At 36.2% G+C, this 72,089-nt stretch overlaps 3 protein-coding genes, 2 non-coding genes and 2 pseudogenes across 5 annotated transcripts; 2 read left to right on the top strand and 5 right to left on the bottom strand.

Moving 5' to 3' along the window:
- Window positions 1–20,122: 20,122 nt before the first annotated feature.
- LOC113290578 (EID1-like F-box protein 3) lies at window positions 20,123–20,991 on the bottom strand. Its single transcript, XM_026540167.1, has one exon. It carries the CDS (start codon window positions 20,989–20,991, stop codon window positions 20,140–20,142), a length of 852 nt encoding a protein of 283 aa, XP_026395952.1. The 3' UTR covers window positions 20,123–20,139.
- Window positions 20,992–43,079: 22,088 nt separating this feature from the next.
- LOC113290577 lies at window positions 43,080–43,550 on the top strand. Its single transcript, XM_026540166.1, has one exon. The coding sequence runs from the start codon at window positions 43,080–43,082 to the stop codon at window positions 43,548–43,550; it is 471 nt and encodes a 156-aa protein (XP_026395951.1).
- Window positions 43,551–44,018: 468 nt separating this feature from the next.
- Window positions 44,019–45,192, top strand: LOC113287085 (probable calcium-binding protein CML36). The gene has a single exon (XM_026535749.1). It carries the CDS (start codon window positions 44,196–44,198, stop codon window positions 44,874–44,876), a length of 681 nt encoding a protein of 226 aa, XP_026391534.1. The 5' UTR covers window positions 44,019–44,195; the 3' UTR covers window positions 44,877–45,192.
- A 1,441-nt stretch (window positions 45,193–46,633) lies between these two features.
- LOC113292264 lies at window positions 46,634–46,758 on the bottom strand. The gene has a single exon (XR_003331750.1). It is a non-coding gene; the product is annotated as a U6atac minor spliceosomal RNA (small nuclear RNA).
- Window positions 46,759–53,768: 7,010 nt separating this feature from the next.
- On the bottom strand, window positions 53,769–53,915 carry LOC113292265 (annotated as a pseudogene).
- Window positions 53,916–61,325: 7,410 nt separating this feature from the next.
- On the bottom strand, window positions 61,326–62,207 carry LOC113290576 (annotated as a pseudogene).
- Window positions 62,208–71,770: 9,563 nt separating this feature from the next.
- Window positions 71,771–71,844, bottom strand: TRNAT-AGU. Its single transcript has one exon. It is a non-coding gene; the product is annotated as a tRNA-Thr (tRNA).
- Window positions 71,845–72,089: the final 245 nt, after the last annotated feature.

Genomic DNA, 72,089 nt, shown 5'->3' with positions numbered 1-72,089 from the left:
TTTTGTGCGTGATTTGGAGGAGTTTGAGGTCGACTAAACCTGTGATTTTCATAGGATAGACTCCTTATGGGTCTAGGAATCTAATATGGGTGTCGGAAACGATTAACTTGGGCTCAATCGACGGGTTTTGACCTCACCAGCAAAATATGGAGAGTCACGTGTGTGACTTGTTTTAGGAAATTCTAGAGAGACTAAAGAGCTATAAACCTTCCCAAAGATTCATATATATCTAAGGAAGAGTTTAGAATCAAAAGGAAAGCTCAGAAACGCGTAGAAACTCTAAAACACGAAATTGCCGCAACTTTACCGTGAAGAGAAAGGAAGAGATTTTGTAAGATTCTGGAGAGATTTAATCGGTCTTTTTGATATAAATATATTGGTTGGGTCATATAGAGGAGGTGCCGAAAGTTTGGGAACCTTAGGAGATCCACAGAAGAAGAAATCATAGTTTGATCAAAACATTTTTCTGCTGCTGCTGCTGCTGAAGAACACGAAGAACAGACCTCCACTGACAGTTTTTCTTCAACAATGACAACGACCAGCGGCTGACGGTCTTAAAAAAACAGCGTAGCAGCCCTTTAATTTATTGTTCTTCTGTGGCACTTTTAATTTGAATAACATGAATGGAATTTGGTGGAATCCTGAGTCTCAGTCTCTCTCGACATTGTGACAAACCTTTTGTATATATATTTTCTATTTTTATTTTAAGTCTAGAACCCAATCTTATCAAGTCCGAGTTGAACGAACTTTACTACCACTTTCAAAACTACATCAATTTTTGGCGCCGCCGACGCGGACTTGTATTTAGATTTGTTTTAGGTTTCTTTTTATTTTTATTATTTTTTGTTCTTTTTTACGCGTTTTGGTATTTTTCGATTCTTTTCAGATTTGTAGTGAAGATACAAGGGAAGAAAAAGTGTTATAAAAGGAAAGCATCGCCAAAGAAGGAAAGAAAAGAGGAATCTGAAAGGAGTGAAGAAGAAGATTTTGTATATAGTTATTTTGTTGTATTTTTAGAAACTGTAAATAGGGTGTTATTTTTGTAATTTTTCTTTTCCTTTTTGGACATTTTTATTTTTGGACTTTTTGGACATTCTTGGACATTATTTTTAAACCCTAAGGAAGGGTCAAAATTAATTATCAACTGTTTGCAGGGAAGGACGACAGTTACGATACTGTCTCGGCCCCTTGGGTTCGTACACTGACATCGGAGTTGGTGTCCTGAGTCGACTTCAACGGTTCATCGCCCGTATGGTACGGGAGGTAAGACTCTATCCACCCACGAATCCCCTGTCAGTGAGTTTTATTTTGTATGACAACTCACACCCCTGCAATAGCATGTCGAACTGGTATTACAATAGCCAATACAACGAATATCAGACTGAGTTTCAAAATGGACGTTACTACTTTGACCATAGTGTGAATAATGGTTGGGAACATCATCCTTTTGAAGTTTATGGTCCATACGAGCAAAATTCCTCTCTACTAGAGTCAACACGTAAGTTAGCTGAGTCGACACGTAAGTTAGCAGAAATGAATAACTTAGTTATGGACGAAAGCAATGCAACGAGTGAAATTTCTTTCCTAGATTCAATCAGGAAGTCATGTGAGTCGACTCAAAATATTTTGTTAGAGGCCCAGAACATAACTGCTCTTAATTTCCAATATAGTGTTTCCAATAGTACCTTTGAAAATGAAGATAGTTATTCACATAATCAAGATGACGAGGATAAAATTGGTAACACTACTTGTTTAGATGAGGTTCAACCATTTTCATTTTATTATAATGATGATTATGATGAGGATAGTGTCGATGAAGAATTTGAAATAAGTAGGCATAATGATCAGGAATTTGTTACTCCAATTGAGCTTAATAATAATAATGTTTATAGTTCAAATCCAAATAATTTTAATAATTATTCACCTATTCAAAAGGACGAGGATTTGACTAGAAATACCATTGTTTTAGACGATGAAGTATTCCCCTATGATTACGAAGCTAATGATAGTTTTGAGGAACGAGTTTATTTTGAGAATATTGTTTTAGAGTCTAGCGATTTAGAAACATTAGTCTTAGACAAAGAAGATGAACTCGCAAAGCTTTCAAATATGATGAGTGAGGATGCACCCTCCGATAACAACTTAGAAGAATCAATTGCCCATTTTCAGCAATCTGATGACCTAGAAATTAGGGAAGTTGTGACTAGTATTTCTAGAGACACTGAAAACTCTAAGTTTGGGGGTGATTATCATTCTCCATGTGATTTAACTCTTAGAAAGGTCCCTCACTTAGGACTTAACTTATGTGCCTCAACCATTTTACAAGATTACCTTCATACTCGTTTTCCCGAACCTAATGATGTCCATAAGGAAGTTCAGTTGTTAGAAACCCACTCTCTGGTTGATGTGGTTTTCCCAGGCAATAATACCAAGATTGAATTTGTTTTCCCACCAAACAGTTTTATCCCAAATATGGGAACTTATAGATTTCAAATGTGTCAATTATTAAGTTCTGAGACTAAACCTAATTACTTTATGATATTAGAATAGACACATTTTCTTAAGAATGACCACTACTCTCACTTTGGTCAATTATGTAAGTCAAACCTGATTGACTTAGAGGATCCTCAATTATTTAGGTTATTATTAAGTGCTTTTAAGTTCTTATTTGAGTATTTACAGACTCTAGGACCTAATAATTCGGATCTCAATTTTGAGGAGTTGCAGCCTAAAGAAATATATTTAGAACCTTTTATAGAACCTGAACCTAAACCACAATTAGATATAGATATCTTAATCAGGAAACTAGGTAAGGGGTTGCTAGTCTTGTTCATTTTCTTGGTTTATTGTAGTTTCCTTTGGTCATCTCTATTTGATTTTGAAGACCCACATTTATTTCGACTGTTACTATATGATTCGAGGTGAATAATCTTTCCTAAGTCTGGATGAAGACATTAAACTTAGCACTTCTTGGGAGGTAACCCAATCTCATGCGACACGGTAATATCTTTCCTTATCTCTTTTGCTTCAAATGGTAACAGTTTCTCCTTGTTCATGCTTTTAATTTCATCTTTAGAACATTGAGGATAATGTTAGATTTAAGTTTGGGGGTATGGGAGAAACTTTTTAGTTGCAGTATGAATAAATAAACTCCAGAGCTTAGAAATTTATGCCTATTGAGGATTGCACTAACTAATCTAAGTGGATGGAAGCATTTTGATCGTAGGAGTTGAGGAACCAATCTGATTAGATGGCAACATCTAGAAGAGTCTATTCATAAAAGCACAGAGCTCAGGTGTTAGAAATAACATGGTAGTTTCGCCATATCTCGTTGGGTCCTTTTCACTTCTGTTTTTATTTTTATTTTTAAATATGTTTCTAAGTGATTTGGTGGGGCTCACGATTCAAGATGTTACCAATGCTAGGGTGAATTAGAGTGATTGAGATACCATGAAAAAAATTTGTGACCAGACCATTTGACCAAAAGGAATAAATTCAATAAAGTCGACCACTGGTACCCTTGTATATGCCAGTTGTGTTGACCTAGAGTTAGGTTATCGACCACTGGTACCCTTGTATATGCCAGTGTGTTGATATTAGTCAGACTAGTATCTCAGTCCATTAGGATAGGTTCATTTTGGCGGAGGCCTTCAGACAGATATGGGAAACGCCGTTCACTTAGTAAACATCAAAACCATCTATGTTTTTCTCTATATCCATCTTCTTAATCTTTCCATGTGATTAGTTTGACTCTGAATATGATGTCCATAGTGCAACTATCTGAGTAGAGCTCTGTCACTTATGTATGAATTTTGGTATGCTTGAGTGCAAACTCGTGTACATCAATTGGAATTTCGCATCAGGGTACTTCCTCTTGTATTCAATAAGTATGCCAACCAAGGAGATTCTTTAGTTCCTTCCAAGGTTCGTTGTAGATAGCTAGGGTCTGGAGTACAGGTTTTGTGGGTATATCTCTGGTAAGCACTCCCGAGACTATAACTCGGCCACTAGGGACACCTAGGGGTTTAAAGGCTTATTGCATACCCTAAATGCAATCGACGATGCCTGCGACAGTGAGTTAGGATTTTATTTTGTAGTTTTGATTTGCTCGGGACTAGCAAATAATAAGTTTGGGGGTATTTGATAGACGCATTTATGTGTCTAATTTTTCCCAATTGTATATATTGTTAGTGCTCGATTTTGTACTTATTTGGTTATTTTATGTCTTTGTAGGTGTTTTTGGAGAAATAAGCTTTTGCGGCGAAATTGGCTCAAAATGTGGCATTTGAACCTCTGTAGATAACGTACCAGAAGCACCCCAGAAGTATGTCAGAGACACCCCAGAAATACCCCGGAGGAACCCCGAAAAAGTGTTGAAAACATACCAGAAAAATTACTAAAGGAAACCAAGGGACAAGTGTTATGCAGACCCTGGCACCTTGGATAAGGGGTAACCTAATTACTAGGGGGAGGACACCTTCACCTTTTGAATTTTGAAATTGGCGGGAAAAGAGAAACATCTCTGGCAGATTTGTTGTGCGTGATTTGGAGGAGTTTGAGGTCGACTAAACCTCTGATTTTCATAGGATAGACTCCTTATGGGTCTAGGAATCTAATATGGGTGTCGGAAACGATTAACTTGGGCTCAATCGACGGGTTTTTACCTCAACAACAAAATATGGAAAATCACGTGTGACTTTTTTTTAGGAAATTCTAGAGAGACTAAAGAGCTATAAACCTTCCCAAAGATTCATATACATCTAAGGAAGAGTTTAGAATCAAAAGGAAAGCTCAGAAACGCGTAGAAACTCTAAAACACGAAATTGCCGCAACTTTGCCGTGAAGAGAAAGGAAGAGATTTTGGAAGATTCTGGAGAGATTTAATCGGTCTTTTTGATATAAATATATTGGTTGGGTCATATATAGGAGGTGTCGAAAGTTTGGGAACCTTAGGAGAGCCATAGAAGAAGAAATCAGAGTTTGATCAAAACATTTTTCTGCTGCTGCTGCTGCTGCTGAAGAACACGAAGAACAGACCCCCACTGACAGTCGTTCTTCAACAGTGACAACGACCAGCAGCCGACGGTCTTAAAAAAACAGCGTAGCAGCACTTTTAATTTATCGTTCTTCTGTGACCCTTTCTGGCAGTCTTAAACTCACTGCTTTAGCACTATTTCATCTTTTAATCAACTTTTGGGCTATAAACATGTATTTTGACCAATTGATTAATATGAGGAGCTAAACCCAAATACTGGGATGACGGAGGAAGCCTTATTTCACGCATGTGGTAATTCTAATAATTCTTTTATGACTATTTGCATTGATTTTTAATCGATTTATGATTTTTATTGAATGGGTGTGATTTCGTTTGATGGTGTATGCTTGGTCTATGTATTTTTGATACATCATGCTTTTGATTTACAATCATTGCTTTTCAAAAATCTACTTTTTGGCAAAAAATAAGAGTCCATATTTTTAATATTTGATCTATAATTGATTGGAATTATTATTTGAATCACATGAATGGAATTTGGTGGAATCCTGAGTCTCAGTCTCTATCGACATTGTGACAAACCTTTTGTATATATATTTTCTATTTTTATTTTAAGTCTAGAACCCAATCTTATCAAGTCCGAGTTGAACGAACTTTACTACCACTTTTAAAACTACATCACTAACTCCAATATATTTCCAAGAGAATCAACTAGACAGTCAGACTCAATCAAAGAAAATACTACCAAGAGTTGTATCTCAATTTCTCAAATCAATCAGCAATCGAATATATAGAAATATGTGAGCCGGATTTGTATGAGAAATAACTTGGATGGTGTTGATACATGAAAATAATTATCCTTAGAAAAGGAATCCCCTTAACCTATTAAAGATTCCTTTTAGGATAGAGAGACCTGGGGACTAGACTTAACCCACAAGGTTGGGATAGCTATAGCCCATAAGAGAGCATGTTGGTTTAGTTGGGCCTTAATCCAAGGAACAAGGAAAGCCTCTTAGGGTTTACTAATAACTTGAAAGAAAGGAAATGGTAGTTTTGTAACATATTGATCTTATGAGTGCTTCTTCATAAGAGGATGAGGAGAGATTATTATAAAAGGAAAGAAAGGATATTTAGAAATACATTCTTGGTTGATCTATTCTCTCTCTTTACCTCCAAGGAAATGGGCTTGCTGTGTCTTGGACTTGCTTCTCTTTCCCACTTTTACCCTATCAACAGATGGTACCAAAGACCAATATCCAAGTGTCAATCAATTTATATCAACAACCAATGGTTTTATTGAACTACGCACAACCTGTGATATTTCAGTTATATAAAAATATAATGCGGAAAAGAAATAACAAAGACACCAGAAATTTTGTTAACGAGGAAACCGCAAATGCAGAAAAACCCCGGGACCTAGTCCAAATTTTAACAACACACTGTATTAAGCTTCTACAGACACTAGCCTACTCCAAGTTAACTTCAGGTTGAAATGTAGTTGAGCCCTAACCAATCTCACATTGATCAAGGTACAATCGCGTTCCTTACTCCTCTAGAACCACACCAGATTCTGGGTACTTGATTCCCTTAGATGATCTCACCCACAACTAAGAAATGTTACGACCCAAAGTCCAAGATTTGATAAACAAATTTGTCTCACACATAAAAGTCTATTGAATAGAAAAATCTGTCTCCCACAAATATACTTATGAGTTTTGCTCCGTCGTTGAAAAAATCAAGGTGAACAGGAACCAATTGATACACCAGACTTATATTCCGAAGAACAACCTATTAATATCAATCACCTCATAATAATCTTAATCGTATGGTAGCGAAACAAGATATTGTGGAATCACAAACGATGAGAAGAAGATGTTTGTGACTATTTTTTTTATCTTACCTATCGAAGATTAAATCTCGATCAAATCTTAGAGAAGATAGTACTCAATACGATAGAAAACAACAAGATCAGAACACGCAACTACAGAGAAAATAGTTGGGTCTGGCTTCACAATCCCAATAAAGTCTTCAAGTCGTTAACCTACACGGTTTTGGAAAAACCTAAGGTTAAAGGAGAATCGACTCTAGTCGCAACTAGTATCACACAAGAGGTGTATGGATTAAGTTTCCCAGTTGCTAGAGTTCTCCCTTATATAGTCCTCAAATCAGGGTTTGCAATCATGCTACCTTGGTAACAAAGTATTCAATGTTCACCGTTAGATGAAAACCTGATTAGATTCAAGCTAATATCTTTCAATCGTTAGATCGAACTTAGATTGTTATGCACAACTGAAAAGTGACTTCATCTTAACCATAACTAGTTCAAATGACTCAAATGAAACTAGTTCTAGATTTTTTGAATTGTTTATATTCTCATAGAAGTATGCCAGACACAATTGAAGCAAAATGGATTTTGATTCACTCGAATAAATTCATGAACATTATAGCCACGGTTTGCAAAAGATCACATTTCTTAATATATAAATGTATTAGTTCATGAAAAAAGCGATTTTAGAACATAACCTACTCAAGTATGAAAACAGGTACGCATACCTAAGTGGCCGGACTAAGCTTGGGTTCGCCAATATGCGACCGGGTACGCATACTGATAAGCACGTAAGTGCGACACATTTTCACCCATAAATACATTAGCTGGGACTCATTTTATCACTAATAAACTTGTTTCTAGGTATTTTTGAGGAATAAACATTTCTTAAAGAATCAGCTCAAAAAGTTGTTATTTGCACCCGGAGAACACATGTTATTCGGACTCTCGATATTGGTTAAGGGGTACCTCAATTACTAAGGGGCACCTCAGTTTCTATTTACACCCCATGGGCGCCAACTGCTATTCGCACTCCAGTTCAGGATAGGCCGCGACCTTCTTTTTCACGGTTTGAGTGGATTTTGGCGGGAAAGTGTTGTTTGAAATTCCAGTAACATGCAGACTTTTCAGGGCGGATTTTGGACGTGATTTTATGCAATCTTTTCGTGGATTTGGTTTGGTTTTGGACTGTTTGGTTGAAACAGGAAAGGAAGCTGACTTGGTTTCGCGTAAAAAGGGATTTAGTGTCCGATTTGGATAAGTCAGGGAAGATATTAACTGCAAGATTTTTGGTTGAGATTTTGGAAGATATTTTATGAGATTTCTTCACGAGATTTGATTAAGATTGAACTGTTTCCACTAAACAGGGTGGTAATTGTGTTGAATAAAAAAAGGAAGGATATTTATCGTTTGGAAGAAAACAGGGCAAGTGTTTGTCTACGTGAAGATAACTCGAGATTTGGTCGAGACTGAGTATGCAAAGTGAGTGTTTCACGAGTTTGCTGGAGTTTAACAGAAGGTGACAGCGTATAGAATATAAATAAGGAGATTTTTACAGCTGAAGACACGAGAAATATTCGCGATTTAATATTTGGAATTATGAAAATATTTGAGCATTGAATCGAGAGATACTTGCCTGCGTTGTATAAATAGAGTTGTTTGGATGCTAGAAAGGGACATGGAGAGTTAAAGGACGGAATAGGGCGAGAAATTTGAGTTGCAGAGATGAACCAATTCTGCTGGTGAAGAATAACATGAAGAACATTAGACTATAGAAGACAGTCGTATTGCTACAGTGCCCGCGACGCTTCCAATTTATCGTTCTCTGTAACAGTTTGGTTTGTAACAAATATAATTGTTACAAACCCGGTTTTAATTGTTTTTCTCCCATTTCATTGTTCTAAACACCTTTTGAGCAATAAAAATGAATTTTGTGTGCGTTTCCAACCTAATGAGCTAAACCCCAACACTGGGACGACGGAGGAAGACGAATTTCATACATGGGTGAATTTATTTTATTCTCTATTTGACTTTTGCACTAATTAAAATAGAATTATGATTTTGATTAATTAGTTATCATTTTATGCTTGCCTGGATGTTTGATGTCCCGTGCTTACGATTTATAACTAATATTTTGAGAATCTACCTTGGCAAAAATAAGAGTCCATGTTGTTTTATTTATTGAGCGATAATTATTGAGAATGAATAATTGAGCCTTATGTTATGAATTCGGTGAACTCCTAGTCCCAGTAACTCTCGCTTTCATTAAACCTTTAAATTTAATCTTCAAAAGTCTTAGAGTCCGAATCCTTATTTACTATAACGACAATCAAAAACATCATCACGTACCTCCAAACTCAGTTGAATTTCCCGGAACTGAACATACGCCAGTACGCATACGGGTATGCATACTAAGTTCTCGGACTTTCATTAACAAACCAATACGCATACAAGTATGCATACTATGGTTCCCGGACTTGGAATATCATGCAACAGTTTATCATACAAGTACGCATATTGTGCTATATCCAATCATGGTTAATTGTTCTAAACTCCTATATCAATCATTGAAACATTCTCGGAAGACGGGAATAGCTTTCTCACACAAACTATTAGCTTCAGAGCAATTTTCAAGTGATCGAATGATCAATACGAAACATTCCGGGTCTACATCAAATGACTGTCTCACACAAATCATGTAAGATGTTACCAGGGGATTTTCACATGATCATCTTTTGACTTTTGTCAATAATATAAGATGAACTTGGTTAAAGCGAAAGCTTACCAACACATATTTCGAGAAATATGTAAGCGAGTTAAAATCAGATCGAAATATCAAATGTGTATAATCGAAGTACATATAGCTAGATATACGACTTTTGTCTCAAATAGGAGATAGAGTAGATAGACTTTTGAGTGATAGATGAGTTCAAGTCTTCACATACCTTTTGTTGATGAAGTTCCACGAGCTCCCCTTAGTAGTTCTTCGTCTTCAATCGATGAACGCCGTGAAGTCTAATGCTAAAGTACACTTACTATCCTAATCTGAAACTTAGTTATAAGTAGACTAGAAATTAGGACTTATAGTTCTGGAAACCAAACTTGACAAACAAGCTTGAGATAGTAACGCTTGCGAGTTCGACCGAGCAGTGCTCTAACAGGTTTCAAACCAGAAGAGAATTCTTGGATTGCATGCCTTCAAAAAGGAATTTAGATGAAAAATATATTGTCTAGAGGGTCCCAAGCCCTCACAATTCCATGATTAGAATAACCGCACCCATAATTTCATGAGATTCCACAAATAATTTATCTTTAGAGTTTGAGTTTACATGATTTATCTCAATTTGAGATATTGTAGGTTCTCTCCCAATTTTAATTTCCTCCTCCACCGCGTTTTTCTAAAACGAAACTTCCTTCCTCTTTTTAGCATATCTTTTCCACCGTCCTTGTTTCTTCTTCGTCGGCTTTCTGATTTCCTCTGAATTGAGAGTAATTTGACTATCATCACACTCAAAATCAATTTGACACAATTTAGGGGATTTTGAAACTGAGACACCAATTTTGGGTTTTCCACTGGCAGAGATGATAAAGTTGGATTTGGGAAACTTTCTCGATTCACAACTACTTATCCTCTGAGTTTTGGGTTGGAATAAATTTACCTGGATTTTCCTTTCCTTGGGCCTGAGAACTAACATGGGTTATGTTGTTGTGCGGCATTACCTCCTTTAATGATTTATTTCGTGGGTTAACAAAAGAACCATGTTTTAGGGCATACAAAATGATTACCCTAACTAGGGTGTGGTGATAAGGGGTATTCAATGATAGGTAAATTACTTAGTTATCCTCAATGAATTTATTAATTTACTTATTTATTTATTATTTTGTCATTTGGTTTTTTATGAAAAAAATTATGTAATCTTTTTAATTCTTTTTTAGTTTTCTTTTTTTCCTGTTTTTTTTTTTTAAATTTAATTTTTTTTCTTAAAAGTACAAAAAAAATATTTTAAAAATTAAATTTATTTTATTACTTTTTTCAAAAATATTTTAATTTAAAAAAGAAAATAGAAAAAAAAACTTAAAAAGAAAAAAATATTAAAAAAATTAAATAATTTTTTAAATATTTGATTTTTTTAAAATATTTAATTTTTAAAATTAAAAAAAATAAAAAAAAATTGAAAACAAAAAGTATAATTAAGGGTAGTTTTGGCATTAAGCAAATATATGGATAAGGGGTTTTTAAAATTACTATCTAGTAATCCGTTTTTGTCTTTATATGGTATGCCCTAAAACATAGTTCTAACAAAAATCTCCACTCTTTCGCTTCCATGATCTGGTGACTGACAAGAGGTTCACGTGTTCACTGCCCATTCGATGTTACCTTGCCACTCGATAACTCGATAATCAATCTCCACCCTCAGGTCAAAACCACTACTTGTACTCATGCGGTGCGGATACGATGTGGCCCCTCTTTAAATGATGACACGTCTGATAAAGTAGGAAAAAAATTGAAAAAATGTTTTATTACCTAACTGTTTATCCTTTTCTTTTTACAACTTCCTACTTTTTCTCAAAAAATGGAGCAGTTACAGAGATTTAGAGGGGACAGATTTTTTAATTAAATAGGTGTCAGAAAATAAAGAGGGGCCACATAAATGTATGTGACCCGACAACATCTTAGCCCGGACGGTACTCATGATGTCAGATTTAGGAGGAGGTTTTTGAGAAACAAACCTGACCATCTGAGCCCCTGCAAGTTGTCAAATTAATGCATCATTGTCTTCCTTGTCTTTATTGTTGCCAGAAGGTCTGTTAACAGTGATTGTTTGAGGATTCTGAGCCACCGCGCAGACTGCACATATTTGCCGAAAATATTATCGGAGATATTACAACTTTATCTCTACTTTTGAAATCAATCCTGATTTCTTGGGTATAGTTAGCTAGATCGGTATCTTCCATTTTTGCACTAAACTCTTCCGGAGATATCTTCAAGGTTTCTTGTTTTTCTAAAGCACATGCCATTGATTCATAGCATGGCCAGATTAACCACAAACATAGCATAATCTGGGCAGTTTCTCATATCTAAATTGAGTCATGCAAACTTTCTTTGATGCAAATTTGACTTTCATCTCCTTTGGAAGTGGTTTGGTTATATCCATTTTAACTCTAACTCTGGTAAACTTCCCCCGTTTAGTTGCATCTTCATTTGAAATAACTTGAGATGTTTCAAATCTCTTAGCCATGCCATAATTTTTTTTGGTATTTAACATACTAATCAGTAATCCATGGATTTGAATCCATAACTGAACATATTTAAATTTTGGGCTTTTTGATAAAGTACCTCTACTTTTAACTTTACACTAAAAAAATGCCCCTTTTTTTTAAACTTTCTAAAATACCCTTAGTTTGACCGTTTTATACAACAAACGGTAAAAAACGGTAAACGGCAGTTAACAGCCGTTATTGCTTAGGTGGCAGCGCAATAAAAGTCTAAAAAGCCCTTTGAAATAAATAGAGTTGAATCTACTTGAATCGCCGAGTTGAAACGCCGACTCAACTCGAGTCAATAAGAAACACGTGGCATCCATCTAACCATCCATGTAAAAGAAAAATCAACGGCCCACAATAAGATCTAATCTCCCAACGGTCTTATTCTCAATTCCATCTTCTTCAACCTATATATATACAGATGATCTTCCATATGTTTCTGCAACTCAAAAAAAGTCACTATAAGCTAAGAAAACTCAGAAACAATGAATGGTGGAGGTGCAAAAGACTCTCCAGGTAGTAGTAGTAGCAGCAACAACAACAACCATAAGGTGAGAATGAAAAAATCATCACTCATTGTGCTATGTGTGAACAAGGTAATCATGACACAAAAGTGTGTCATTGGCTATATTCTATGTGCAAGCATGTTTCCTGTAATGGTGTAAGAGCATTGCTTCAATCTACAACAAATAAAAACTATGGGAAAATGTTCTTAAAGTGCACAATACCTACCTGCAATTATTTTGAATGGTTTGAAGATGCTTCTAACCATTGTAAATCCAAGTTGGTGTTGTTACCTTCAGATAAAAGCTGCCAAGCTTGTGGAGTAGATGATCACTGCTTTGAAATTTGTCCACTGCACTATCAACTTTGCTTCTCTTCAGCCTGCAATTCCAGAATGTACCTGAAGATATGCAACAATCAACACAACAAGGGAATAGCTTACCTTACCTGCCAAAAATGTGATGCATTTAGATGGGCTACAGATGCTATATTCGTTGCTGCAAAGGAGAGAGTTAGAGATTCAACACAACAAATGATTGATTTAGTTACAAAATTAGGAAAAGGTCTTAACATGTAAACCTGCTTCATTTCATATGTAATACATGATTTAAAAAGTACTATTTCATACATAAAGTTGTTCCAAAATAATATTGTTGTCCAAAATAAAGATGGTCCAAAATAACATTGCTCTAAAAAGTCATAACCCTAACTACTGCAAGCCACATACTGCCATTCACTTCTTTGTATGACTCATGTTCTTCTTCTTTGAAGTTGTAGAAGATTTAGCAGGAGCTTTCTTAGCTTTAGAAGAAGATGCAGCTGCTGTTTTTCTAATCCCAGATGGTTGAGATGATTGCTTCTTCTGAGGAGCAGGTCTGTCAAAAGATGTGAAGGTAGCACCATCTACTTGGGTTCTCTGCCTCTTAGCTTTTGAATTCTTTCCAACATCACCACCTTGACATGTAGTTTTGTTATGACCAGTTGATTTACATCTTGTATATGAATATACCTTTGTAGGTACTTTTGGCTCATCCCATGCTCTCCTCCTCTTAACTCTAGGCCTTCCTGATTTCCTTATCTTGATAGCAGCTTCCAATCCAACCTTTTCATGTTCTTCCAACTACAAAAATAACAATGAGTTACAAAATGGAATTACATTTAAGAAAGTCTAAGGGAGCCCAAGGTCTAAATAACATGCATTTGAGATACAAAATGGAGCTACAAAATGACTGAAAGTACCTCAGGCCAATCTTCTTGAGGAGGAAATGGAAAGACAACTTGAGCATATGTGGCTCTGTATGCAGCAACTGAGTAATAATGAGAGCAATACCTGCAAAAAAAAAAACAAGGCAGTTATAGTTGACAGCATACAAACTTAGTAAAGCTGAGATGCAAAAAACAAATTCTGATAAAGTATATACTTACTTTGTCCAATCAGGTCTGAATGGCTTCAAACAACAAACATCATGTTGACAAACAAACCCTCTGAGTTGCCATAGTAGACAACTGCACTGCTTTTCTTCCAAGTTCACAATAAAAACTCCCTTGCTACCCTCATTTGTGACTTCATATAATTTACCACTCACACATGGGTCTACTTTAAAAGCACCAACCAAATTACACAATTTACCAATCAGTTTCATAGCAGTAGGAACCAATCCATTTGGATTCCATTTTGCACTTTCTTTTCTTCTTTTGTGAAACAAACTCATAACCAACTGATTATAAAGAATTCCTAGTCTACATATTGGTTTGTCCCTAAGGTTTTTTGTCATGGAATTAAATGACTCACTAAAGTTGTTATTTAGGTTTTCACACTTACTAGTTTCATCAAAAAAGACCCTAGCCATGACTCAAAACTATCCTTTTCAAGGTACACCACAGCAGCAGGATTCTCCTTCTTCATATCTTCCATATGTTTCTGCATACAACAAACAGAAACCATAAACAAATTAGCAGGTTATAACACATATACAAACCATAAGCATATCAACAGTAAGAAACATTTCTGAGATATTACATAGAAATGTTTCTTCTTGTAGCATTTGGCTGCATTCCACAGTAAGCTATACAACTTTTGTTCTTAAAGTGTTGCTTGAAATTGTTATACAAGTGCCTGAAACAACAAAAACTTATAGTTAAATAGCACACTTTAAGTAACACAACAAACACTTAATGATCAAAGAAAATAAAGTTAAGAGAAGCTCACCTCCAACAATATCTGTGATATGAGTCTGGGAACACAGCAGGAACAGCTTCAAGAAGCCCTTTTTGCCTATCTGAAATGAATGTCAATGGCTTTTCATGGCTTAAGAGTAATGGCTTCAAGTCAGTGAGGAACATAGTCCAATTCTCAATTGTTTCAGCAGGAAAAACACCAATTCCTAATGTGACTAAACCATTTTGACTATCTAACCCAGTTGCCGCCATCAACACACCACCACACTTACCATTTAGATGACAAGCATCTAACCCAACAGCTGATCTACACCATTCCTTCCATACTTTGATAGCTCCATCAAAGCTTATTGTCATTGACTCAAAAGCCATGTCAGTATTATAATATGAAAAAGTTCCAACTGAATCCTTGTTGGAGTCACACACCATCTTACAAAACTGAGGAACTAGTTTGTAACTCTCTTCATAACTCCCATACTTAGCTTCCATCACTAAGTTCCTAGCCTTCCATGTTGTATGATAAGTAATATCAATGAGATGAAAAGCCTTGAAATCCTCTTGAAAGTATGGGTTAAGTTCACAGACCTAACCTTAAATATAGACTTCTTTGGTAGTATTGAAGCAAACACAAACCACTCACACTCAACATTTCCTCTATGGTCAAACCTATTTTCACACCAAACCCTAAGTCTTTTCTTGTCACTCTTTCGAGCCTTAAATTCACATTCATTTTTAACACAAAATAACTTAAGATGTCTTTTGAATGCATCTTTATCAGGAAAGGTAGTACCTACTATCATTTGTGAAGGATCTAGTGGTTTAACAAAATTTGACTCATCAAAAAGCTCACCAGGTTCATCCTCAAACTCAGGGTTATCATCTTAGAAATCCTTGTAATATTGTGGGTCTTCTTCACCCTCTTTACCTAAACAAGTACAAAACAAAAAGCTCTAGTTAGTTTTACACCTTCATCACTCATATAAACATAAAAGCAAGAACATTAAACTGCCATGTCAGTCTTCAACCTTGGTCATTTACTTCTGCACCATCATCACTTGCATCATCATTATCTGCATAAGAATAACTAATGCATCAGTAAATATTAAATGCACAAAAGTACAAAACAGTGACTGAAGTGTTTAGGTTATAAGCACCTTCAACTGCATTTTCACTTTCATCATCACTTGAATCTTCATTGTCTTCATCACTATTATAAGCAGCTGCAGCTTCAGGATCTTCTACAGGATGGCACTCATCCAGTTCTTTGTTCTCAAGTTGAATTAAAGCCTCATCTAGTTGTTTTTCTTTCATTTTATTTAACCAATATTCATCATCAAAAAAGTAATCATCAACTAAAAGTGGTTCCTCATCTACTTGAATTGGTGTACTATTTGATCCTTCTCTCAAATATCACCAACAACACTTGCTTGAGTAGGTTGTGAACTGCCCTGCCAAAACAACTTCCTAACACTGCCACCACCATCACTTTTGTTCTTATCACCTCCAAGTCTTGGGCTTCTTCACACTCGAGGTGACTTTGATACTGATTTCTTAGGTGTGACATCCCATTCTGGATTTTTAATCTTGACTACCAACTGAATGAAACCATTGCCATTTACCACAGCATTGTCCCAAAACCAAAAAAAACACTGATCATTCTTTAGAGTCCATGGATGTCCATTGTCTGATATCCACATTAAAATAACTTCATCTATTTCTTCCAAACACAACTTCATGTGAACCATTTGCTAAAACATCCTCAGATTCATCTTATCTCTTTGTAACTTTTTGAAAGCAAACTGAATCTTACTGTCAATACAATAACAACTTATGTCTCTAAATTTTCTTTTTCCCTTATCAATGTTGCCACTTAAATATACAGAAATACAAAACAACATTATAAGGCATTCATACAAAATACAAACCAAATACATACTCAATACACATACAAATACAAACCCAATACACATACAAATACAGACAAAAATTCTAACAAAATTAAACAATTAAAAATAAATAAATAAAAGACTTTCATCAGATTCAACTGCAGATTCTTCACATCATCATTTGTTTTCAATTTTAAGTAACAGACAAAAACAAAAGGAAGATTCCCTTTGTTTTTCACAGACAAAACAAAAGAAACAGATAAAAAATAACGAAAAAGTAAGGGTTTCAAAAAAAAAAGTTATGGGTTTCACTTTATATTGATCGAAAAGGCTTCCAAATCATTTGGTTTAATCATGCAAGTACAGATCTAACAAAATCAAAACTTAGGGTTTCAAAATATCTTACCTGGACATCACCTTTTCCTTTCCAGTCATCGCCATCGATGAAACCATTCAATTTAATCTTCAATAGACTGATGAATCAAACCAAAAACATCTATCGATTTAACTAATCGATTCAATTGAATCGCCAAACTTTTTTTTCTTCTCTGAGACGAAGAAAGAGAGACAGAAGAGAGGATGAAAGAGAGGGTCGGGTGAAGATATTTCTCACCCTTTTAGATAAGTGATGGGTTTTTAGTAATTTGACCCAGTTTTTGACTAGGTAAACGCACATTGACTCCATTATGCGGGCTCAAGTGGTAAAATTAAACGGTGAGGGTATTTTAGAAAGTTTGAGAAAAACAGGGGCATTAATTTTATGGGTTTAAAAAACGGGGATACTTTATCAAAATTCCCTTAAATTTTTAATCTTCTAAAAGGAAATCTTCATCACATCTTTCTAACACTATTAATTCATTATTTAGAGCCCAAGAAGAAGATTTCAATACCATTTACGTGTTACATAAATTTTCGAATTTGGCTTTATAGATGTTGTTTCCTTGATCTGAGATGGAAAACTCTTTAGTTGTTTTCCAAACTTTTGTTAGCATCTTTATCAGTACGAAGAAAGCATAGCTCTCCCTGTTAACCAGTTTGAAAATTAAGCATATCTTTTCAATTCTGGTAAATGTTCCTTCTGAGTATCTTCGTCTTCATATTTTAAGTCATGATTGCTCTCGAGTAGATTTGACATTCCATTGATTATATCTTCAAACTCGTGCATAATTGATGATGATAACGCCATAAGAAGTTTAAGATAGTACTATGAAAAGGAATAACTGCTGAAGCAGAAAGAGAGAAAAATGACAAGACAGAGACAACACTGAACAAGAAATACACTAGTACCGAGATTTGGAATCAAGATATAAGAAAATATTCATCACAAAGGATGAGATTGAGAGTTAACAAAAAGAGATAATCAACAAACAATTGAGAAGAAGAATCACCAAAATGGTGAGATCAAGATGTTTTACCACTGGTTAAAATATCACAATTTTTTTACCATTGAAAAGCATTTTAAGACATCACGTATAAACATGGCTATCGGATTATCCATATTTCTTATATTAACAATAATCAATTAAAAGGATAAATTTAAAAATATCCCCTTATTTAATAAAAATCAATATATAAGACAAAATTTAAAAATCAATATATCATCTATTTACGGAGCACTCGTCTGCCTGAAACGTGAGACCTCTGTTTCTATAGGGAATCTGGGGAGATTGTAGGTATACCACGGGACATATCCAATGAGATAATGAGTATTACTTATACTCTGGTCCTGGTGGATTGATGGCAAAGGAGTCCTAGTCCTATTAGCAAATTGAGGATATGTCCCAAAATCGACTATCATCTTGGGGATATGTTCCAGAATTCCAGTTTTCGGGAATATGTCCCAGCCATTCAAATTCTCATCCAAAATCGTTAAGTAGTCAACATTTGCATATACTTGGGACTATATATGCACACACTTGGGATTAAATATGCGAATTAAAACATATATACTGTATACAAACACCTTTACAGGGTTCAGGAACATATTCATACAGAAAAACCTCAAATAAATTAGATAAAAAGTTCACACATTTACGATAAATTGATTATTTAACGGTTCCTTGATAGAAACCGATATTTTGAGGCATATTCTCGAAAATTGGAATCCTGGGTATATTCCCAAGATGTCAGTCAATTTTGGGGCATATCCCCAAGTTCCTTTACATATATTCACTGACAATCAGTGTTTTGAATGCTACATGTCATTTTACTACTCGGTAGAATAGTCTGACACGATATCCAACGCACCAAGATTTTTAACCTGGTAATGAAACAGTTGGATACTTGAGATATGTTGACATTGTCTGGTGCTCTGGTTTGTTTGTATATTGACAGAATTTAATTTAGTATTTTCAATTTGGACCTGGGGAAGTGATGACATACATCGAGCTTTTCTTTTGCGAAATTTGGATTACATGTTCAATAGTTCCATTGATCAATGGTTTTTGTTTTTAAGATGAGATACCTATAACAGATTGATATGAAAAGACTTCAGAGAATTCGACTCTAGAAAACAAAACTTGGTTTATAGATAAACTTATTTTAAGTGGCAACAACTAGGATCATTTTATTCATTCTCAATTTGGAAACAAAAACCTGGACTGCATTAATCCGACGGAGCTGGGGCGGCTGCGAAATGAACACATCTGTTCCAAACAATAGGGCCTCTCTGTAATATGCCTGGTGGAAATATGCGAGGTATTAATCCATCGAAAGTTTCTACCAGCATATCATAACACTTCCTTCCAATCTTATTGATGAGTTCTTGGCAACAATCATAAGTTATACTCTTGGTGTTCATAGCCAACTCTGATAAAACATACAGAGAACATTTTTCTGAGAAGTTGCTTGTGCAAGAATCTAAATATTTATAGTATCCTGGATAAGGTTCTGGTGGTGCAATGTCTCTTAAAATGTACCAGAAAGGACCGCTGTATTGTGATGGTGCAGGCGCCGGTGCAACACTAAATCCAATACTAGGAGTCAACAATGCTGCAAAGGAAGCTAGTAACAGTACTGCCGTCATCGTCACTTGTGTAGCAGTGTTAGGCATATTGATTTACTTGAATTTGACTGCTGCTACTCTCTGGTATATTTTTTGCTGAGGCATGTTTATATACTGGTGAAATTGACGACAACAGATACGAAACCCTTGAAACTTTGAATTAATTTGATCGGTTATTTTCCTTTATCTCATTGTAGTTACTTACGCGGTAACCTTTCAATTCCTTACATTTACTTCTTGAACTGAAATACTATTAGGAAACCAAAATTTCATTAACAACTAAAACTTACAAATGAAAACAACGTAACTTACATGGAATACTATCAGGAACCCAAAATTTGAGACTAAAGAGTGCAGCATCTGGAATGCCACATCAACCTTAAAAACTTCAAAAAACAACAAATCCTATCACTACTAGCCACATACATTTTTAAAAACAAAAACAAAAAAATTAAAAAAATAAATAAAGGAGAAAACTGTTGGTTCATAAATAAATCACCGTTTCACAAATTTCCTCACCACTTGAGCTCGTTTTTCCAGTACTACTCGATCCCACCAGTCCGTCGTCCTCATCATCAGACGATAATCTAGTTAACCAACATGTACCATGTAAATGACCATGCACACAAACGAAATACTCCAACCTACTACCATCAACAGACCCAAGTTTTCTCAAAGCACTCTTCGTTGGTACAAGCTTAGCCAATGTCATACTCCAAACACGAGACTTACAATAAGGACATCGAATATGATCTTCAAACTGTATTTGTCGTTTGATTAAACACTCTCTAGTTTTTGATTTCACAAATCCTTTAAATACCCCTCTGAATACACCCAAATCATCGTCATTACCAGCACCACCATCAACACCACCACTACCACCAGCAGCACTAATATTACCAGTACTATGTTCACAAGGATCGCAAATGTACAATACATCAGTTTGACATTTTTTGATCAAGAAACTCTGACCAGAAGTCTTTGAAAACCGAGAAGCAATGGCGAAATGACCTTTCAGGACTTGTTCCGCTTGGAAGTTTGGACTCGGTTTCCCGCCACAACAGTAGAATAAAATCTTAGCAAGTGAGTCCCAACCACCATTCGCCGGCGCCATTCCTTCGACCATACGAGGTGCTCGTGATATGCATAATTCCTTCCATAGTACTCTTTTCGCGACGGCACTTACTTTCCGACATACACATGACATCAAACATAGTATGTGTGGATCCCAATTGATTGATTGAGAGACTAAATAGAGAACTTTTTCATCAAGAATTCCTGATGAAGTATCACCTGATGTTGTTGATAAATCGATTGATTTCAATCTCTGGTTCATCGCTTTCTCTTTTATGAGCTGAAATGAAGAACACAAATTTTTTCGCGATTTGAGAATTTGTTAACCTGTGACAGTGGTTGGACGTTTATATACTCCCTAGTCTTGAAACAGGTCCACACGCGTTTGCTGAACAGTGGTTGGGTAAGTAATTTCTTCTGCAATGAGACACGTGTTTAGATCTCAAATAAAAAAGAATCTTTGCTGAGAGCAGAATATTATTGATCGATCTCGGACCGTTTGATTTAGCTTTTTACCAATCAACTCAACACGTGTCTTAAATACACCTGAACATAAAGATATTTCCCGAGGAACAAAATATATCTGGTTGCTACGTGTCGATTTTTAAAAGCAAAATGTAGGTGTTAGAAATTTTAGCTGATTTTAGATAACGAGAATCTTACATTTGGGGGGCTACCAAGCTTACACGTATAAAACAGATTATCTCGTAGTATGATCCCACTTTAACAACCTCTTTTTTAACTGAAAAGTACAGAAGACTTGCCCCCCGATCGAGAACAGCAAGCAATATCTAGAGTCAGTAAGCCTAGTCATCGACCTTTTTGCAATTCGACGACCATTAACGGTCTTTTTTTCCCTTTCTTTCCGACAGGTACATTAACCTTCGACACCAGATTACTGCAAATCCTTTTCCAGTCTGAAGTCTAGCTAAAAACAACCGGGATTATATATATTTAAAGTATAAGTAACTCATGCCCTCGACTCCTCAAACTTCCAAAGGGGAGGCAGGTTTTGAAGAATGGGTCTGCGAGCTACCAATGGGTGCAAAATAAGCTATAATAGTCAAAAACTAGCTTGAATAGTTAAAAGTGGGGTTCCGATCCAATTGCGCTTGGTGTGCAGCTCCAAGATGGCTCGGTGCCTGTCAACTTCTCCTTTTAAACCCTGCTGTATTAATAAACTATACGTATTGATACAAAAATCCTAACTTAAAAGGTCGTACATTTTATCAATAGACTTTGCAATGAGTTTGGGCTTTTTTTTAATCAAATGTGGTGATATAGGACATGTAGATTTCTTCTTAGGTGTGGCAAACATCTCTGGATCAAGTCTGACCGGTGAATTAGCATATTTTAAATTAATGCATGTTATTGAGCTACTTCTAACCTTGGTAGGTGTTGAGTCTCTCTTATCTGTTATCCCAGAACTTGAAGCATATCCATCGTATCACCAAGAGGCGCAATTCGTTCACCGACATTGCACCATAAATTCACATACCCATTATCAATAACTGCCAATCCCACGTCTCATACCAATTAGAATCATTAACCATATATTCTGGTTTATTATTACCAATCCAAATCACCTTAACGTTCTTCCTTGGTGCTAAGTTAAAGGCAGCATGAAATTTATCACAAAATGGTTTTAACCCTCCAGAATTAGCATTCACATTATCAAAATACTTAACCTTATTAGTCTAAAACCACCTAAAACTCCTAGCAGGGAACTTCACGTATTTCTTGCTCACATTAGAGTTGAACATTACAGATACATTTCGTTGTTCAAAATCTTCATACAATGTACACATATAGCATATAATTTGTAACAGAAACCCCTAATTTGAACGCATAATTACACAAACAGTTCATAAATTTATGGTTTCAAAAGAAAATAAATATCTAATGATCTGATTCAAATCAGAGTTTTAAAGATAATATTACACAATTAAGAATTAGGTTAACGTATTATCGAATGTAAATTAAACAAATTACATAAATAATAAATAAATCCTCAATTTCATAAAATTAGGATTTACTAAGAAAAAAAATCCCAAATCAGAAAATTAGGGTTTCTGAATCAAAATTGGGTCAACATATATATCGAATGAAAAATTAACAAATTACAGAAAGGGAAAAAGTCCCCAATTTTTCCTGTCACAAATTTAGGGTTTATGAAAAAAAAAATCCAAAATCACACATTCACGGGTTTCTGAATCGAGATTGCGATGCACAAAAGTGTAGACATGTTGATGATGAAAAACTAATTGTGATTATCTGAGCATGATTATATGGTGATGAGAGGAACTCTTTTAACTTTTGATAAAGAAAAACTTTAGTAAATCACAATGAAGAAACACTGATAGTGAAGAAATTTCATATCGACAAGGTACAAACCATAATTACACTCATGTTTTCCTTACCATTTCTTCATTGTTGGGTGATGCCTCAAATTCCACATACTAAGAAATCTACACTAACATTCTACGATATGAGACATTAAAGATCTAATGAATAAAAATTATAAAATAAGATTAATTCAAATCTAAACCCTCTCTGAAAAAAATAAATTTCCTCTGCAATGATACATATACAATAATGTTTGATTATCAAACAATGTTTATACAAATGAAAAAATATAGCATAATCATATGAAATTGATCATTTTACGCAAGCGCTACCGTACCTGTTAACTGAAACTGGAGAGGGAACAAATGAGCACATCATCCCCAAAGGCGTACTTATAAGAAATGTATAAAATAAATTCCAAGCATTCACCAAAACCTCGGATGATAAAAAAAAAAAAGCATTCACTCATATGTTAAAATCCCCTCTAGATAATAAAGTTGATAATACTAACAAGAAAACTCGGGCCTCGGCGCCATTCTATACCAGCAGACATGAAGAACCCCTATAACATAATAGGTCTATATGTCGGGATGTGCACACCCGTAATATTGAGGAACCGCCAACATACAAACTGATGACCTTGGAAAACTCATAAAAATGAGTACAGGAGAGTTAGTTATCGATTCCAACCTCAATTGGTGACAAGACATGCCTACCTCGAGATCCACAATCCACTGGATCTTACTTTGAATCGATCGTTGTTAAAACAGATTAACTTAATCGTATAAAGCTCATCACCATATTCTCATCAAGGATTTTAACCTCAACATAATCAATACTACCACCACCTTCTTCCTCTTGTACAACATAAAGAAAACTTCTAACTAAACGTTCCATCCATTTTTATTCTCTCTCAACACAAAGTTTCTTTTTTGAATATACCTGAACTTTTGATCTCTCCTTCTACATGTAACAATTATTACCACTACCTCTTATACCCATAAACATGACTCATTCCTTGTTTGTCCTAACAAATACATCACCACCTAGCTCAACACAATAAAACTTGCTCATATCCCGTTTTGTTTTAGTTGACATAGTCCAATTGATTTAGAAAAAGATGATTTTTTTGAAGCATGAATTTTGTTATACTACTAAGGGAATATTACACGAGGGGTAGATAATATTTTTGTTATAGGGAGAGAAAAAATGCATTAGAGGAACGCAAAAAGCGTAGTCAACTCGCTGACTTGGTTGATTCATACACCGAGTCGTTTTTTTTTTCTTTTTTCTGAGACTAATATATCCCTATCTCCTAAAATTTTGAACCTAAGTATTCTATTGAGATAGCCAGTCCAATAAAAAAAAAGATAACCAGTTTCATGTTTTGATCCAAAAAGGTGAAACGAACATGTTTTATTCTTCCCATTCAAACAGAAAGGAACACAGTAATGAAAGCTCCAATTGCAATGGAGACCGATCATGTAATGGAAATGTTTGGATCAGTGGTTGAATCAATAATTATTCTTGGTTGCATGATGGATCTTGTTCTAATCATAAATCTAGACGTTTTTCTTATTAGGAAAGAAAATTCTTATGTTGATTTCGTCTATGAAGGAAACTTATCTAGGTATATTTTTCTTTATGTCATTATAATAAAAAAAATGTCACTGTAATGAGGAAATTGAACCGTAGGAATTTTAATGAAAGTTTGTTGAGAATTTTACTTCTGAAATTTCTGATTAGGTATGAGTTTGGGTTGCAATTGTGTGAAATGAGCGTGTGCCAGTGAAGATATTTTTAGCTTGAGTCAAACAAATTTATTAAATGAACCTAGATAGCAAATTGACTACGGTTTTTTCTCTCTTCAGATCCATTTTTGCCCTCCCATTAACAAAATGCGTAGATAAAACCCCAAAATTCATCAATTACAGTCTGATTGGTAAGCTATGAATCAAAAACAACCTGACATTGGAGTATAATAGCAGTTTTCAGATCAGTGGTGCATCTTGGGCGGATGCTGATGTCGAAATTCGAAATGAAGGCCTCCGGCCAATGCTTTCCACAAGAAAATCTGCACTTTTAATAGACACAACAGTCTTCACAAAAACTTAGTTGGTGGTAGAAGTGTTCGATGCAGTTGATTGAAGTTTCTATTCAGGCCTTTGTATCTTGATGCCGCGGAGAACTGCCCGATCGATATCCGTATACTTCTTTGTTTTTCGGCTTGATTCATAACTAGAAATCGAGTCTTTGGGTTTGTTCGAGTCTTGGAGTAGAGTCCATTCTATGCCCTTGAAGTATTAGAGCTAATACTCCTATTACATAGGTTACTATGAACTGAAATAGACATATAGGAGGAAGTAGAAACTCAACTAGATCAAACTAAGGTAATAAAAAATAGAAACAGGAACACAAAGCTAATAAAAATACATGAATGAGTAAGCAAAAGGAAAGGTACTAAATATTAAAACAGCTACAAGATACCTAGACCTAGATTATACCTAATACAATACTAGAAAAAATAGAAACACACAAAGCTATTAAAATTAGAAACAATATTCTGAATTAAAATCCATCGCTCCATAGAAATGTGTCTTAAGGCATGAAGATAGTTTGTTAGTTTGTGGTATTTGAAACTTTCAAATTATAATGAAGTTTCTGAAACTTTATCATATTCAAAACTTAGAAGAAGATTTGGTAAAACTGCTGATGTAGATTCCATTAGGGTCTAAAGCTGACCTTAAGAGGTGATATATTTAGATGTTTAATCTTTGAACAATGAGAAGCTGTGGATCTGATGCTGATATACCCACAATTTTTCCACAACGAAACTAACTACAAAAAGTTATCAAGATATAGATTGTGTAGGTGACTGCACTTCTTCATGAGATAGAGATAAGTCTGAGATGATTAAAAGGGTTTTCATAGCTACAACTAAAACAAGTCCAGAAAAATCTTTTGATTCTTGTAGTCAAAACAAGTTCAAAAGGTTCAAACCTAAATAAAAAACGCACCAATTTCCTTGGCAGACAAACCCAGGGGAAATGAAAAACTAGGAAGCAAGACATTTTAAGGGAGACAAAAAACAGGCACCAAATAAAGGAAACCAACTACCAAACAATTACTTCATATTCCAAACAATTACTCCATACTCCAACAACGAAGAGTATACTTCTAAAAAGAGAAAACCATGGGGATCTTAAAAAAACTTTCCTTATAAGGATCTACTTCAATAAATAAAAGGTAAAATGGTTATTAGTCGAAAGCTTACAGGGAATAGAGATGAAACACACAAACCATTTGTTTTGGTTAGTACACCATTCCATAACTTGGACATAGAGATGAAAAAAAGACGAACAAATGTAAACGAAACAATACTCAAGCCGAAAGCTTACAGGGAAACACAAACCAAATAATAAAACCACAAAGAAAATATAAATCTGAACATTTTTTTTTTAAACATCAGAACAAGTTATTGGTTGCATCTATGGTTTGGGTTTTGAACATCTCTCTGATAAGAGAGAACATCATCACTTAATATATAAAATCTCTGAAACATGGATTGAATTGAAGGATAGGGATAAGCATCTCAAATAAGTGGATCTAAATTATTGATATGGTTCTGATAAATGGAGATGAGATTTACCTAACCGAGCAATAGATACACAAATTGATAAAACACATATCTATTAACTCAATCAATGGAAATTAGGAAAACCTATGAATCCTTTTGCAGTTACTCCCTCCAATAATGTGAGTAGTTCTTAAATTCGCATTGTTTCATTTCCCATTAATCCCCCCTCTAACTGCCTCTCTACCCGTGTAATCACCAATTTCAAACACACTCATTACCTAGCCCATAACCTAAATCCTATTCTCATAAAATCTACTTGAAAGATTTTCTACTCCTTTGGAAACTGGCACTTGACACTTGGTGAACGTATCCAATCGGCAAACCCTGACACAACCACTTTTACACCCCTCACATTATTTCCACCCAATTCCTGCTACTGGCACATGTGGGAGTCAATGATTGTCAGAAGGAACAAAGTTATCGTCAATATGAGAAAGCCCAAGTAATTTCTTCTATACTTTTTAGAATCTATATGTATTTCTTTTTGTAGAGTGCCTCACAGGTCAAACATCCAAGTACCATTAGCCAACAGACAACTCTTCATCAGCTGGTCAAGACTTCGGCATGTGACATTGAACTTGCTTTTTCTCAAGGACAAAACTGTAATCATCTGGAGAACTCCAATTGGAAGCCTCAATACCCAAAAACCAAACTTTTTCAGAACTAACTTGTACAACCCCGATTCCGTGAGATATTTTCAAATTAAAGCTGCTACTTATATACCTCTCACTTGTGGCTTACCTCACACTCAACACCAGAGAAGTAAACATTACACTCATCTCATTCTTACCAGTGTGGATTCTTATTCAACCTCAAACGATAACAATATTGACAGTATAGTTAACAAAATGAAGTTTTCTCTAGCTATGCCAGAAGACTTACTCCCAAAAGTGTTCCTAAACCCATAAAATATCAAAAATAAGCATGAATTAGGATGGAAATGGTGTTTCATATGGAAACTTTGTAGTAATATTTGCTTTGAAGCCTAAAGAGTCAGCATCTTCATTGATGGCAACTGGGAAATGATGAGTAGAATTGAAGTGAATAACCAGAATATAAGAATAAATTTATACACTCTAAGGCTCACTCATGAAGAAGACTATACTACTCTCATATATAGAGGAACTAAAGGATTGTTTCAAAATCTTATGGTTCTGATTGAGATTCCTGCTGGTGGCCCTGACTTAATTGATGAAGAGCTTTGCTCCAAAATCATAGTCTGAATTCTCATCAAGAGAATTTCCAAGCACATCATTCCTGGCATTAGAGGAATTTTGAAACCTGTTAATACTTTTCAAGATGCTAGAAAACCTCATGGTAGACATAACAAATTAATTAATAAATCTCTAATACCAATAAAGACCTCAGTGCAAAACCCAAGGCACTGCCGTCTCGGCCAGGAGCTTTATCAAGACAACCATCTAAATAAGCTTACTATTGATGTTATTAGACATATCAAATTTAGAATAGAAGCTTTTGAAACCACCACCATCTCTCGCCGGCTGGAGTTTTCTTACGCTCTCAATGATATTAAATTTTGCAAGGTTTGTACAATCCTTGATCACCTAAGCCCCCTTTGTGATATCCCACCCACACATAATCACCCAAATTCCTTATCAAGTAAACCCCCCCCCCCCCCCCCCCCCCCCCCCCACACACACACACCTCCTTTATCCCTAAAACAAAAAAAAAAGTGTCTTAGCAAGAAAGGATATTATCCATAAATACTACTATGATGCTGATGCTGCAATGGAATTTGAAGCCAAAATGAATCAGCAATTGGAGCTAGAACATACCATAGACAATGTAGCTTCTTCTTCTAGTGATCCTATGAAGTTTGGAGACTATTCCTCTCAACTTAATTTTGATGAAACACCTCATCATCCTGATGTTTTTGCTTGCCAGATTAGAAACATAAAGATTGACATAGCCAAAAAAGAATCTAGGCACATACAAGAAAAAAAAACTCCAAATATGAAAGATGTTGCTAGATCTCAGTGCTAACAGAATGCTATCAATACAAATCAAATCCTAGATGTTCTTATCCTTCCAGTTTCCCCCCTCCAAAACCTTTTTCTTTCAACTCTTTACCAACTTTAGCCAAAATCAAAGCCATAATGGATGCTGAAATTGCTAAAAAAAAACAAAACAGAGAGGCTTGGTAGGCAAAGAAATCATCTCACCATTTTTATAGTTCCAATATTTACTCTCTATCCAATGGTACTTCTGACTTTAAAAGGAAGAATCCTTCTCTCAATGTGGATGACAGCTTTTTCAGTGTTTTTGATGATGAAAAATTTAATAAAACCAAGGACTTGGAGAACCGCATGAAAGACCAGCAAGCTGCTACAACACAAGTTCTGGCTAATGGTACTTAGGAAAGCCCTAACAATGAAAACATAGTACTCTCTCTACCCTCTTCTCTATTATACTCTCAGGATAGTACCACTAGATACTATGCCTCTTCTAAATTGTCTCAATGCATGATAGTTAACACCTAATTGTATGAAAATCTCATGACGATTAATTTCTAAATATCCCAATGTTTTCTACTTCTGGCAACTTTTTACTTCCCTATCTTGGAATTGTCAAGGATTAGGCACTAGGGATGCTAAGAGATACTTAAATGATATGCTAAATAAACTAAATTCTGACATCATTTTCCTCTCTGATACTAAGCAAAGAAGCAAAACCTCAAGAAAATTATGTAGTAAATAAATGTGAATAATTACTGGTTTGTTGAACTAGGTGGGGCGAGTGGCAGTGCTGGAGGTTTAGCACTGATATGGAAGAGTAATTTATCTCTTAAAGTTATTGACTTTTCTCTTAACCATATCAATGTTATTATCAGCCCATCTAATAACTCCCTTTGGATTTTCACATGCTATTATGGTAGTCCCAATGAGCTGACACTGAAAGTTGAGTCATGGAAAATGTTGGAAAATAATGTTATTACCAATCAACTGCCTTGGCTGATTATTGATGATTTTAACTTCATTCTCCATGACTCTGAAAAATTTAGTATTCATCCCATTGATACTATCGAGGCAAATTTTTTTAATAACAAAATTATTGATCTGGATATGGTGGATATTGGCTTCACTGGATGTCCTTTCACATGGTCTAGTCCTGCTCTCACTGAACAAAGGTTGGATATAGGAATTGCTACTGATAGTTGGATTCTTATGTATCCCAACACCACTATAACCAATATGCTATCTATACGGTCATACCATTATCCTATTTTGTTAAATACTAATCCCAACTGGAGGAATGGTAGTATACCTTTTAAATTCTTTGGTTCTTGGTTGGAACATGAAGATTGCAAAAAAGATTTTAGTTGAATGCTGGAGCAAATCCCACTCTGGGTCAAGTGCTTTCCTCATTGCCAAAAAACTCAAAGATATCAAATTGCATGTTAGAACATGGAACAAATATGTTTATGGTAACATCAAAACAAACATAGAACAATGTAAGCAACATCTGAAATGGATACAAAACAATACTTCAGAATAGATAAAAGCCAAGTTCTCATACTTGCTAGAAAAAAGCCAAATTAGTGGTGGGATATTGAAGAAAAATTATGGATGACCAAGAACAAAGATCAAGTCATTAAATTAAGGGACACAAATACTAAATATTTCCATAGAGCCACTAAATGCAGAACTAGAATAAACAAGATTGATACTATACAAGATGTAAAGGAGTTTGGATAACTGATGCTCAAGAACTAAAATCTTGCTTCACCAACCATTTTCCAACATGGCCGCTGCTGAAGTTATAAATATCTTCTCAGACATTCTTAACCTTATCCCTACTATCCTAACCCCTTATGACAATCCCATCCTTAACAGACCCCTGGATAGTAATGAAACATTGTTGGTGATAAAGCTCCTGGCCCTGTTGGTTTTCCTCAAATTTTCTTTCAAGCCAATTAAGAAAAATTAGGTGAAGACATCACAAAAATTGTTCAACATTTCTTCCCCTCTGGTCACATGCTCAAAGAAATGAGCTCCACTTTCATATCTCTTATCCCTAAGATTGACAACCCTTCTTCCCCTAGCCACTTCAGACCTATCAGTCTCTTCAACACTACCTGCAAAATCATTTTCAAACTTTTAGCTCAAAGAATGAAACCTTATCTCAACAGAATCATATCCCCCTAACAATCTGCTTTCATACCTGGAAGACAAATCTCTGATAACATACTTGTAGCTCATGAAATTATCCATATCATGAGATCAAAAAGAGGTCAAAAAAGTGAAAATGGTAGTATGGGTATTAAAATTTACATGGAAAAGGCTTTTGACAGAGTTGATTGGGACTTCTTACTATCTATTATGAAGAGAATATGTTTCAATGATCAGTAGTATAGAAAAATTTATCAGTAGATATCTACCACCACCTCTGATGTCCTCATCAATGGCTCTCCAGACAAATTCTTCAAACCTTCTAGAAGGCTAAGACAAGGTGATCTTCTTTCCCCTTATCTTTTTCTTTTCTGCATGGAAGCTCTATCTAGAACTCTAATCCAAGCTGAGGAAATGGGTTTTATAACTGGCATTAAAATCTAGAAGAATGCTCCTTCCATCAACCATCTCCTGTTTGCTGATGACTGTATGGTTTTCTGCAAAGCCAGTAAGATAGAAATCCAGAACCTTATCGATATCCTCAAACTGTTTGGTGAATCTTCTGGTCAGCTAATCAACTTCAAAAAACATGGTGTTTTTTTTAGCAAAAACACTGACTTAAGTCTTATCCCCGTTATTAGCAATAATATGGGGGTCCAAGTCCTTCCATTGAATGACAAATATCTTGTCTCCCCCCTTTTTACTCACAGAAGCAAGATTATTTCTTTCAAGTCAGGAGTGCATAAACTACAGCTCAGACTATCTAGTTATTGGAAAAAAATACCCCTCTCAACTCAGCTGGTAGGCATGTCCTCATCAACTCTATCACCTCTACAACCAGCATATACCAGATGAACTGCTTCAAACTCCCTAAACAAACCTCTCAAGATCTAAACAAGCTGTAAAGGGACTTCTTCTGGGATAAATCCTTAGATAATCCTAAAGGTTACTACCCTAAAGCATGGACTGCTGTCAGCAAACCCAAAGACATGAGAGGATTGGGCTTCATGAATATTGAGCATTTTAATAACTCCATGATAACTAAAATTGGTTGGATATTGGAGATTGACAAAGACTCTTTATGGTACCAGCTGATGGATGCTAAATATCTCACTGGAAGAAATGTTTAACATGGACACCAAACTTAAGAATGGGGACTCTTGGCTATGGAAAGGAATATTGGAAGGCATCAACAATATAAAATAACATAGCTCCTGGAAGGTTGGAAATGGCAGGAAAATCAACATTTGGGAGGATATTTGGGTGCCAAGTATTGCAACTACTCTCACTAAACCTTCTAACTACCCTCTTTAGTTAATAAGGGTGGAGCACCTTATGCTCCCTACTGGTGATTGGAATGCTCCCCTAATACATTCTTGGTTTCATTCATTCACTACCAATGCCATTCTCTAAATTGAGCATCGATCAGACATGAGAGGAAGATAAAATAGTGTGGAACCTCACTGACTCTAAAAATTTCTCTGTCAAGTCTCTGTACAAGGCCAAGATGGATAATCTATATACAAATGATTACCAAACCGGTAACTGGCATGATTTATGGAAGATGCACATTGCTCTAATGATCCAGATTTTCTTACGGAAATGTGCTCATGGAATCCTCCCTAACAACGCTAAATCTGCTAGCATTCTCCATTACATTGATCCAATATGTCAGTTCTGCAATAGTAGGGAGTAAACTACGACACATCTGTTCCTAGATTGCCCTACTGCCAATTTAGTCTGACATCTTTTACTTGTACCTCTCCATGGGAAGTTTGAATGTAACACAAACTTCATGGATTAGTTAAATTCTTGGTTTAATTCTAGCAACACTGATGATAACTATAACATTTATGCAACTACCTGCTGGTTCATCTGGAAGGCTAGATGTGATTTTATTTGCAATCACATTCAACCAAATGCCAGAAAAACCACTACTAGCATTCAGAAGCACCTATGCAACCATTACAGAGTCCATCACATTCAGAACCACATCCTCAACTATGTATATCATCTTGAGGATAGTGGTGCTCGTAGTTATGAGGATATAACAAACTACACTCTGGAACCAAACCAAAAGGGAAACTTTGGCATACTTATAAAAATATGTATCTTACAGGATCCAGAAAGTTTTGCTTATTACACTACTCTAACGGCTTTGGATTTTGCAGGAAACACCATTAGGACTAGAGGATATCCATGATACTATGGAGAAGGAAGAACAACAGGAGGAGCAGACTTAGCTTTCAACTGGGTCAAGGATTTGCAGCACACCGACATCGAAATACAAGTTGAACCCACGAAAATCCTTATTCATTTCTCTATGTTATATCACAATGAAGGAAATTTTCATCTCAGCTATCATGAAACTTTTAAAAGAGAAGAGAACGATCAAAACATGTTATTTGTTTCTTTTGTTTTAGTGGGGCTTGCGAGGATTCATAGATTTCAAAATTTAAATTTTCCAAACATTACTATGTACTATAAGAACCTTAACCATGGCAGTAGGGGCACTTATTTGACCACTATCTCCACCGTGTATTACTCTTAGGCCTTCAACGGAAGCTTTTCTATAAGAAGAAAATAAAAATAAAAAAGACCGGGAGGACCTCCTATTCCATTGACGTAAATTTCCTTGATCATCTCAATAGTCATTCTCCCGGGAAAAATAGAAGAAAGAAAAGATTACAAAATGCAAATTAATCGGAAAATGAGTAAATCTAAAATAGACAGTGACTTCAGACATAATACCCGGCTAAAAACCTAAGGACCACTTGGGGGTATAAGCAAAACCAGATCACGAGCATGGGGATATGATTCGAGGGTTTGATTAAGTCACGGAGGCTGTCGACGGAGGCGAGGTTCTCTTCCAATTTTTTCCTTTTCTTTGTTTAGGTTTATCCTTGATTCATTCGTAATAGGAAATTCATCTGAATCTTTTGAATTTTAATTGTTCAATCTTGTTCCTGGTTCCTTTGATTAGGTTTCCCTTGTTAATAATTTTAGTAATTCCTCTATGGGGTTTGAATTAGGGTTTCCAATTTAGAGGATTTCTCTGGGATTGGTGTTTTTCCCCTTATGAAAAAAAAAACCTAGCGCTTGTTTCTGAAATAGGGGTGCTCAGTGTTTTGGTGCTCTCTACCTCTATATTCTATTTGTGATTTTCGATGTGGTTTGCTGGTTTTTGGATTTAGGCTCCTTTGATGTGTTTCCGGATTGTGTTGTCTTAATTGATTATCGGATAGGTTAATTTCATTTCAGGTTTAATTATAGATCATTTTAGTATGAAAATAATATTCGGGTGTATCTTGGTATGGTAAAGTATGTTAAAAATGTTTGCTTTATTAAGAATTTTGTCCATGATAGCTGAAATTCTTTTAGTTTTGGGTAATGACTCAGTATTGCTGTGAAGACTTGTTGAAATAGTGTAATGGCAAAACGTTTCTGGTCAATAGAATTGATAATTGTTGGTTCTGCTAATGGTATATGATGCGGGGGCATACTGTGTCACTTTAGAGTTTCTCTATTTAGGAATATGTTTGCTAGATTATCTCTCAAGTAAGGGCGTTTGTGTCTGTTAGTGTAGGTTTTCTCTGTTTAGGTTTTCTTTGCTAGTATAAATTGGTTATTAGGTCTTGTTTAGGAGGTAGACTTTATTATTGATTCTAAGAAAATAATCGTTATATTATCAATGAGTAATTTGGCTTCTTTCCCTAGACTCAATTTATCAACGTCTTATTGATTTCCTATTGTTCTATTCTTCAAGTTTTCTGTCTATTGTTAGTTTATTCCCAATGTTGCTAGCATAACTTCATCAATTGGCGCTAGAACGAAAAACCCACAAACCCTAGCTAGCTATAATGGAAGGAAGAGTTAGAGGTGTGGTGGAAGAGGTACTCAAACTTATCAAGCAGAACTTTACGAGATTAGAGTTATAGTTGATAACATGTTGCCACAGTTGGAAAGAATGGAGCGACATAGACGTGAGAGTGCCTTTATGGAGATATCGGAAGGCCGACACAAACTTTTAGATTCACCGGAAGGAGTTTCTAAAGTATATGAACATGAAGATGCAGTAGTCGATGAAAGTCTTTTTCATAGGCCTGTTATTCATGAGGAAACACCATTCTCGTTGTGTGAGAGTGAAGAAGAATTTGTTGTTCGTGAGGAAGCACTGTTCTCATTGTGTGAGAGTGCAGGCGAACTTGTTGCTGTTCGTGAGGAAACACCATTCTCGTTGTGTGAGGGTGAAGATGAAAGAGTTTTTGTGGATTGGGACTTACCACCAGTCTACGATAGTTACCCAGAGATTGAAGACAAAGTTTTGCTTACTTCTGATGGTATTGCGCTAGAAGACATCTACCCATGCGTTGAAGAAGAAGTTATGCTTACATCTGTTGATATTGATTCTTTTATCCAGGATGACACAAGCGTCATAGGTAATTTGGTAAACCTATTTTGTTCTGTTTGTGAGAATCAAACAACATATATAGTAGAAAATTTCAGTTTGAAATCTCAAGCTCTATATACAATACAAACTGTATGTACTATTGGCGATCCTAATTTGAGATCAAACTATCACAAGGGAGAAGTTGGTCACAAGGAAGTTTGTAGAGAAAATTATCGCAGTAAAATTCGTGGGAGAATTTTCTCTAACAAAGGGAGGAGTATGATGATGAAAGAGTTACCGAACATAGTAAGTACTCCAGTACTGAGTTATTATAATTCTATTTATGAAACTCAAGTTAAACGCGTGGCACAACCGATCAGTTCAGACTTGTATAAGAAAAAGTTTTTTCATAAGGAAACTTGTGCAGAAAATTATACAAGTAGAATTCGGGGACGAATTCTATTGAACAGCGAAAGACAAGCTATGGATGAACAGATATCATGGAATCTGGAGAGCATCATGTGCACGACATATCATGATGCTGATATTCAGCTCGAAGAAATGAGTCTAACACCTGAAATTGAAGATGAAATCTTATCGTCTGCGCTGGATCGATTCATGTTATTTATGCTAAATGATGGATGCAATTCATGACACAGAGGTTTGACGTTTCCATTTAGTTTTCAGAAAGTCGTTACCACTGTTGTTAAAGCATCACATTATGTTCTACAAAGAAGTCCAGATGTCATCAGACTTAATGTTCTTAATGGGGAAGCATGTGTTTATTGGAATCTTGGTTGTGCATACCATTATACTGATATACAGAGATTTTTGGGCCAGTTTCTAGATAACATCATAATTCTCAGATGTTTTGTCCCCGGGGAGAACTGTAGACAGCTTTCTGCACCTGTTTTTCAGGCTATGGAAAGTATAGAAAGTGTCACACATAGAATCAACACCTATCTTCATCGTACTAGCAAGGAACTATTGGACAACAAGGTCCACTATCGGGAGAAAGGTCAGAGAGAATCGACATCAAGAGGCATGTATTCACTACATGTCGTCGAGCTAGTACCACTCGGTATGGATCAACAGATTGGTGAAGGAAATGAAGCTTGTGCTGATGACATAAGACTTACCCATCATGAGGTGTTTTCAAGTATCGACAAGAAGAAAACTATGGAGGATGAAGCGTTTTCAATTGTTGGAAGGAATCTGAATTTTGAGGTACTAGAAGCATTGAAGAATGCCCCCCTTTCAGATGAATCTGTTTACTATCAGAATTGCTATAAGATGTTTGCTGGTTGGGATATGATGACAATTCTGTTAGTGGAGCTGTTAGTGGAAAAAGAGACAACTTTAAAATTATTGTTCTTACTGAAATACTTGCTCCTGATCCATCTTGCTCGTTGCGAACAATTTATGCATGCGACTTTCAGCAACAACAGAAGTTAGAGAGTATCTCGACTAATTTGATCTACTGTCAGCAGAAGTTATGGGTAGTAGTTATTTTGATGGTGATTATGCTTACCGTTTGGCTAGAATTTTTGGTTACATCATTAAGGAATTCGTTGGTGGATATCATTCTCAAGGTAATGGATGAAAAGGAACGCTTATTGACTAGCGGAACTTACAAGCTGCATCATTTATCTTTTTTAATGGCAACTGCCAGCAAAAGTAATGAATCATATGCAAAGATAGCTATTGATCATTTAAGGAAAAATAAGCTTCAAGGAGGACGACTTATGGAATTCTTTAGTGGTGTACTTAGTTTTGTTTTCGTTTGTGGGAAAACAAAACAAACTTTAGTTGGTGCCTCAAGCCTTCCAATTACCGAACAACTTATGAGACTATATATGGTGGTTTTCGTCCACAAAAATTTGCTGACTTTGTGCCATTTCATATCAGCAATGAAGGTAAGGCTTATGCTGGTTTAAAAAATGCCAATAGATGGCATATAAGATTACAAGGAAAACCTTGAAGAACTTCGTTGCTTGCTAGACGTGATTCGAAGACTTGCGCGGACCAAAAATTAGCATGTTCTGAATATCAATATGCAATTCTGGAATTGATGATTGCAACCGGAATCGGAAATGAAGGTTCTGATTTCGTATTTGATCGTGGGAAAGCTGCGGGAATATGCCATGATACATCAGATAATATTTCTTGTTCATTGTCGTTTAGGATCTCCAAGGCTATGAGTTTTGTTTTTGATCGAGGAAAGTCGAAGCAAGATTTGGCGGTCTCTCTTTCCCAAAGAGTAGATGGTGACCAGAGATTAGTGAGCTCTGAATTTAAAGACCTAATGATGGAATTAATTCTTGGTACTGGCATACCCAAGTCAGTAATCAGAAATGAGGATTTGGGTTTCATGTTCGACCGTGGGAAAGTAGCAGGAATATCCTATGATACAGAAAAATTTTCTTGTTTAATGCGTTTCGGGATATGTCAGCTATAGGTTCGTGTTCGATCGGAGGGAGGTAGAAAAGACATCAAAGATGTATGCATAAAATCGTAAAGCATCTCATCAGAGCTGAGATTTCTTCAACCTGGGGTGGTTGATGCAGAGGCATAATGTGTCACTTTAGAGTTTCTCTATTTAGGAATATGTTTTCTAGATTATCTCTCAAGAAACGGCGTTTGTGTCCGTTAGTATAGGGTTTTCTCTGTTTAGGTTTCATTTTCCAGTATAAATTGGTTATTAGGTCTTGTTTAGGATGTAGACTTTATTATTGATTCTAAGAAAATAATCGTTAAATTATCAATGAGTAATTTGGCTTCTTGCCATAGACTCAATTTATCAACGTCTTATTGATTTTCTATTGTATTATTCTTCAAGTTTTCTGTCTATTGTTAGTTTATTTCCAATGTTGCTAGCCTAACTTCATCAGTATGGAAGATGTTTATTTGTTTGGTTTTATCATGTATTGCAGAGCTTGTCAGCAACTTTATGTTTTAGCATGTTGTTCTTCGTAAAATCTTAAAGATGGTGGGGTCAATTCTAGGTTGCTTTAGGTGAAGTTCTATGTGTTCCCTTCTTACAACAGGGGGATCTCTTGAACTGTTTTTAGTTCATCTTTGGTGCTCCACGTTAGGTTTGTAGATGAAATGCAATTGGTTTTTGCATGATAGTTTCATATTTGTGTAATTTCTTTGAAATTGTGGCACTGGTCTAATAAGGATAGTTTAATTTGTGCAATAGTGATATGCTCATCCGTTTAACATTTCTCAATTTTCTTTGCATTTACCATCCCTACCTTGCCCTGCTTAACTCCTTGTCATGTCCTCTTTCATTCTCGTTAATGTTTTCTTTGTACCATGTTGTATTTTCTTGACCATGTGTGATTTAATGATTTGGGTCAAAATGATTATGCATGTTTAGCTTTTAAATATAGTCTAAGATTTGTTTATCTTTAGATATAGTTAACCAGATGTAGAAAATTTTCAAGTGTCTTCTTTCTTTATCGGTCTTTCTTTAAAGGCTTTTACTTTTTTTCTCAAAAACTAGGATTTTTTTTATCTTTGGATTTGACCATCTTATGCGGCAAATTTTCATTTTCAGTGCTTTTTCAACCCTTCCTTCGCTTTAGTTCTTTTGATAAAATAAGTCTACGTCCAACCTCCTTAGCGCCTCCGTGTTTGTGCCAAATATGAAGAAATAATACCCTCAGTCCCACACCCGTGCTTCTCTGATCTGTCTAATCCCCAGGTAAGTCCTCTCAAACTACGTTGGTCTTATTAAATCAATCTCATTTAATCTGCAGTTTTTCAACACCGTTTAGTTTGATTGTGTCCTCCTCAACACTGTTGAACAAAAGTTTTCATTACATTATATACGCTACTTATTGTCATCGTCCTGAATCTACGCATCTGTCTGAGTTAAAACTTTTAAAAATCATTAGATGATTTGTTTACAACGCTCTATCTTATAGTCTTCCCAATTCTCTCTAGTGTGATTTATAAAACTCTTTTCCTAACCTTCTCATCTCCTAGTTGTCACTAAGACCCTTTTCTTTTTCTTTTCTTTTTGCAGGCCTTTCATCCATAAAATCCCACTTAAACCTAATTGTCTCAATCCCTCTTAAACTTCCTCTTTTTCCCTTCTACTTCAAAACCAAGTTAAACTAATACTCCTAACCCTCATAATGGAAATTATAGCTCGGAATTGTCAAGGAATAAACCTCCCATCTTCTATTTCACATTTAAAAGGACTAGTTTCTCTACACAAACCTAGCATATTGTTTCTCTCTGAAACTCTAGCTAATGACCAGCACATGAGAAGGTTATCACAAATCCTTCAATTCAATTTCACCATCCCAAAAATTGGAAGGCGAGGTGGACTGTGCTTAATGTGAGAAGAAAACCTAAATATCCAAATATTATTCCACTCTTAAAATACATCCATACAAAAGTTACGCCACCACTTCCAGAACAACCGTGGTTCTGCACGGGTATTTATGGCCCTCCACATCCAGATACAAGAAGAATCTCTGGAAAGAATTTCCAACAATCGTTAACAACATCAATCCATCTATTCCTTGGCTCTTGCTAGGAGACTTCAACGACGTCCTAAATCAATCAGAAAAAAAAATGAGGAAGGCAAGTAACATATGCTCAATCTCAACCTCTCCTCACTCTGATGGACCAGATGGGTTTTATATATTTGAGATTCTGAGGAGACCCATACACCTGAACAAACAACCAAATGGGGCAAGATAACATTGTAGAAAGATTAGATAGAGCTATGGAAAACCAACAGTGGCGAATGGCAAATCCACACACAGCAGTTACTCATCTTCCAAGAATAGCATCTGATCACGCCCCAGTACTACTACAGAAGAAAACAATGGATTGGCAGGGAACCAAAAACTACAGATTTGAACACCTTTATCTCTCTCATCCCCAACTCAGGCAAGTGGTTGAATCGGCTTGGGAGCAACAACAAGATAATGAACCTACCCTCGACCTCCAACTAAAACTCATAACAACTGGACGAACTCTCTTAGAATGGAACAAAGAAACTTTTGGCCACCTGCCAACTATGATCAAGAAATCGACCGCCAAGATAAAGCACGCTCAACATCAATGTGCAACCCAATCAGGCTCCGATCAGGAATATTGCCTGCTTCAAGAAAAACAGCTAAGAACATAGCATCTAGAACTATTACAATGTCATGCGACATACTGGCAACAAAGATCTAGAATTCAATGGCTACAATCAGGCGATCTCAACACAACCCTTTTCCATACTAAAGCAACCATTCACAGAGCCTGTAACAATATACAACAACTATAAGACCCACAAAACAACTAGATTAACAAAAAATAAGACGTTGTTCAACTAATTCTGGATCACTATTCTCAACAATATACAACTCCACCTTCAGAGAAAAATGAAGAGCTTTTTACAAATATTAGGCCAAGATTGACTCACGGACAATCTGACCTACTTACGAAGGAAGTAACTACATCGGAAATCAAACAAGCCCTTTTCTTCATTAATTCCGAAAGTGCCACGGGTCCAGATGGCTATACAAGTAAGTTTTTTAATGTCTTCTGGGAAACAACTCATCCCCAATTGATAGCAATGGTTAGAAGTTTATTGATTAATCTAAATATGCATCCTCTCATGAACCACACAAACATAACACTAATACCTAAAGTCGACCACCCTTCAAAACCTTCACAATTCAGACCAATAGCACCCTGTAATGTCACATATAAAATCATCTCAAAAATCTTAGTCAACCGAATCAGAGCTATTCTCCCTTTTTTAATAAGCCCTTACCAAAGTGATTTTGTTCCCCAAAGATCAATACATGACAATATAACAATTGCTGGAGAACTGTTCCATCATATCAGAACCTCAAACCTAACCAAAGATCCAAAAATAGCTCTCAAACTAGATATCCAGAAAGCCTATGACAGCTTAGACGGGGGATTCATCAAAACCTCATTTACAAAACTTGGATTCCCATCAGCCTTCATAGACTACATTATGCTATGCGTCACAACAATTACTTACTCAATCAACATAAATGGTACACCCCATGGCTACATCAACCCAAGTAGAGATATCAGACAAGGATACCCGTTATCTTCATATATTTTCATCATATGTGCTGAAATCCTATCTACAAACGTAGGAAACCTTTAAAACCAAAAATTAGTTCGAGGACTTAACATATCAAAAAAGCACCACCTATTATTCATCTAATGTACGCGGATGATCTTCTGATCACCTATAAAGCATCGGAACAGAGTAACCAGCACCTTAAATCCCTTCTCCACTCCTATACCACCTCTGCAGGACAGATAATTAATACTACAAAATCAATAATCATCCATCACCCTAAGTTAGACCCAATCAGTATAAAAGATCTTCAGAAATTCTTCAATATGCCAGCTACACCAAAACCTCCAACCTATCTAGGTATCCAGTTCAAACAAGGAAGGGCATCCAGTCAAACTTTCACTTCCCTCCTACAAAGATTAGCCAGAAAAGCTAAAGGATGGATGACAAAATGCCTAACTCCAGCAGGAAGACTCATTCTCATCAAAACCTCTCTAACTCCCACCTCAAATCACATTATGCAAACACAAAGCCTACCCAAAAATATTCACAAACAAATAGATCGTATCACCAGGGTTTTTCTCTGGCGACATGACTCAACAATTAAAAAACTTCACCCTATAGAATGGGATAAAGTAACAAAACCATTATTCGAAAGAGGATTAGAAATAAGGAGAAGCAGTGATCATAATAAAGCACTTCTCATGAAGAGAATCTGGAATTTGCATGAACAACCTAACTCAATCTGCGGAAGTCTCTTCAGTGCAAAATATCTTAACCAACAACCAATTCTACAAGGTATCGATTCCATTCCCTCCTCTTCTAGTCCTCAATGGAGACAGCGTGCATCAATCGTCCCTACTATGCAGCAGTTAATATTCCATCGTATTGGAAATGGGTTATCAACTCCGATAGAAGCTAATTGGATTCCAAACTCACCCACTCTAGACCCGACGCAATGCTACCCAATCCAAATGGTAGCAGATATCATTGACCTAATATCTCATTCCTGGAATCATGGAAAATTAAACACCCTTCCCAATCCTATAATTCAAAAAAATCATCAACACCCACCTTCCCCAAAATAGTCTCCTGGATAAAATTATCTGGCCACACTCAAAATATGGTAACTACACTACCTCATCGGGATACAAATGTCTAACTCATGGTCAACCAACTCACACCCCTCTACAACCTACCAAATTCCTATGAATTTTACCATGTCCACCAAAAATTCGGCTTTTCTTGTGGAAAGCCATCAATGAAGGATTACCAACCTTCTCTCTCCTACATCGAATCCTTTTGACCAACTCAAACATATGCCCAAGATGTACTGCTGATCCAGAATTAGCAAGTCATCTTTTAATTCATTGTCCAACGGCAACTGCTTCATGGAACACGTTATTCAATCAACTTGCAAATTTATCAAACTCCAATCCCACCCCGACCTTCACTTTAACTCTTCAAACAACCATATCCCATATCCTTCAACAACCAGCGTCAACATTTGTAATCTCCTTCTTCTGCTTTCTATTCTGGACCTTATGGCTAGCTAGGAATGAACTAATATACCAACAAAAGCAAACAACTTCAGAAGAAATCCTATCCTGGGTACAAAAACTACAACAAGAATACTCAAGGTCACTAAACTCCTCACTACCAATCATACCAGGAGATGCACCGATATATAACCATCCAACAAGAGATAGAAGGATAACACCAATATCGGTAGGTTGGTCCATCCCGAATATCAACTGGATTAAGATTAACACAGATGGAGCAGCCAGAGGTCACCCAGAATTGCGGGGCATGGTTCATCTGTAGAGACTCTGAGGCACGAACTTTGATAGCTCTAGCTCAACCACTGGGAATTACGACAACATTAACTGCAGTATCTTGGGCTATGTTATTGGCCTCAAGATTAGCAACAGAAAGACAATGGCCAAGAGTTCTCTTTGAAACCGATTCCGAGAACCTTCCGCGGTTCATCACCTCCTCTACTCCCCCACCTTGGCACATAGAAGGAATGACTGAAGAAATAAAAAGTAGACTTCGACAGATCCCGCAAGCTGCTATTCAACACAATTACAAGGAAGGAAATCAAGCAGCCGACGGAATGGCCAATCATGCAGCAGATGATAGCCAAACAGAAAATTCATCAACCAAAATATGGGACCTAACAATCCCATCTTTTATTAATCACATTTTATTTCAGGACTATGTGAATACCACATACCCGCGATAAATTGTAATCTAATTTCCATTGATAATATGCATGCTTTAAAAAAAAAAACCAGCTACATGACTTTACTCACGCATGCCTCTCTTGGTCTTTATCAAATGAAAAAAAAAGGTCCACTAAAGTCACTAGACTTTAGCATCAGCATGTTATTAACACTATTTAGGAAAACAAAGAACATGATGGGTACTGGTGATTTTTAATTGCTTTAATTATTTGTTTTTTCTGCTTGTGATGCGAAAGAGGAAGCAACTAAGTAAGTGCCTACAAAATCCAGAAAAAAACACGCTTCCGACGCTGTCACGCATTATTGTCCCAACGAATAAAAACAGGAGTCACCAAATTGTCAGAAATACCCTTACAAATGCCAATCACGTCAGGTTTTATTAATTATTATACGAAAATATTAAAATATTAATTGGTTTTCTTTGGAAAAATCAAAAAATCCCTATAAATCTTCAGCTTAAAGAGAAGTTGGGGAAGTTTCCGCGAAGCTCACTATGATGGGAGGAAAACCCACCGAACGCTCCTATAACATGGACTCATTCCTCTGCAGAATTTGCATTATCTCTTCGTCTTCTTTTTCCTCCTCACCTTCCTCATTCATAATTTTCAACGCCGTTTTCAGTTGTCCTGTAATTTCATTTCAAGATGAAACTGACAAAATATCATCCAAGAAACCTATTCAGATCTAAAAAGAGTAAATCATCATCAGTATCAAGAACGGATGATCCAAGATTTGGTTCAGGTTCATCACTAGCTTCATCGTCATCATCGACGAATCTAAAAGAAGGTTCATCTTCCGGTACTCCAACAAGCGTTCTTCCGGCAAACAGTCCATTTCTCATTCAATCAAAATCAGGTGTGGAAGAAGAAATATGGTCAGTAGAAACTCATTTTGAATTAGTTGAAGCATTTAAGTTAATTGATAAAGATGGTGATGGAAAAATCACCAGATCTGAACTTGAATCTGTTTTACAAAGAATCGGCGGTGAACCGCCGAGTAGAGATGAGGTAATGATTATGTTTAGTGAGATTGATTCTGATGGTGATGGTTTTATTACTCTAGAGGAATTTAGTGCTATTAGTTCAGCTTTTGAACCACCTGCTAGTGGTTCATCTGAACTGCGTGATGTGTTTGATTACTTTGATACTGATAAGAATGGTAAAATCTCGGCTGAAGAATTGTTAGGTGTTTTCATGGCGATTGGTGGTGATGAACAACGATTTACGTTAGATGAATGCAAATCTATGATTAGTGGTGTTGATTCTGATGGTGATGGTTTTGTTTGTTTTAAAGATTTCTCAAAAATGATGGAAAGACAAATATGAAAACCATCATTTTGATTGAGAATTTGAGAACGTTTTTATTTATACAATCGGTTTTTTAGAGGAAGATCTTTGTCTTCTGTTATTAGATTTAGATGATAATGATGATGATCTGGTTCATATTAATCATATAAATGAATGAATCGGCTAATATTAATGAATCATATCAAATTTTTATTTCTTTATTTTTCAGAGTCTCTTGAAGATGTTAATGTGAATAATTTTTTTTCTTCTTTTTCCCTTGTTGTTTTAGACTTTATGGTGGGTGTGTAATCGATTTACTTCGGAAATGAAATTTAAGTAACGGTTTCTTATCTAATTCTACCTTCTTTTGATTATCTCAAAATTTACTGAAATCTTAGAATCATTTTGTTAAGTTGATATGGTGGTGGTTTTTTGGGGGAATTTCTAGCAAGTTGCTGTGAGGAGAATGCAAATTGTTGAGTAGACCTTGATATAGAATGATTTATGGATCTTCATGGAATCTTACGTGTGGTAATTTGGGTGGGAGTGTTGATGATCATGCTCAGTGCTTGAGGAAATGCCTCACCAAAATCTTACTTTTTGCCCAACTGTAGACTATACTGCTGAAAACACAGCTGCTATCGTAAGCAAACCACAAAACTGTCTTGGAGGCTGCCCTTTTGTGGAGAAAAATCTAGTTAACCAAGACAGCAAGTGGTGCAAGCCTCTTCAGCACAATAAACATAGGAATGTTGATTGCCGACCCTTTTTAAGCTAGAACAGTGACACAAGGAACAATTGTCCTGTGGTTTAGTTCTTTAGCTTTTGTATTAGCAAGATACAACCCCTTTTAAGTTTTAACTCTTGCTGCTCGAATTTCTCTGTTGCAACTACAAGATTTTCTTTAAAAAAGACCTCCAAAGTACTTTCCTCCTTATTATGAAAGAGTATTTTAATTGGTTGAGTGTTTCTTTTTTGTTTTTGTTGGTTGTTGTAAAAATGAATTTTCTGATATGGAAGATAATGCTTTGGAAACTGCAAGTGATAAATTGTTAAGATTCAGGTTCATCGGAATCTTGGATTTTTTTCTCTCTAAATTCAAGTGAGGAGAGCAACAATCTTTCTAGTTTTCGAGGAAGATATACTACCATATCTAGATTTTTACATAAACAAAAAAAGTAGTCCAAGGTCCCTTTAACCCCAGAAGTGACGGAAAAGCCACAGCCGTGGAAAACTTAAGCCCCATATACTATTCGATCCTATGTCTCTAATTGTTAAATTGTGTGCAACAGTTTTGTTGATCAGTGAATTATCTTTTCATGGTGCGAAACTTGTAACTTATAGATAATGATACAAAGATTTTGGATGATCCGAAACCTAGTACATAAAACTTATTTTAAGTGGCAACAACAAGTATCATTTTATTCATTCTCAATTTGCAAGCAAAACCCTGGGCTGCATTAATCGGACGGAGCTGGAGCCGGGGGCGGCTGCTAAATGAACAGAAGCAAGTAACAATACCGCCATCATCGTCGCCCTTGCAGTGTTCATAAATCTTGCCATATTGATTTACTTGATTTTGAAATTGAATACCGGACTAATGTTCTGGTTTATTCTTGTGAGACATACTTATATACCGGTGAACTGAATTTGTCCAATTAACGTTTCAATTTTTTCCGGTAATATTCATTAATCCCATTGCGTAGTTACATTATGTAGTAACCTCTTCCTGTTACATTTATGAGCACATAATCTTTGCATCTCGTTTTGTCTGCCAAAAAATTCAAAAGATAATTAAAAAAATTTGGTAAGATCCGCCGAAGCGGGTAGCCTTAACCAGATGTGCGGTAACAGGTAAGCTCAAAAGCTGTTCCCGCCCCCGTCAGGGGAGATGCCAACCGTCTCTCCTTTCAACGAACTCGCCAGTACAAGCTCAACAAGAGAATTATATAGCATATGACTCGTTTGGTTTTAATAATGTGGGACTAAATATAACTGACCCTTTCCTTTGGCTTGACATTATCTTGCTTCGTCTCTGCCTGTTTTGGGACTAATTATTATTTTGTTTGATGCAACTGAAGGTGGATTTCCATTTCATATATTTAAATTTCCAGAAAACTCTTTTAACTTAATATGTGCTCATCAGTTGTTTTTTTATCCCCAATTTGGTGTTACACCCATGGACTAAGTTTTACATTAATCATTTTGAGTTAAAACCGAAAATTCTAAACGTACCGAGAATTTGGACAATATTAAAACCGTGAAGACACATGGCGGGTCCCATAAACTGGATCCCTGCAAATCTGCTGACGGCGGGGCTACCCTTATGAGTCTGTGCGGTTTTAAAATCGTTTAATTCGTCGGGTTGTTTAGAAGTACTGAGTTAAAACAGGGTGCATATTTTTTCACCCTATTTGGCCAACGTTATGTGCTCCCACGCATCTTCTCTATGTGATCCATGTCAATAGTGTGCTCTAACACGCATTCTTGGTGTAACTTTTTTCCTGAACATTTGAGCTAGAAGCTGGATATACGTTGTTTGCCATGCATCCACAATGCCCGGTACAACCTCCTTTTTTTTTTCCTTTTTTTTTTTTCATGGCATTTTTAGGGGCGACCCCAAAAAAATTAGGGACGACACATAAGATAAAAAATGGTCACCCAAACATAAATTGTAGCTATCCCTTATCTCCTTTTTTTAATGACCAAACTATCCTTCACAATCGGTAGATAACTTTACAATCGGGAAGTTAATCCACAATCGGGAGTCAATTTAGTTTATGTAACTTCCACATATAAAGTAGTATATCCCCAAAACAAAATTCTCTATCTTTTGAATTTTGATTATCCTATAATCGGTAGTAAATAACTTTATGTTGACCCCTGATTAAAGCAGACCTTTGGAAATAATGCTCATAATCGGTAGTGAATTTAGGTTATTTAACTCCCGAATATAGAGTATCCCCAAAATGAGATTTTGCAAAAATTCTCTATTTTTTGAATTTTGGTTGAGCCTATAATTAGTAGGAAATGAAGTTATGCTGACTTCTGATTATACACTAGACCTCTTTGCTGAAATCCTATCATAATCGGTAGTCAAGATAGTTCATATAACTACCGAATAGAGAGTATGAGATTTTGCAAAAGTCCTTCATTTTTTGAATTTTGGTTGAGCCTATAATCGGTAGTAAATGAAGTTATCCTGACTTCCGATTATACAGTGGCTCTCTTTGCTGAAATCCTACCATAATCGGTAGTCAAGATAGTTCATATAACTACCGAATATAGAATAGCCCTAAAATGAGATTTTGCAAGAATCCTCTATTTTTTTTTAATTTGGTTGAGTCTATAATCGGTAATCAAAACAGTTCATATAACTATCGAATATAGAGTTGTCCCAAAAATGAGCTATTGCAATCGGTAGATAAAAAAAAAAACTAATCTACCGATTATGAAAAGACATATAAGTATTTTCAACCTATTTTTGTCTTCGCCTCTAATTCTTTCAGGGTTGTCTCTAGAAATACCAGGTTTTTTTTACCATGAGAAGAAACACAAAGCATCTTCAATGCAAAAACTTTTGGAGAGCATGCGAGTGCCATTGGTATTCATCACACTGCAACATCAGGCTCAGGTAGCAGTCGTATTCATCTTTAATGCGGCGATGCATCATTAGTGAGGTTGGTGGTGGTGGGTGCGGGATTAAGATTGTTGATGGTCGATATAGGTCCTTCCCCCACCTACCAGGATGATATTCTCCTCCAACCAATTAGTCAATTTCTCCTCAACCAACATTTGTTTTTTTTCTTTCTTTTGGAAGTTGTGGTGGGGGGCAATGACCCCTCCTTGGGGGTATGTTACCCATTTTGTTCCTTAAAAATGGACTGATACAATGACTCACTATCTTACTAGGATCATTGCTTACTGACTCTTTCTAGAAGCAACGCGTTCAACATCTTACACCAAACTGTTAGAATACACAGTCTTTTGCCGGTGTAGTTAGAATGACACATTTTAAGATAGATTCTGTTATCAGTCATTCATCACAGAACATTTCTTGTTTTGCTCCTCTGCTAGCTGTAATAATTCTTATAAAACCCTCCTAAAGTCTACCTTCATAATTGTAAGCAATTCGAATTAAAACTTTTTCTAGAGATCGAGAGAAAAAAAGTATGTCCGTTTTTCTTCTTCTTCGGATCCGGCACTAGAATTTTGTTCTTCATAAAATGCCCAGAAAGGAAAGATATTAATAGAATGGTTTATCTTGATAATTGGTACGAGCGGAGTCAGAAAAGGAATTACGAGATCTGTGATCCCCGTGTCATTAGAGTTCCATGAAGATCCGTGAAGAAGGCCATACTGAATGAAAAAAGCTTATTGCGACAACACCGGGCCACCAACGTTGGCGCCATACTGATTTACTTGACTTAGAACCACTGCTTGATCTCCAATGTATATATATATATATATAGTGTGTGTGCACTACTTGGTGAATTTGATATATAATCCTAGTCCAACTAACGATTTGATTTTTGGGTTTGTTCATTTTTCTTTCTTTAATCACATTGTAGTTACTTGTGAAGTAACCTTCAAATGAATCTGTATTATTTTTTTTTTTTTTTTTTTTGAAGCAGAATCTGTATTATATTTTGGGCGCATAAGCTTATTTTAGTTTCTTCAACCGACTACTCTTAATTTGTACTACTGGTACGACAAGTATGAATATGGTGGTATTTCATTTAATTCAAGCAAACATTTTACAATTTGCTCATCACTTGATTTGTATACCCATTTCATTTGCCATTGGTGTTAAAATTCCATCCATGCATGGACTAATTTTTTCTTAAATAACTTTCTACTGTTTAGCACCCTATTTGGATAACATTAATTATGTGCTCCCGCACTTCTTCCTTTCGTATTCCATGTCAATCTGACAGTAATGTGCTCCAAGATCTTACATGCATTGTTGGTGTAAAATTTTCTTGGATATCTCGAACTAGAAGGGCGGTATGTTGTTAGTCAAGCATCCACAAATCTCCTTGGCGCATTTTTTTGTGATGCTATTAAGGAACAGTATTACCGTTTCCTAGACCTTGCCTGGAAACGGGGGATTGCAAAGTGACTCAAGTCACTCAACTTAGCACCACGCAGGGAAGGGTGTTAAAACAGTTGCACACTTCATGAGCACTCTGAATTACGTAGTGCACCACGCAGCGGTAAACTTCTTTTTCCTATGAGATGTTATCGGTCGAAAATGACGAAGATTATATATATATATATATATGCCATTATTACCTGAATGGTGGTGGGTCTTGATAAGTACCGATGACCTAAGGAAAGAGAACAAAATTTTGAGTTAATAACAATGGTGAAGTACTCGATAAGGTTTTAAGATTCTTTAAGATATGTTCATACTAAAAACTGATTGCATATCATTTTCAACAAAAGAAAATGCAGCTAGCTCCTGACAAAACACAGGACAATCAAAATGCTCATGGTACTCTTAATCACAATGCAATAACATAAAGACTTCAACGGTGGAGCTAAGTTTTTAAAGTTGGTGGCGGGTTACTAATGACCAAAGAGGGAAAAAGTCTTTGCTATATTCTTTTTATGTGCCTCCTAAATGAATTCAATAAACTTCTACTCCACCCAGCCGAACTTTACCACTAATACTGCGATCGAGGACACAAGTATATACGGTTGACATTTCTCCTCCACTGACACAAAAAGAGTTTGTTTCTTTTATCCTTGGTAGTTGGGGCGGGGCAATGATGCATTGTGGATGTCCCATATCGATATTGAAACAACATTTATAGTCCATCCTAGAATTACTTTGAATATGCCAAGTATACTCTTGGTGCTAGTATAAATTAAAAGACATAAGGCTAAAGGAGAAAGTTTTTGTTTTGGATCATCTAATTCTAGAGTATCAACTAGATGCCCCATTTTATAGTTTTCAATTTAATTGGGTAGAAATTGTAAGTTATTTGAAAAGAATCTCCATTATTAAGTTCTTCCTTTATTCAAACGGTAGAAGAAACTAAATTGGTTGATTGTTTATCCTTTTCAAGTTATTTTCATTGTAAGCTATTGGTTCTCATCATTTGGTATTAAGAGCTTTGGTTTGATTCTCAAGGGGGAAAAGTGTGATTGGTGAAGATATTTGTTTTTGAGGTGAACAGTACTAATCTCTTTCTCAAGTATTTTGGGTTGATTTTTATGTTCTTTGATAGTATTTTCAAATTGGGTTTTTCAATCTCATATTGATTTCACCATGGTTTACAAAAGAGAAGTTAATTTGGGTAGGGTTCATTCAAAGGATGTGTTAATGAATATTGTACATGAAGTGTTTGATGATATGTATCTAAGAATGAGAGAAATTTTTGAAGAATATTATTGGCTCCATAACCAACAAAGGATTCTACCTAATGATTGTGATCATGTAAGTGAAATAGATGTATCAATTTTGGTTGGTGGATGTGAGGATAAAAAAAGTGCCCACAAGGTGTTTGATAAAATGTCTCCACCAAAATTTGATAGTTATTTGAGTCATGAGGAAAATGAAATAGTGGGTGTTCTTCCAATCTATCAAGATGGCATGAATGTGGATCAAATATTTGATTATTTTACTATCATGGACCAAGTGCTATCACCTAAGAATCAAGAGAAAGACGAATATAATCCTTTGTGTTCAATTTTTGATGAGGTAGTTAATGGTAGTGAAGTAAAAGATTTTGGTGTATGAAGGTATGATATTGAATTGGAAAATGCTATGTTAGAAGCATTTCAAGAACAATTTCAAGTATGTGAACCGACTATCGGAAGCAAGCATACACTCAAGCTACAACAAAATGGGGAGGCAATATATATGAATCCAATTTGGGCTTTCATTGAAGATAAGTTTCATGGTTGTAGTCTTCGTGCAAGGTTGAGAGAGATGCTTGGTGTTTCTTTACTACTTTGGGATGCTCTTAACTATGACCACAAGATGCTACATTTGGTGAGTAACTACAATGGAAGGTGTAAAGGTAGAATTGTCTTCAAACAAGGAAGAAGTTCAAGCACTAATGGAGAATATGCTTTGGAAAATTCGTGGACGAATTTGTTCAAACAAGGGGAGGATGATGTATTTACAAACGAAGAAATACTTGGTGTGTCATTACTACTTGGAGATGCTTTCAACCATGACCACAAAGTGCCACATTTGGTAAGTAATTATAATGGAAAGTGTAGAGGTAGAATTGTCTTCAAACAAGGAAGAAGTCACTAACGGAGAATACGCTATGAAGAATTCGAGGACGAATTTGTTCAAAGAAGGGGAGGATGATTATTTTGGATGTCTCATATCGATATTGAAGCACCATTTATAGTCCATCCTAGAATTACTTTGAATATGCCAAGTATACCCTTGGTGCTAGTATAAATTAGAAGACATAAGGCTAAAGGAGAAAGTTTTTGTTTTAGAATATTGTGTGAAGAATGAGAGGTTCTCTTCTTTCAAACCTAATTGCTATCTCTAGGGGGAATTAGATCATCTAATTCTAGAGTATCAACTAGATGCCTCTCATAATCTTATAGTTTCCAATTTAATTGGGTAGAAATTGTAAGTTATTTGAGAAGAATCTCCATTATTAGGTTCTTCCTTTATTCAAAGGGTAGAAGAAACTAAATTGGTTGATTGTTTACCCTTTTCAAGTTATCAATTTCAAGTTATTTTCATTGTAAGCTATTGATTCTCATCAGGCAATGACCCATATCTTCCTTTTTGCTCATCTGCTAGCTGGGCAAGTTTTTGTCTATAAAAGAAGAGTTACCTGTCTCTTTTGAATTCAATATAACACACAACAATATTACAATTCTCACACAAACCCTCCTTAACTCTACCTCCTTCATCAACATCATCAAAAGAATATTACCTTCATTTTCCTCATCATCTCCTTCTTCCGATGTCCAATACTACACAATTTTGTTCTTCAGAAAATGACAATAAAGAAAAGGAAGAAACAAAAAGATGGTCGATCTTGATAATTTGGTATGAGGGGACTTGGAAAATTGGAGCTAGCAGGTAATTAGCTACATATGTGAAAAAGCTGATCACACATGCATGATATGCCTAAAGAGACTTTTAATTAGTAATTCTTAGTTCACTGACCATCCTTAAAGGATTAATATGCATATGAAAGTACCGGTTGCAAATATGTAAAATTTCACCAGCCAAAGTTTGTATTATATTCCTCTACTATATCGTGACCTCAAAATAACCCCTCTAAACTGCTGGACTTTCCCATGGTGTTTTATGTACAAGATTAGCATAGCAATAATCAATATTACCGGATGTTTGTGACTCTAAGACTCTTCAGTGGGTTTAACTCTGATTGATGATGCAGGTAACTAAAATGAAGCTAGAGGGGAGTCTTCTGGCCGGAACTCTAGAGAACTGCTAGAGCAAAATGGAGCTGAAGCAGCATTTCAATGGGCAGTCGAGCGGTGTGGGTAACACGTTGAATTCCAGAGTGATTCTGAAGCTATCTATTTTGATATGCCTTCCAAAGAAAAGGAAGAAAGATTCCAAAATAGTTCTTATTTTGAAACCTTCCCTACAAGAATTATTAATTTCAAGGCCATGTCTTTTAATCTAGCTAGCAGATTTGACGATTTTCTTGCGGCAAGTATTGTGTAATCTAAATATCATCAACTCTAGATGGTCGGATAACAACTTAACCTATCTGAGTCAATAATTTTTGTCCGATCCCGAATACAATTGGGTTCTGTACTACCCTAGCTATGGAACTATAACAATAAAAATGAAAAATGATTATATTATTATTCACTCAGGTTTTACTCATTAATCCCATTGTAGTTACATTATGTAGTAACCTTCAAAATTTAAGTTTTTAAGTTTCTTAATGGATGAATACAGTTACATTTTAAATCAACCTGTTACATTTTCGATCCTTACATTTTTAAGGGTAGCCTTGACCAGATGTGTGGTAAGGTAACAGGTAAGCTCGAAAGCTGATCCCTTCCCCGTCCCTGTCAGTGGAGATGCCAACCGTCTCTCCTTTTAACAAACACGCCGTGGCAAGCTGAACAAGAGCCTTATAAAGCATATCACTCGTTCCGTTTTGTGGGACTAAATATAACTGACCCTATGCCCTTGGGCTTGACAATCTTTCTTCTCATTTCTGTGGCTGTTTTGGGACTAACTATAAAAAAATATTTGATTCAAGTGGAGGTGGACTTTCATATATCAAATTTCTCAGCGAACACTTTTAACTTGACACTATCAAATTTCATCACAATTCAACCTCAAACTCAGTAGTAGTAGTATTCATCTTTAATGCGCGATGCATCATTAGTGAGGTTGGTGGTGGAGGGCGCGGGATTAAGATTTTTGTAGTTGCAGGAAATCCCACAATAACACCCCTATAAGAATCTAGACAATAATCTAAGAAATCATGGTGAAAATCACATAATCATTCATTAAGATCTCAATATTGGATACAAGATAATAAGAAAACCCTAACTTGCTCTCCAAATAAACTTTCTCTCTCCTAAATTTCTTGTCTAATCACTCAAAAGATCTATCTCTTTTACATGATTGATCTACCCTTTATATATGGTATTACATAGTGGTGACAAAAAAAAAGAGCAAAAACCTAGGGTTTGGTCGGACTAGCTCCGATTTTTTCTCTCTTCTTTTTTCTTTGCGTTCTTTGTGCTAAGATTTGGCGTCAATGGCGTTGAATCAATCAGTTCCGCCTGATCTGGGCAATCATCCAAATCAGCAACGCCATGATCGTGTTCAAATAGGAATCGATCAGGTTCAAGGCCAAGATTAACTTATGTTCCAAAAAAAGGTAACCCTAATCATGGTGCGGAAAATTCCATAGATGAAATAGTTCGTATGTAAATATAGTTAAGAAGAAATCACTTGTTATGTCCAATATTGATGCAGACTCTTTGTCACATCCTCCGGTTCGTGCCTCTACAGGGGAGATTGTGATCACAATTCCTAAAGATGTCATTCGACGTTCCAAAGAAATATGGAAATTCAGTATTGTGGGTCGTTTTGATTTTAAAACCCTAGGTGCTAAATTTGAAGTTGTTAAGCGTATTCTATGCGATCAATGGAAACTAACAGGCCAAGTCCAGTTTATTCCGTGGGTGAAAGGTTATTTTGTCATTAAGATTAAAAATGAAGTTGATCATAAAAGAGTTAGCTATGAAGGTTCGTGGAAAGTTAAGGAACAACAATTAAAGATGCTGCCATGGACACATATGTTTAACCCTGAATCGGAAAAAAACTCAAGGGCAACAGTTTGGGTGCGTTTTCCATATCTTCACTTTGAATCTTGGGAGGAGGAAATTTTATTTTGAATAGCTCGTGGCCTTGGAAAGCCTGTAGTTGTTGATCCGAGAACCTTAAGAGTAGAATATGGCTATTTTGCTGTGATACTTGTGGATATAGATTTTTCAAAACCTTTGCCTAAGCTTGTCATTGATGATGAAGATTTACAGAAGGTTTTCGTCTTGATTATGATTTTTTGAATAAGCCAGAATTTTTTGATTATTGTAAATCAGTTGGACACACTTTCTCCCAATGCAGATCGACTAGGTATAAAGATTTGGAGAAGTTGCATGATGCTGAGGAGGATTCATTGAACGTGCGGCCCTTAAGGCTGAAATGGATGAACTGAAGGATTATTAGAAGAAGGAAAAATATGTTAAGCCAAAGGATCAGCCACCACCACCGGAAAACACTGGAGGAGGAAGAGAACAACCATTGGATCCCAAGGATGATGGGTTATGTATTGGAGGAGTTAGACATACTGAGAATCATACTCTGATTCCCAGTCCAACTTCGAGTATTGCTGGAGATGGCAATATTGCAGACATTCCACATGCCTTGCCTGAATCCGCTAGCACTAATCTAACGGCTGGTTCAGTGCCTTTGCGTGAACTTGCTGATGATGCTGCTACAATCTCTTTGGAACTTGAAAAGGAAGAACAAGAACTTTACAAAGTTTATGATGAACAAAAAAAGATAGCCGATGACATGGCTAAGGCTGCAGATCTTGCTAAAATAGAACAAGATTATCTCTTGGCTGAATTGCAAAATACTGGACAATTGCTTATGGCAAAGAAACGACAAGAGGAAGAGAAGCGTGCTCAAGAAGAAGATGGTATTTTGGACTTAGAGAAACAACAACAAGAAGTTGCTCAACAAGATGTTTCACAAACGCAACAAGTTCAATATTCACACTTAGTTACAGATATAACAGGTGAGCTGCAAACTAATTTTGTTTTGGAGAAAATTGATGATGGTTTTAGTTATCCAACTAGAACGACTAGAAGATCCTCTCCAGTTCGAACTGACGAAGTTCTTGAAACTTCTAATATGTTTGAAACTGGTATTGAAGATAGTGAAGACGAAGAAGAAAGCATTGAAGCTGATGCATTGCCTATTAAGGAAAAGTCGCCAGATTCCTTGCAATCTGCTAGTACTAGTAACGTAGAGACTGAAGCTGAAAAATTGGAAAGGAGTGCCGCTAAAGATGAGGAAGATAAACTTAAAAAAGAGTTAGCTGAGAAGAAGAAGTTGGATAATTTGGATAAGAAGGGCGCTGTTAAAACCGCGCCAAAAAAGAAAATCAAACCTGGTGCCAAGCCGGTTGAGGATGATGGCCAAGTTGTTAGAAGAGGTAGAAGTCAGACACACAAAGAGGATGATAAGGGTTCGGCAAGCCCTTCAAGGAGCGTGGTTAAATAATGCGTGTCTTTTATTGGAAAGCTCAAGGCTTGGCTAAGGATGGTGCAAGAGCCAAGTTGAATGAGCTTTATTTCTTGCACAAACCTGACATAATTTGCGTTGCAGAGCCGCATGTTTGTTGTACTGCACGTTTTGTTAGGTCGTTTAAATTGGTTGATTTTTGTGAAGATGTTATTACAAATGAGGTTGATGGAGAAAAAGGTAATATTTGGATTTTATGGAGGAATACTCTGTTGAGACCTGATATTTTATCTACTTCAAAGCAAGCAATTATTGTGAATTTTGCGGGGAATTTCATTACGGCTGTTCATGCTTCTTATAATCCGGTGGCAAGAAAGATACTTTGGCGTCAATTGGGTTTAGGTTTTATATCTATTCCTTGGTTGGTGTTGGGAGATTTTAATTGCGTTTTACTCTTGGAGGAAAAGAAGGGTGGAAGGCCGATCAAAGAGGTTTATATGAATGAGTTTCGTAGCTGGATTTCTAACAATGGTTTGATTGAGGCTGATGCTATTGGTAAAAAATATACTTGGTCTAATTGTAGAAGTGGAGCTCAAAGAATTGTCTCTAAAAATGATAGAGCGGTTGTTAATGATGCTTGGTGCTATAAGTATGCGAACTGGAGATGCAAGGCCTTGACTAGGGTTTGTTCAGATCATTTCCCCTTTTTTGGGTTTGCTTTTGAGAATCCAAGTCCGGATAGAGTTCCTTTTCGAATTCAGAAGATGTGGCTTTCCCACCCAGGTTTTATGCAGTTGGTTGAGGAGAACTGGAATTTGGATCTTAATAGTGCTCCCACTTTTGTTTTTACTTCTAAGTTGAAGAGATTAAAGGAGGTGTTGAAGATTTGGAATAGAAATATTTTTGGAGATGTGCAATTTCGTTTGAAGCAGGCTGAATTGAAACTTGAAACTGAGAATGATCTTCTTGATTATGATCCGGCTGATGAGTTTGAATTCCTAAAGGTTGCAGATGCCAAAAAGGTTGTTGATGATGTGAGAACGGAGTTGGCAATTATTCATAAGATGAAGTCGAGAGTAACTTGGTTGGAGGATGGTGACTAAGATACTCGTTTCTTTCATAATAGCATCTGCATGAGGAGAAGTCAAAATACCATCTCAGAGCTTAAGGTTTCTAAGATACTACTTTGTTTTTGCAGGATGAGATAAAGGATTTCATTGTTAATCATTATCAGGCCAAGTTCAATGGTGGTGACGTTCATATTGATCCAGTTTTATTTGATATTGATCATGAGAGCATTTCAGTTGCTGAGGGTGCTTATATGGATGCTATTCCATCTTTGCAGGAAGTTAGAATGGCGGTTTTTTTACTTGGGAGCTGATTCTGCGCCTGCCCCAGATGGCTTCACAGACTCTTTCTATAGATAGTGTTGGGACATTATTTCTAGAGATCTTTTTAATGCCATTGTAAACTGTTGGTCTATGCATAAAATTCCCAATGGCATTAACTCTAGTTTTATTATTCTTATTCCAAAAAATAACAAATCTGATGCTATTAAAGATTATAGGCCAATTGGCTTGAGTAATGTTTTCTTCAAGATCATTACTAAGATTATGGCTACCAGGCTTGGTATTGTACTAAATAAGCCGATCTCTGAAGAGCAAGTGGCGTTTATGAAGGGTAGAAACATACATGAGAATATAGCTTTGGCGTCTGAATTGATCAATGAGATCAATACCGAAAGGAAGCATGGGAATGTTGGCCTCAAACTGGATATTGCTCAAGCTTTTGATACGGTAAGTTGGAATTTCATAGCTGAAGTTTTTCGTCAATATGGATTTTCTGATTCTTGGTGCATGTGGGTTCTTAATATCCTTAGCTCAGCTCGGATTTCTGTCATGATTAATGGCCGCCCTGAAGGTTATTTCAGTATTACTAGAGGTCTGCGTCAAGGTGATCCTCTCTCACCTTTGATCTTTGTTCTTATAGAAGATGTTTTAAGTCGCAATCTTTCCAAGTTGTTTGCAAATAATAGTATGTATGTTATGGTTAGTAAAAAAGCTGTGGCGCCTACACACTTGCTTTTTGCGGATGATATCTTTATATTCTGCAGAGGTACTCTTCATAGTTTGCAAAATTTGAAGAATATGCTTGTTTCGTATGAACATGCGTCTGGCCAGTGCGTAAACTATGCAAAGAGCAAGTTTTATTTTGGAGGTGATATAATTTCACGTGCTATTGCTATTTCTAACTATTTGGGTATGGTGAGAGCTATGTTTCCGGATAAATACTTATGTATTTAATTGAATCCTGGTATTGTTCGGCATATTCATGTTCGCCAAGTTATTGAGAAGATTATGGACAAGCTGGCTGGATGGAAAGGTAAACTTTTATCATTTCAGGCGAGGCTTGTACTAATTAAGTCGGTGATTTCTAGCTGTGTTATTCATTCTATGGCTGTTTACAAATGGCCATGCACGGTTATTAAGAAAGTTGAAAGGGCCATTAGAAATTTTCTTTGTTCCGGTGATGCTGAGAAACGTAAATATTTTACGGTTCTATATGATGATCTATGTCTCTCAAAGCGTGAAGGTGGGCTTGGCATTAATAAGTTAAATGATGTTAATAGGGCTATGCTAATGAAGCTTTGGATTTCTATTCGGGATTCAAACAAGATTTGATCCAGATTTTTGAGGGACAAATACTTTAAGTTCAATGGCAATCTGATAAATTATAAGTTGGGTTCTTCGGTTTTTCCTGGAATTCGCTTGGTTTACAATTTTGTGCAGAAGCATACACGCTCAATTATAGGTAATGGTGCTAATACTTACCTATTTTTTGATAATTGGTGTGCTGATTTTTCTATTGCGCAAAGACTTGGCATCACTTCCAAAGGCCCTAATAATTTTAAGGCTAAAATAAGTGATATCATTTTTGGTGGTGTTTGGGTTATTCCTGAAAAAACAAGAGATTTGATGATTCGTTGTAATGTCGATGTTGAAAATTTGCTTGTTATTGCTGGTGGTAAGGATTATAAAATTTGGTATTTAGATAGCAAAGGCGTTTTTTTAGTTAAGTCGGCTAAGGCCGCTCTTAAGACGCCGGCAGAAGTGGTGCCTTGTGCAACTCTGTTTACTAGACAGGTTGTGCACCCTACCTTGAGTGTGCAATACTTGAAGATTTGGGCCAAGCAATGTTGTGCTAGTGAAGACAATATTAATAAGAAGACAGGTAGGAGCATGCCTACTATGTGCCACTTATGCAGGAAAAGTTGCGAAACTCTTAGCCACATCACTTGGCATTGCAGAGTTTCTAGGAGGATTTTGGCTTGGGTGGCTGGAATTTTCAAGCTGGAACCAAGTGAAGACCTGGTGGACTCGTATAAGGCTGCTAAGGGTCGAAGCAGAATGATAAATGACCTGTGGTTAGTTTCAAATCTTACAATTGTCACGGAGTTATGGAAGTCACGCAATAAGTCTTATTTTAATAATATGACAGTTCAATGGCTTGGCTTTAAAGGGAGAGTATATCAGGTAATTCGTGATAATTCAATTAGAATGAAGGGCCACATGTATAATACTTTAGAGGAGTTACGCATTCTGAATTATTTCAAGGTGCGGCATAGATCATGCAAAACGTCTACCCCAATTGAGATTAGTTGGAATCCTCCTAATCAAGATGAAATCATGATCTGTTGTAATGGTGCATCTTTCGGAAACCCAGGCCAAGCTGGTTCAGGTGTTGTTTTCCGTGGTGAAGTTCGGAGGTGCTTGGTGTTCTTTGTGTTGGCCTTGGGTGGCAAACCAATTTCTATGCGTAAGTATGTGCGATTATTTATGGTGCGATTGTAGCTAAGATATGGAATATGCGGAGTATTTGCATTCGTTCTGATTCGAAGAGTTGCATTCAAGATGGTGCAGAAGTGGAAAATTGTGAAGTCTTACTACATCAACGTTCGTTATATACATAGCTATAGGGAGGTTAATTTCTCAGCTGATGCCTCGGCCAAGCAAGCTTGTTTGCTGGCTGAGGATATTTTTGAGTTTTATGAGGGTAGGACAGGTTTTATTCCATCTGTGGAATGGCCTGGAAGGGTTTATTATCGTTTCAAATAGGTTTTCCAGTGAGTGGCCTCACGGCTAGTCATTAGGAAGACCTAGTCCCTGTACAGTTTTTCGCTTTTTTAATTTTATTTGACCGAGAATAAAAAAAACATAGTGGATGACAGCTAATACATAATGGAGTACAGCTAATAAAGCCCCTATTTTCGGATATACTGTGCGTTATTATCGCACATTCACATAGATCATTCTCCCACACACTCTTGATTTCGCACGGTTCTTCACACTTTATTTGTGACTATGCTGACATCATTTGATACGTCATTTTAGTTTAACCATGAGCGATACCCTTCGCTCATACTAGATCATCATTATATCGCATAAATAGTAAGTGTGCGATATTTCACTCCTACAATTGTTTTTTTTTGTTTTGGTTTTGTTACAATCCGCAGGGGATTAAGACTGTTGATGGTTGATATAGCCATAGGTCCATCCACCTACCAGGATGACGCTCTCCTCCAATCAATAGTCAATTTGACAGTTTGGCTGTTCTGTATGGTCATTTGCAGGTGTAGTTAGACTGTAAGTGAGTGACACATTTCAAGGTAGATTCTGTTATGGGTTGAGCCCACGAGAAGAAGAAATAATCCTTGGAAGTCACCAATAATGGCCCAATAGAACAGTGTGTATGTATAACATTGACAAAATAACCGGACAAATATGATTCTACCGGGGTAACACCATAGATAACTTTTTCAACCTTGTAAATAGGTTCTTATTAATAGAGAAAATTCAGATAACATAATATCAGAGCTTCATTGTTATTAGGTAAACTACTATATCATGCATACGTTCTTATTTGAGAAGCTCCTATAATCAGCAGCTAGTTTACCTGAGGTACCTGTGGAACCTTTAACGTGGGCAAAACACAACCCTGTAGTTTGTTCCACCAGGGCAAGTAAAAGTGCTGGTCGCATCGTCTTTCGAGTAACTATAAGCATCCGGGCACCTTTCCTTGAAAAATCTTGAGAAATCAGTGGCTTCACAGCTTCCTGAATTGCAACAATATTGGTCAGTCTTGAAACTGTGCATGGGTTATTACAGCCACCTGGTGCTCGCAGTTCATTTGGGCACAGCCATTGATATCCGCTGTGCATTTGATACCCGGCAACCACTAGTAGGGCTAAAGTCCATGGGTACGTTAAATCCATCAACAAGAGAAATATCAAAGAAATCCAAGTTATTGAATTGGTTTAGTGCATATTCTGCTAGGGTATTTGGTGGTTGACCAAAAATGGTACATTCGAGAACTCCATTACAGTCACCAGTTTGGCAACTGCCACAGCCACTACCATCAAAGTTGCAGTTTGTTCGTCCCCATATGCGGGCTTGTTTTGTTCCATCAGGTACATCAATTGTTCACGGCTCGTTTGGTCCTAGTCGTCGGCCACCACCAGGTACGGCTGCCGCCCATACTGGGAAATCACAGTGGTTCAATATCTCGAAGGTGGCTGCTTGAGTGATTGAGGTGAAAGAAAAGAAATGAAAACAAAAGGATTGGAAAGATGATGAGGGAAGTTAGAGCTTTCATGTTGGTTTCTGAGCTTGAAATTGGTTGTAGGAATCGAACATCTCAAACGCCCTATTTATACACGATTTTTGGCATGGGTGAAGGGTCTATTCAATGCAGAAGAAATTGGTGGGTATGAGTCACTCTATAGAAGGCATGCCTTTGGAAAATTGTGAACATTATCTATTCCTTGACTTGAGTTATGGTACATAGAAAAAATGGTATAAGATGCCTTATGCCTTTGTTTTATCCCATATATCGATCCTAAATTTCAATCAATCCTTAGCCCTGTACTCTACAATCCTAAACTCTGACGAGTTCTAGATTTTTGAATTTATTAAGTCTTGCACGGCGGCGGCTAGTACTAATTTCTTAATGACTTGGTCTAATTGATTCAAGTTCTCAAAAAAATGCTCTGCAAAAAAATATTAACTTGTAGTTAGGTCTTTTAAGTATCCTTGTTTGAAAATGCAACAATTGATTAAACAAGATTCATGGAAAATGCATGATTTAGTTGAACAATCGATCTCTTTTCTTTTCTTTTTTTGCTTTGCTCGGTAAAGAAGGAATTTATTAGAGAAAGGAAAGGATACAACCCAGCCACAAGGCCAAGAGCAAAAACCAAATGCACAGGAGAAACCTGAAAAAACAATCAAAAAAACAAAACTACAGACCCAAGAAACTGCTGAAAATACAACCAAAACATCAAATTACTTTTTTTTTTTTTGCTCGGTAAATAAAATTATATTAAGAAAATAGGCAAATTGCAAAGATGTAAATACCACCATGCAATGAAGAACCAACAATGAGAGACATACTAAAGGATCAAACTAACTAGGATGGGTGATAAGGGGTATCAGAAGAAAGGTAAATTACTTAGTTACCCTCGATTAATTTATTAATATAATTAATATTTTCTAATAATTTTCTATTTCTTGAGAAATTAATTTTTTATTTTTTTAAAACATATTTTTAATTTAAAAATAGAAAATTTTAAATTTTCTCTAAAATATATATTTTTACAAAATTAGAAAAAACATCAAATTTTTTAAATTAAAGATTTTTATAAAAATAATTTTCTTTATTTTTATAGAAAATGTAAACATTTTTTAAGGAAAACCAAAATAAATAAATAAATAACTTAAAAAAAAAAAAAGAATAAGGCCAGTTGTGTAATTAAGAAACAAGGAAATACCAATTGGTTCTAAGAATAATATATTAGAGAGACTCTAGTCCAATTGACCTAGTCAATTGTCTGTTTGGTCCTATTTGGTAATATAAATTATAGTTTGGTCCTAGGGTGATGTCATGGATGATGTAAATGTCATCTTGTAGTGGCAGAAATACCCTTTTGGGACCATTACATCATCCATGACGTCACCATATGATATATATAGTCAATTATCAAGAGAGAAGATATTATTTTCAGATTTATTTTCTCTCACCTCCATATTTTCAGATCTACTTTCTCTCTCCTCTTTTTTCTTCTCCTGCTACTGCATAAACAATGAAGATTGTGTGAGTTCTAGGGTTTTGATTTTGCAGAGATAATGAATACGATTTGCAGAGATGATAAACGTCATGAGTATATCAAGATGATGAACAAGACGACGATTTTTTGACAAAGATTTTTTGTTTTCTCTCTGTTTTGATGCTGTTTATGGTTGAAAATGATGATGAACACGATGAAGATTTATGTTCTTCGTCACTGTTGCGCTACTGTTGAAGATAATGAATTTGATGAAGTTCATTCTTGAAATGAACTCTGTTTTTCTCCATGTTTTGATGTTGTTGTGGTTGAAGATGATGATGAACACGATGAAGATGATGAAAACGACGAAGATTTATGTTCTTCTTCGTCACTGCTGCTGAAACTGTTGAAGATGGTGAATTTGATGAACTTCATTCTTGAAATGAACTCTGTTTTCTTTAGAAGATGATGATGCAAACGAATGAAGATGATGAAGATCTTGATTTTGATGATAAAGATCTTGTTATTGACGATGAAATTTTGATTTTGATGTTGAAGATCTTGATTTTGTTGTTGAAGATCTTTGTTACTGATCTTTGCTGCTCGTGTTAAAGATGAATTTCTGTTGTTGTTGAAGACGATGATGTTTTGCTGCTGCTGTTGAAGACGAAGAAGAAGATAAAGTTGATGATGCCGCAGTTCATTTTTACGAATGAACTCTATTTTTATCAGGAGTTCATTTCTGGAATGAACTCTGGTTTATGTAGGTTTTTATCAGCAGTTCATTCTGATGAATGAACTCTGGTTTGTATAGGTTTTTATCAGGAGTTCATTTCTGGAATGAACTCTGGTTTATATGTTTTTTTATCAGGAGTTCATTTTCTGGAATGAAGTCTGGTTTATATGAATTTTTATCAGGAGTTCATTTCTGGAATGAACTCTGTTTTTTTTACGTTTTTATATGGAGATCATTTCTGGAATGAACTCTGTTTTTTTAGGTTTTTATATGGATTTTATTTCTGGAATGGACTCTGTTTTTTTAGGTTTTTATATGGAGTTCATTTCTGGAATGAACTCTGTTTTTTTAGGTTTTTATATGGAGTTCATTTCTGGAATGATCTCTGTTTTTTAGGTGATTTCTGAAAAAAATAAGTAGAAATTAACAAGAGTTCATTATAAAGAATGAACTGCTAAAAAAAAAAAACTAACACGGAAGGGTATTTTTGTCCAGTTAAATATTTTTAAATAATTATGGACCAAACAGTAAAGGCGTTTAACCAAAGGACTAAACATACATGGGCCCACCTAAAAAGGGACCAAACGATATTTTTCCCATTAAGAAAAATATATGGATAAAGGTCTTTAAAGATTACTATCTAATAACCTGTTTTTGTCGTCATTTGATATGCCCTGAAATTTCGTAGTATTCCCTAAAACAGGGTTCAATAAAGAACCCTGATTTTGGGCATACCAAAAACTTTCAAGGCATACAAAGGACTATTCCTAACTTGTGTGACCTTATAAGGGGTACCCTATGGGTGGTTTAATTACCTATATGCCCTTAAATCCTATAAATTACTAATTTATCTCTAACCTTAATACAAAAATCTATAATCATAAACCTAAAATCAGTTTCAACCCCTTCTTCTTCCTCCTCATCCTCCACAGCCGAACCCACCTTCTCCTTTTTTTTTCATCGTATCATCGCCGAAATTTAATCGTCGATTCGTGAAAATTTAGTCGACGATTAAACTCATCTATATAATGGTTCGCCGTAAGCCAGTATCCCGTTCTAATCGAGCGATTGAACAACCCATTGAAGAAGAAGAAGATTTAGAGAGTGAAGAAGAAACTCAAAATCAATCACAAAATCAACCGGAAGAAGAGATTGAAGAAGAACCAACTCCAGAAATGAGAATAAGAAGGTTAGTTTTACAAACCCATCTCGTATTTGATGTTTTTGATTGGTTTGATTGATTTAATTCGTCAAAATCATGTTTCTGCGGCGGTTACAGGGTATGGTTCGGCGCAAAACAAATCTTAGATGTGCGCCGAGCTGTTCTTGAAACTGAACCCTGAAAGTGCATATGAACGACTCGGCGTATATCTGAAATCCGTTTTGAGCCGAACTTAGTGACACAGAGACTTATATTTAGGATCGGCTTATTCGATGGTGTTAGTTTTGTGCCGAATATGTTTTGTGAATTTCAGAAATTTTGCATGTGCGTAGGATCGGCTTGTATGGTAGTATTAGTTTTGTGCCGAATAATTGTTGTTTGAATTTCAGAATTTTTGCATGTGCTTAGGATCGGCTTGTATGGTTGTATTAGTTTTGCGCCGAATAAAGGTTTCGATTCATAAGTCTAGATTCGGCTTATTCGATAGTATTAGGGTTGCGCCGAATATCATTGTTAAAATTTCATAAATTTTACTAGTGTGTAGGATCGGCTTATTTATATGATATCATGTTGCGCCGAATACATGTTTGAGTTCATAATCATAGACTCGGCTTATTCGACGGTATCGGTTGTGAGCCGAATATATAGGATCGGCTTATAATTGTTTTGTGGTATGAGCCGATCCACTCTCTGTGTAAGCTAATAAAAATTTCAAGACATGATTCGGCTCATATGTGTTATTTCGGGTAAGCCGAGCCATCTTATTTTCTTACAAGTTTTTGGCTTTCCAAATCTCTTTGTTGTTCGAATTAGTCTTATAACTTTCATACTTGTGTCAGGACCAATGCAGCTACAAAGAGGAAGAAGATGGAGGTAACACCTTCTACTTCTAAAACTCCCGATCCTAGAGGAGGAGGTAAGAAAAAATTGGGAGCGGGAGGTAGAGGAGGAATTTTAGAAGAAGAAGCTGAACAAGTAAGAATTGAAAGACAAGAAGAAGGAATAGCTGAAGATGAAGAAGTTGATGATAATCAAGTTCATCAAGAAACACAACCCCAAGGAAAACCCAAGAAAGACAAGAAAGGTAAGAAGGTGGCAGAACCCGAGAAAGAAAGAACGATGATGATCGACGGATCACTGGTTTACACATTCCTGATGAAGATGACGTAATTACACCTCGATCAGATGGTTTGCCTCATGGTCTTCCGGAAGATGGAGGAAATGTGTTGATTGGTTATGCCGATTCTTGGGCGAAGAAAATTTATGAGACTCCTGATCACAACCGTGCAGTCCGAGTATTGAGACACCAGAGGGCAGCGGAATGGAGTCTTGATGAAGAGGTTCCTGAGGTGATTGCTTACGTACAACAGTGCTTTATGGCATGGATCATCAATAGGCAATATGATAGTGTGTCGGCCTCTGCATTTACCGAGCGCTTTTGTCCAGAAACTTACACATTTCAATTACCTTTTGGAGAGATGGCAATCACTCCTGATGAGGCTAGTAAGATTACAGGCCTTAAAGCAAGGGGTGTAAGTGTGCTGGTTTTTATGACATGAGTTGGGATGAGCTATACAATTTGTACCTGGAATGCCTTGGTTGGGGTTCAATGAAAACTGAGTTGGAGTTTTGTCGATCAGTTAAAGATGTCGATACCGTTTGCATACCAGGTGGCAGAAATAAGAAGAATAAGAAGATCAAGTTGACTAACTTGAAAAGGGAGTTTGAGAACACAAAGGAAAGAGTCACACAAGGTTTGTTGATAATGGATCCCGTCAAAGTGAAGCAAACCGGAACTGCCTACTTGCTTTATACTCTTGGTAGAGACATCTTTCCCGACACTACCGGAAACAAGGTAAATGCTAATTATCTCCAATTGGTAAAGAATCTTGAAACTTGTAACAAGTTTGCTTGGGGAACGTCTACGCTCGCTTACCTGATGGACCAACTTGCCACCGCGTCTAGGTTGACAAGTACAAACATCGGAGGGAACTTCACTTTGCTCCAGGTAACGTTTGGGAGTTCAGAGTATGGTTCGGCTTATAACCATAAAATCTTTTAAGCCGAAGTTTTACTTACTTGGTTCGGCTTATAATACTTGATCCATATAAGCTGAACAGTTCTCTGAGTTTGCAAACTTTAGTCTTACTTTGATGTTTCCAAGTAAAACTTGTTTCTATCAATTCAATTCCTTTGATTTTTTAATGTGGTTCTTTGGATGTAGGTGAGGATATATGACCATTTCCCAATTTTGAACTTGGCCAAAGTATTTGAGAAAGATGTCGATTATGTTGATACTGAGCCAACTGAAGCACGATACGCGTACGAGGACTCCAAGAAAAGGAACAAAAAGAAGTTGGTGGCAAGTTTGAGAGAGACGTTCGACCGTCTTGGTGTTGATGATTGTCACTTTTCAACCATATGAGAAGGAAGATGAAGAAGATGAAGTTGTTGAAGATGAGGATATGCCGGTAGGTATGTATCATGGGACATTGTGGTATCCCGGTGGTTATGTTATATACGATCCTAGGCGAGTACTCCGTCAATTAGGATGCGTCCAAAAGGTTCCTTTGTTTGACGAGAAATTCAGGTTGTTACCAAAGAGTGGTAAGGGAACTAAAAGCACCACTTTATCTTGGGAACCAAAGTATGATCCTGATCCCACCGTTGAGTTTTGGAATAATTTAGACAATCACACATTAGATGCGTCCAAGTTAACACCTTTACTTGATGATCCATGTAAAGAGGATCCGGGCTATATGGATTGGTATAACCAAATTTCTCATCCCTTCATTATCAATAAAAAAAGGCAAAAGATAGCTGATAAGGGGAAGGCGAGGCCAATCAAGATCATCAACAAGTCTACTTCCGAAGATGTAGTCAAGGCTTTCAAGATTATGGTAAGAATGACTTCACTTTATACTATTTTCATATATTAGTTATGGTAAAAATGTCTTCAACCTCATGGTTATAAGTTGTTGACAAATGAAAAAATAGGTTGTCGCGGGTAGGGAGATGTTGAAAAAAATGAAGGCCAAACTTGGTTGCAAAACACCAATGACCGTGGAAGAACAAAAATACCTCATCAACAAGTGGGATGCAATCATCAACAAAGGACAAGGACCCGAGGAACCCGAACAAAGGCCTACCACTAAGAGGTCTCGACAAGTTGGTGAAGGTACAAGCCAAGGTGGTGCTACCGTCCAACCCGGTAATGATGCATCGGAAGATGAAGACCAAGGTGGAAGAAGAGGTGGTCGTGCAACTAAGAAGAGGGGTCGTGGTTAAATGCCCTTTTATTTATACTTTTATGGTACACTTTTTCTTAAGTTTTAAGTACACTTTTATGGTGTTGCAAACACCTTTGCTTTTAGTTCCTGAACTTTGTTTTTAATGGTGCTGGGATTGGGTTATGGACACCTTCAATTTCATGTTTTAATGAATAGCTTAACAGTTATGCGCCGAATTTATAGAGTTCGGCTTATCCTCTAATGTTAGTTACGCGCCGAATCATTTGTCCTTTAGGTTCGGCGCATTCTATAATCACCTTATGTGCCGAACTATAAACATTTACAGGTTTCGGCTTATACGATATCCTCAATATGTGCCGAACCACGAACAATATTTTAACCCAAAAATTAACAAATTCATGTTCGTCTCAGACTATAATCATATTATGTGCCGAACCTTGAACATAAGAGGTTTCGGCTGATACGATATTCTCCATATGTGTCGAACCAGTAACAATATTTCAACCCAGAAATTAAAAAATTATGTTCGGCACATACGATTTTGGATATGTAAGCCGAATTAGTAATGATTCTATTCCGGGCTATTCAGGATGTTGTTCGGCTTACTATGAAACTTTCATATAAGCCGAACTAGTGTCTAGCAAAAGGGTTGGAATTGGAAATTATAGGTTCGGCGCATGCAGTAAACAGATTCAGTAAGCCGAACCGTTCATCAATTGGTAGATTCGGCTCATAGATGTGAGCCGAACCTCAATCTGTTTCGCCGAACCATAATTCAAAAAACCTAACTTTTGATAATTGAGAGCTATAGAAGTGAGATTAAGTATAGGATATAAGTGTACATGTGTATTAGAAGCATTGGGTTCCTCATCAATGTCTTCATCATCAGGATTTGGCTCATAAAAATCATCATCTTGAGTTTGTGTTTGAGTTTGAGCTTGAGTTTGAGTGGGTGTAAAATCATTCTCATAATCTAAGAAATCAACCATTTGGGAATCATTGGTGTAGTTTATATGTATTTTCCTAGGTTTTTTAGATGATATATGACACTCCTCATCCTCCATTGAATCAAGAATTAGAATTTTCTCACTTTCTCCTTCTCTTTCTCTCCTTCTTAACCAAACCAAAACTTTGATTTTTTTTCCTCAAATTTTTCATCTAAACAACTCTTATAATTCTGAAAATTATTTTAATCACTAAACAAAATATTTAATCACTAATCAAGATTATTAACACTAATACGTAAAGGGCAGATTTGCCGTTAAAATTTTTTTGGGTTAAGGGGTTATCTGATTTTGCTATTTCACAATCTTTTTTGTCTTCATTCAGTATGCCTTGGAAGATTTTGGTATGCCCAACACTATGGTTCTCAATAATTGACCATTTAGAAAACCCCATTTTTCCCTAAAAGGAATGAAAGCCCATAGAGACCCAGCCCAAGGATAAGTCCTTCCCGATAACATTAACCCTAAAAACTTCCTGAAATCTTCCCAAGTTTGCCGCCGCCGCTGAGAAGTTGATCCAAATCCCCTTCACAGTTTCTTTATCCATCAACCAGCCAATGTCCCGAAATCCGTCGCGGATGTTTCCATCTAAGCATGTACCTTTTCATTAACGCGAAGACGATGATTGAAAAATGAAAAAAAAATAAAATAAATGGAAAATCTAATGGCAAGAACACCACACAGCAGCACCCTATTAGCTAAAACGCCACCTCCATTTGGCATTGCAACCATGACAGGTAAACTCCTAAGACTAAATTTTATGGACTGGATTGAGCTGCTAGATTAGCAGTTAAGTGTTGCAATTCAAAAAAAAAAAGTGTGACCTAAAAGTCGACACTAATTCTCTCTCCTAACAGGTGCTTGCAGACCAACTAGCAGCGAGATTGAAACGTTGTACGGTTCAGGCTGAAAAAGTGACTTTATGCTGAATAGTTCAGCGCCCAAAAGAATATATGAACGCATCAGCGCTGGATGGTTCAGCACGGACTATTTTATCATGTGATAATGATCAACTACTTTTTACGCAATGCTATGAATTTACGGGATGTCATCAATGTGATAAAAAAAAGAAGTACCCCACTTTGAAATTTGAGAGCTACTGCATGGCCGGCATATGTAGGCTATGTTTGCATACCTTATTCGTTGGACGTGCATAAAGAATAGGGATGTAAGATTCAAATTGTGATTGACAGCTAAAGTGTCCATTTCGTATTCTACATAAAGAATGAGAGAAGCATTAACTTGTCCCGGTAACCCAAAACGCACCCTAAAAGCGTTCATTCATTGAGCGCTTGGTGTTTTTTTTTCGCATAACTGTTCGGCGCCCAGCCATGTTCTGTTAAACGATTATCTGCTAGATTAACACTACCATAAGACTTAAGAAATTGTTCTAGTTAATGTGGATTGCTAATCTAACTGTTAGATTAACATCCACAAAACTTAACCCTGTCAGACTTTGTAGTTTGAGTTTAGTTAAAACTCCAACACCTTACAATGATCTTTGTTTGAGCATATTATGATTCAGTGCCTCAAGGTCATCAGGATTTGGTTCTATTTCATTCATGTGCTAACAGTAACATCACTTTGCCTCTAACCACCAAGGAAATCGGGGAGGGGTAAACAGTCATGGAGGAGGCTACCAGCGTCTATCATGTGGGGAGTCTAGAAAGCTAGAAATGATGTGGTTTTTTAAGGAGCAGGATGTGATCAGGAAAATTAACATTGATGCTTTTCATTGGGCAAAGAATTGTCCATGTTTCAAGGATATAGACACAACTACTATCATTGGGATGATGGTAACAGTTTTTCGTCGACCTTCACTAAAATTGTGTAATTTTGTAGTTTGCGGGCGGGAGAAATGTAGTCTCTAATTTCTTCTGTGTGTATCCTTTCTACTCTCACTCCACGCCAAATCCTACATAAGGTGGCAAAAAATAATATTGCTTTCATTGAGAGTTGAACTCAAGACCTCCCGCTTACTAAACGGGTGCTCTAACCAACTAAGCTATGAAAGCTTGTTGCTCCAAAATGATTTTGCTCTTGAAATATTATATATAATATAATTAGAAAATCAAAAATACATAAATGTTACTTTAATGGACTGCCATCTCAAGAAACTTGGCAGAATCAAAACATTTTGGAGGAAGTGAAACTTGAACTTAGTCTTTGTTCAAACTTTTTAGGCTTTTTCTTTATTCCTAGAAATGCAAACAATGTGGCTGATATTCTGGCAAAGGAAGCTACATCCTTTGAAACAATT

Source organism: Papaver somniferum, chromosome 6, assembly GCF_003573695.1.
Source record: "Papaver somniferum cultivar HN1 chromosome 6, ASM357369v1, whole genome shotgun sequence".
NCBI classification, from domain to species: domain Eukaryota; kingdom Viridiplantae; phylum Streptophyta; class Magnoliopsida; order Ranunculales; family Papaveraceae; genus Papaver; species Papaver somniferum.
This window is presented reverse-complemented; position numbering and strand designations above follow the sequence as displayed.

Coding starts and splice junctions, on each gene's coding strand:
- LOC113290578 (XM_026540167.1), bottom strand. CDS start 20,991: ATGAACCAGAGATTGAAATCAATCGATTTATCAACAACATCAGGTGAT.
- LOC113290577 (XM_026540166.1), top strand. CDS start 43,080: ATGGAGCAGCCAGAGGTCACCCAGAATTGCGGGGCATGGTTCATCTGT.
- LOC113287085 (XM_026535749.1), top strand. CDS start 44,196: ATGAAACTGACAAAATATCATCCAAGAAACCTATTCAGATCTAAAAAG.